This window comes from Schistocerca gregaria, chromosome 10, assembly GCF_023897955.1.
Source record: "Schistocerca gregaria isolate iqSchGreg1 chromosome 10, iqSchGreg1.2, whole genome shotgun sequence".
NCBI lineage: Eukaryota > Metazoa > Arthropoda > Insecta > Orthoptera > Acrididae > Schistocerca > Schistocerca gregaria.
This window is the reverse complement of record NC_064929.1, coordinates 27,449,339-27,521,427: the sequence shown is the minus strand read 5'-3', so window position 1 is coordinate 27,521,427 and position 72,089 is coordinate 27,449,339. Positions and strand designations below refer to the sequence as shown.

At 44.6% G+C, this 72,089-nt stretch overlaps 4 non-coding genes across 4 annotated transcripts; all 4 read right to left on the bottom strand.

Annotated features, from left to right (window-relative positions):
- Window positions 1-26,066: 26,066 nt before the first annotated feature.
- Trnas-cga (transfer RNA serine (anticodon CGA)) lies at window positions 26,067-26,141 on the bottom strand. Its single transcript has one exon. It is a non-coding gene; the product is annotated as a tRNA-Ser (tRNA).
- Window positions 26,142-27,987: 1,846 nt separating this feature from the next.
- On the bottom strand, window positions 27,988-28,062 carry Trnas-cga (transfer RNA serine (anticodon CGA)). Its single transcript has one exon. It is a non-coding gene; the product is annotated as a tRNA-Ser (tRNA).
- Window positions 28,063-28,587: 525 nt separating this feature from the next.
- Window positions 28,588-28,662, bottom strand: Trnas-cga (transfer RNA serine (anticodon CGA)). Its single transcript has one exon. It is a non-coding gene; the product is annotated as a tRNA-Ser (tRNA).
- Window positions 28,663-32,217: 3,555 nt separating this feature from the next.
- On the bottom strand, window positions 32,218-32,293 carry Trnas-cga (transfer RNA serine (anticodon CGA)). Its single transcript has one exon. It is a non-coding gene; the product is annotated as a tRNA-Ser (tRNA).
- Between the last annotated feature and the right edge of the window lie 39,796 nt (window positions 32,294-72,089).

The window sequence follows — 72,089 nt, the reverse complement described above, 5'->3', positions numbered from 1 at the left end:
ATCTGGTGGCAATCTGTAATCTGTGGACTATCAGAGTGTTGATGAAACACAGAAACTGCATCGGGATTGAATACAACAGTCACCATCCGCACTCTGCTCCATGGAAGTAATGTCTGAAACAGTCTAGGTTTTGATCGTACCCTGGAAGACCAGTAGTAGTTTCCGGTGCACATCTGGTGGCATTCTGGAATCTTGGACTATTAGAGTGTTGATGAAACACAGAAATTGCATCGGGTTTGATTACAACAGTCACCATCCGCACTTTCCTCCATGGGAGTAATGTCTGAAACAGTCTACGTTTGATCGTTGCCTGGAAGACCAGTAGTAGTTTCCGATGCACATCTGGTGGCATTCTGTAATCTGTGGAGTATCGGAGTGATGATGAAACCCAGTAATTGCATCGGGATTGAATTCAACAGTCACCATGCGAACTTTCCTCCATGGGAGTGATGTCTCAAACAGTCTACGCTTTGAGTTCCCTGGAAGACCAGTAGTAGTTTCCGATGCACATCTGGAGGCATTCTGTGGACTATCAGAGTGTTGATGAAACACAGAAATTGCATCGGGATTGAATACAACAGTCACCATGCGCACTTTCCTCCATGAGAGTAATGTCCCTAACAGTCTACGCTTTGATCGTTCCCTGGAAGACCAGTAGTAGATTCCGATGCACATCTGGAGGCTTTCTGTAATTTGTGGACTATCAGAGTGTTGAAGAAACACTAAAATTGCATCGTAATTGAATACAACAGTCACCATGCGCACTTTCCTCCATGGGAGTAATGTCTCAAACAGTCTACGCTTTGATCGTTCCCTGGAAGACCTGAAGTAGTTTCCGATGTACATCTGCAGGAATTCTGTAATCTGTGGACTTCAGAGTGTTGATTAAACACATACATTGCATCGGGATTGAATACAACAGTCACCATGCGCACTTTGGTCCACGGGAGTAATGTCTCAAACAGTCAATGCTTTGATCGTTCCCTGGAAGATCAGTGGTAGTTTACGATGTACATCTGGAGGCATTCTGTAATCTGTGGACTATCAGACTGTTGATGAAAAACAGAAATTGCATCGGCATTGAATACAACAGTCACCATGCGCACTTTCCTCAATGGGAGTAATGTCTCAAACAGTCTACGCTTTGATCGTTCCCGGGAAGACTTGAAGTAGTTTCCGATGCACATCTGGAGGCATTCTGTAATCTGTGGACTATCAGAGTGTTGATGAAACACAGAAATTCCATCGGTATTGAATACAACAGTCACCATGCGCACTTTCCTCCATGGGAGTAATGTCTCAAACAGTCTACGCTTTGATCGTTCCCAGGAAGACCACTACTAGTTTGCGATGCACATCTGGAGGCATTCTGTAATCTGTGGAGTATCATAGTGTTGATGAAACACAGAAATTGCATCGGGATTGAATACAACTGTCAGCATGAGCACTTTCCTCCATGCGAGGAATTCTCAAACAGTCTAGGTTTAGATCGTTCCCTGGAAGACCAGTAGTAGCTTCCGATGCACATCTGGTGGCATTCTGTAATCTGTGGACTATCAGAGTGTTGATGAAACACAGAAATTGCATAGTAATTGAATACAACAGTCACCATGCGCACTTTCCTCCACGGGAGTAATGTCTCAACCAGTCTACTATTTGATCGTTCCCTGGAAGACCAATAGTAGTTTCCGATGCACATCTGGTGGCATTCTGTAATCTGTGGACTATCAGATTGTTGATGAAACACAGAAATTGCATCGGAATTGAATACAACATTCACCATCCGCACTCTGCTCCATGGGAGTAATGTCTGAAACAGTCTAGGCTTTGATCGTTCCCTGGAAGACCAGTAGTAGTTTCCGATGCACATCTGGTGGCTTTCTGTAATTTGTGGACAATTAGAGTGTTGATGAAATACAGAAATAGCATCGGGATTGATTACAACAGTCACCATCCGCACTTTCCTCCATGGGAGTAATGTCTGAAACAGTCTACGTTCGATCGTTGCCTGGAAGACCAGTAGTAGCTTCCGATGCACATCTGGTGGCATTCTGTAATCTGTGGAGTATCGGAGTGATAATGAAACACAGAAATTGCATTGGGATTGAATACAACATTCACCATGCGACCTTTCCTCCATGGGAGTAATGTCTCAAACAGTCTACGCTTTGATCGTTCCCTATAACACCAGTAGTAGTTTCCGATGCACATCCGGTGGCATTCTGTAATCTGTGGACTGTCAGAGTGTTGATGAAACACAGAAATTGCATCGGGATTGAATACAACAGTCACCATGCGCACTTTCCTCCACGGGAGTAATGTCTCAAACAGTCTACGCTTTGATCGTTCCCTGGAAGACCAGTAGTAGTTTCCGATGCACATCTGGTGGCATTCTGTAATCTGTGGACTATCAGAGTGTTGATGAAACACAGAAATTGCATAGTAATTGAATACAACAGTCACCATGCGCACTTTCCTCCACAGGAGTAATGTCTCAACCAGTCTACTCTTTGATCGTTCCCTGGAAGCCCAATAGTAGTTTCCGATGCACATCTGGTGGCAATCTGTAATCTGTGGACTATCAGAGTGTTGATGAAACACAGAAACTGCATCGGGATTGAATACAACAGTCACCATCCGCACTCTGCTCCATGGAAGTAATGTCTGAAACAGTCTAGGTTTTGATCGTACCCTGGAAGACCAGTAGTAGTTTCCGGTGCACATCTGGTGGCATTCTGGAATCTTGGACTATTAGAGTGTTGATGAAACACAGAAATTGCATCGGGTTTGATTACAACAGTCACCATCCGCACTTTCCTCCATGGGAGTAATGTCTGAAACAGTCTACGTTTGATCGTTGCCTGGAAGACCAGTAGTAGTTTCCGATGCACATCTGGTGGCATTCTGTAATCTGTGGAGTATCGGAGTGATGATGAAACCCAGTAATTGCATCGGGATTGAATTCAACAGTCACCATGCGAACTTTCCTCCATGGGAGTAATGTCTCAAACAGTCTACGCTTTGAGTTCCCTGGAAGACCAGTAGTAGTTTCCGATGCACATCTGGAGGGATTCTGTGGACTATCAGAGTGTTGATGAAACACAGAAATTGCATCGGGATTGAATACAACAGTCACCATGCGCACTTTCCTCCATGAGAGTAATGTCCCTAACAGTCTACGCTTTGATCGTTCCCTGGAAGACCAGTAGTAGATTCCGATGCACATCTGGAGGCATTCTGTAATTTGTGGACTATCAGAGTGTTGAAGAAACACTAAAATTGCATCGTAATTGAATACAACAGTCACCATGCGCACTTTCCTCCATGGGAGTAATGTCTCAAACAGTCTACGCTTTGATCGTTCCCTGGAAGACCTGAAGTAGTTTCCGATGTACATCTGCAGGAATTCTGTAATCTGTGGACTTCAGAGTGTTGATTAAACACATACATTGCATCGGGATTGAATACAACAGTCACCATGCGCACTTTGGTCCACGGGAGTAATGTCTCAAACAGTCAATGCTTTGATCGTTCCCTGGAAGATCAGTGGTAGTTTACGATGTACATCTGGAGGCATTCTGTAATCTGTGGACTATCAGACTGTTGATGAAAAACAGAAATTGCATCGGCATTGAATACAACAGTCACCATGCGCACTTTCCTCAATGGGAGTAATGTCTCAAACAGTCTACGCTTTGATCGTTCCCTGGAAGACTTGAAGTAGTTTCCGATGCACATCTGGAGGCATTCTGTAATCTGTGGACTATCAGAGTGTTGATGAAACACAGAAATTCCATCGGTATTGAATACAACAGTCACCATGCGCACTTTCCTCCATGGGAGTAATGTCTCAAACAGTCTACGCTTTGATCGTTCCCAGGAAGACCACTACTAGTTTGCGATGCACATCTGGAGGCATTCTGTAATCTGTGGAGTATCATAGTGTTGATGAAACACAGAAATTGCATCGGGATTGAATACAACTGTCAGCATGAGCACTTTCCTCCATGCGAGTAATTCTCAAACAGTCTAGGTTTAGATCGTTCCCTGGAAGACCAGTAGTAGTTTCCGATGCACATCTGGTGGCATTCTGTAATCTGTGGACTATCAGAGTGTTGATGAAACACAGAAATTGCATAGTAATTGAATACAACAGTCACCATGCGCACTTTCCTCCACAGGAGTAATGTCTCAACCAGTCTACTCTTTGATCGTTCCCTGGAAGCCCAATAGTAGTTTCCGATGCACATCTGGTGGCATTCTGTAATCTGTGGACTATCAGAGTGTTGATGAAACACAGAAACTGCATCGGGATTGAATACAACAGTCACCATCCGCACTCTGCTCCATGGAAGTAATGTCTGAAACAGTCTAGGCTTTGATCGTACCCTGGAAGACCAGTAGTAGTTTCCGGTGCACATCTGGCGGCATTCTGGAATCTTGGACTATTAGAGTGTTGATGAAACACAGAAATTGCATCGGGTTTGATTACAACAGTCACCATCCGCACTTTCCTCCATGGGAGTAATGTCTGAAACAGTCTACGTTTGATCGTTGCCTGGAAGACCAGTAGTAGTTTCCGATTCACATCTGGTGGCATTCTGTAATCTGTGGAGTATCGGAGTGATGATGAAACCCAGTAATTGCATCGGGATTGAATTCAACAGTCACCATGCGAATTTTCCTCCATGGGAGTAATGTCTCAAACAGTCTACGCTTTGAGTTCCCTGGAAGACCAGTAGTAGTTTCCGATGCACATCTGGAGGCATTCTGTAATCTGTGGACTATCAGAGTGTTGATGAAACACAGAAATTGCATCGGGATTGAATACAACAGTCACCATGCGCACTTTCCTCCATGAGAGTAATGTCCCTAACAGTCTACGCTTTGATCGTTCCCTGGAAGACCAGTAGTAGTTTCCGATGCACATCTGGAGGCATTCTGTAATTTGTGGACTATCAGAGTGTTGAAGAAACACTAAAATTGCATCGTAATTGAATACAACAGTCACCATGCGCACTTTCCTCCATGGGAGTAATGTCTCAAACAGTCTACGCTTTGATCGTTCCCTGGAAGACCTGAAGTAGTTTCCGATGTACATCTGCAGGAATTCTGTAATCTGTGGACTTCAGAGTGTTGATGAAACACATAGATTGCATCGGGATTGAATACAACAGTCACCATGCGCACTTTGGTCCACGGGAGTAATGTCTCAAACAGTCAATGCTTTGATCGTTCCCTGGAAGACCTGTGGTAGTTTACGATGTACATCTGGAGGCATTCTGTAATCTGTGGACTATCAGACTGTTGATGAAAAACAGAAATTGCATCGGCATTGAATACAACAGTCACCATGCGCACTTTCCTCAATGGGAGTAATGTCTCAAACAGTCTACGCTTTGATCGTTCCCTGGAAGACTTGAAGTAGTTTCCGATGCACATCTGGAGGCATTCTGTAATCTGTGGACTATCAGAGTGTTGATGAAACACAGAAATTGCATCGGTATTGAATACAACAGTCACCATGCTCACTTTCCTCCATGGGAGTAATGTCTCAAACAGTCTACGCTTTGATCGTTCCCAGGAAGACCACTACTAGTTTAAGATGCACATCTGGAGGCGTTCTGTAATCTGTGGAGTATCATAGTGTTGATGAAACACAGAAATTGCATCGGGATTGAATACAACTGTCTGCATGAGCACTTTCCTCCATGCGAGTAATTCTCAAACAGTCTAGGTTTTGATCGTTCCCTGGAAGACCAGTAGTAGCTTCCGCTGCACATCTGAAGGCATTCTGTAATCTGTGGACTATCAGAGTGTTGATGAAACACAGAAATTGCATCGGGATTGAATACAACAGTCACCATGAGCACTTTCCTCCACGGGAGTAATGTCTCAACCAGTCTACTCTTTGATCGTTCCCTGGAAGCCCAATAGTAGTTTCCGATGCACATCTGGTGGCATTCTGTAATCTGATGACTATCAGAGTGTTGATGAAACACAGAAATTGCATCGGGGTTGAATACAACAGTCACCATCCGCACTCTGCTCCATGGGAGTAATGTCTGAAACAGTCTAGGCTTTGATCGTTCCCTGGAAGACCAGTAGTAGTTTCCGATGCACATCTCGTGGCATTCTGTAGTCTGTGGACTATTAGAGTGTTGATGAAACACAGAAATTGCATCCGGATTGATTACAACAGTCACCATCCGCACTTTCCTCCATGGGAGTAATGTCTGAAACAGTCTACGTTTGATCGTTGCCTGGAAGACCAGTAGTAGTTTCCGATGCACATCTGGTGGCATTCTGTAATCTGTGGAGTATCGGAGTGATGATGAAACCCAGAAATTGCATCGGGATTGAATTCAACAGGTACCATGCGAACTTTCCTCCATGGGAGTAATGTCTCAAACAGTCTACCCTTTGAGTTCCCTGGAAGACCAGTAGTAGTTTCCGATGCACATCTGGAGGCATTTTGTAATCTGTGGACTATCAGAGTTTTGATGAGACACAGAAATTGCATCGGGATTGAATACAACAGTCACCATGCGCACTTTCCTCCATGAGAGTAATGTCCCTAACAGTCTACGCTTTGATCGTTCCCTGGAAGACCAGTAGTAGTTTCCGATGCACATCTGGAGGCATTCTGTAATTTGTGGACTATCAGAGTGTTGATGAAACACTAAAATTGCATCGGGATTGAGTACAATAGTCACCATGCGCACTTTCCTCCATGTGAGTAATGTCTCAAACAGTCTACGCTTTGATCGATCCCTGGAATTCTTGAAGTAGTTTCCGATGCTCATCTGGAGGCATTCTGTAATCTGTGGACAATCAGGGTGTTGATGAAACAGTGAAAATGCATCGGGATTCAATACAACAGTCACCATGCGCACTTTCCTCCATGGGAGTAATGTCTCAAACAGTCTACGCTTTGAGTTCCCTGGAAGACAAGTAGTAGTTTCCGACGCACATCTGGAGGCATTCTGTAATCTCCGGACTATCAGGGTGTTTATGAAACACAGAAATTGCATCGGGATTCAATACAACAGTCACCATGCGCACTTTCCTCCTTGAGAGTAATGTCCTTAACAGTCTACGCTTTGATCGTTCCCTGGAAGACCATTAGTAGTTTCCGATGCACATCTGGAGGCATTCTGTAATCTGTGGACTATCAGAGTGTTGATGAAACACTAAAATTGCAGCGGGATTGAGTAGAATAGTCACAAGGCGCACTTTCCTCCATGGGAGTAATGTCTCAAACAGTCTACGCTTTGATCGTTTCCTGGATGTCCAGTAGTAGTTTCCGATGCACACATATTGGCATTCTGTAATCTGTGGACTATCAGACTGTTGATGAAACACAGAAATTGCATCGGAATGGAATACAACAGTCACCATGCTCACATTCCTCAATGGGAGTAATATCTCAACCAGTCTACGCTTTGATCGTTCCCAGGAAGTCCACTACTAGTTTGCGAGGCACATCTGGGGGCATTCTGTTATCTGTGGAGTATCATAGTGTTAATGAAACACAGAAATTGCATTGGGATTGAATACAACTGTCAGCATGAGCACTTTCCTCCATGCGAGTAATTCTCATACAGTCTAAGTTTTGATCGTTCTCTGGAAGACCACTAGTAGCTTCCGCTGCACATCTGAAGGCATTCTGTAATCTGTGGACTATCAGAGTGTTGATGAAAGACAGAAATTGCATCGTAATTGAATACAACAGTCACCATGCGCACTTTCCAATACGGGAGTAATGTCTCAAACAGTCTACGCTTTGATCGTTCCCTGGAAGACTTGAAGTAGTTTCCGATGCACATCTGGAGGCATTCTGTAATCTGTGGACTATCAGGGTGTTGATGAAACACAGAAATTGCATCGGGTTTGAATACAACAGTCACCATGCGCACTTACCTCCATGGGAGTAATGTCTCAAACAGTCTACGCTTTGAGTTCCCTGGAAGACAAGTAGTAGTTTCCGACGCACATCTGGAGGCATTCTGTAATCTCCTGACTATCAGGGTGTTGATGCAACACAGAAATTGCATCGGGATTGAATACAACTGTCAGCATGAGCACTTTCCTCCATGCGAGTAATTCTCAAACAGTCTAGGATTTGATCGTTCCCTGGAAGACCAGTAGTAGCTTCCGCTGCACATCTGAAGGCATTCTGTAATCTGTGGACTATCAGAGTGTTGATGAAACACAGACATTGCATCGGGATTGAATACAACAGTCACCATGCGCACTTTCCTCCACGGGAGTAATGTCTCAAACAGTCTACGCTTTGATCGTTCCCGGGAAGACCAGTAGTAGTTTCCGATGCACATCTGGTGGCATTCTGTAATCTGTGGACTATCAGAGTGTTGATGAAACACAGAAATTGCATAGTAATTGAATACAACAGTCACCATGCGCACTTTCCTCCACGGGAGTAATGTCTCAACCAGTCTACTCTTTGATCGTTCCCTGGAAGACCAGTAGTAGTTTCCGATGCACATCTGGTGGCATTCTGTAATCTGTGGACTATCAGAGTGTTGATGAAACACAGAAATTGCATCGAGATTGAATACAACAGTCACCATCCGCACTCTGTTCCATGGGAGTAATGTATGAAACAGTCTAGGCTTTGATCGTTTCCTGGAAGACCAGTAGTAGTTTCCGATGCACATCTGGTGGCATTCTGTAATCTGTGGAGTATCGGAGTGATGATGAAACCCAGAAATTGCATCGGGATTGAATTCAACAGGTACCATGCGAACTTTCCTCCATGGGAGTAATGTCTCAAACAGTCTACGCTTTGAGTTACCTGGAAGACCAGTAGTAGTTTCCGATGCACATCTGGAGGCATTCTGTAATCTGTGGACTATCAGAGTGTTGATGAAACACAGAAATTGCATCGGGATTGAATACAACAGTCACCATGCGCAATATCCTCCATGAGAGTAATGTCCCTAACAGCCTACGCTTTGATCGTTCCCTGGAAGACCAGTAGTAGTTTCCGATGCACATCTGGAGGCATTCTGTAATTTGTGGACTATCAGAGTGTTGATGCAACACTAAAATTGCATCGGGATTGAGTACAATAGTCACCATGCGCACTTTCCTCCATGGGAGTAATGTCTCAAACAGTCTACGCTTTGATCATTCCCTGGAAGTCCAGTAGTAGTTTCCGATGCACACCTGGAGGCATTCTGTAACCTGTGGACTATCAGACTGTTGATGAAACACAGAAATTGCATCGGGATTGAATACAACAGTCACCATGCGCACTTTCCTCCATGTGAGTAATGTCTCAAACAGTCTACGCTTTGATCGATCCCTGGATGACTTGAAGTAGTTTCCGATGCACATCTGGAGGCATTCTGTAATCTGTGGACTATCAGGGTGTTGATGAAACAGTGAAAATGCATCGGGATTGAATACAACAGTCACCATGCGCACTTTCCTCCATGGGAGTAATGTCTCAAACAGTCTACGCTTTGAGTTCCCTGGAAGACAAGTAGTAGTTTCCGACGCACATCTGGAGGCATTCTGTAATCTCCGGACTATCAGGGTGTTGATGAAACACAGAAATTGCATCGGGATTCAATACAACAGTCACCATGCGCACTTTCCTCCATGAGAGTAATGTCCTTAACAGTCTACACTTTGGTCGTTCCCTGGAAGACCAGTAGTAGTTTCCGATGCACATCTGGAGGCATTCTGTAATCTGTGGACTATCAGAGTGTTGATGAAACACTAAAATTGCAGCGGGATTGAGTAGAATAGTCACAAGGCGCACTTTCCTACATGGGAGTAGTGTCTCAAACAGTCTACGCTTTGATCGTTCCCTGGAAGACCAGTAGTAGTTTCCGATGCACATCTGGTGGCATTCTGTAATCTGTGGACTATCAGAGTGTTGATGAAACACAGAAATTGCATCGTAATTGAATACAACAGTCAAAATGCGCACTTTGCTCCACGGTAGTAATGTCTCAAACAGTGTACCCTTTGATCGTTCCTTGGAAGACTTGAAGTAGTTTCCGATGCACATCTGGAGGCATTCTGTAGTCTGTGGACTATCAGGGTGTTGATGAAACACAGAAATTGCATCGGGATAGAATACAACAGTCACCATGCGCACTTTCCTCCATGGGAGTAATGTCTCAAACAGTCTACGCTTTGAGTTCCCTGGAAGACAAGTAGTAGTTTTCGACGCACATCTGGAGGCATTCTGTAATCACCGGACTATCAGGGTGTTGATGAAACACAGAAATTGCATCGGGATTCAATACAACTGTCAGCATGAGCACTTTCCTCCATGTGAGTAATTCTCAAACAGTCTAGGTTTTGATCGTTCCCTGGAAGACCACTAGTAGCTTCCGCTGCACATCTGAAGGCATTCTGTAATCTGTGGACTATCAGAGTGTTGATGAAACACAGAAATTGCATCGGGATTGAATACAACAGTCACCATGCGCACTTTCCTCCACGGGAGTAATGTCTCAAACAGTCTACGCTTTGAGTTCCCTGGAAGACAAGTAGTAGTTTCCGACGCACATCTGGAGGCATTCTGTAATCTCCGGACTATCAGGGTGTTGATGAAACACAGAAATTGCATCGGGATTCAATACAACAGTCACCATGCGCACTTTCCTCCATGAGAGTAATGTCCCTAACAGTCTACGCTTTGATCGTTCCCGGGAAGACCAGTAGTAGTTTCCGATGCACATCTGGAGGCATTCTGTAATCTGTGGACTATCAGAGTGTTGATGAAACACTAAAATTGCAGCGGGATTGAGTAGAATAGTCACAGGGCGTACTTTCCTCCATGGGAGTAATGTCTCAAACAGTCTACGCTTTGATCGTTCCCTGGATGTCCAGTAGTAGTTTCCGATGCACACATATAGGCGTTCTGTAATCTGTGGACTATCAGACTGTTGATGAAACACAGAAATTGCATCGGAATTTAATACAACAGTCACCATGCGCACTTTCCTCAATGGGAGTAATGTCTCAAACAGTGTACGCTTTGATCGTTCCCTGGAAGACTTGAAGTGGTTTGCGATGCACATCTGGAGGCATTCTGTAATCTGTGGACTATCAGAGTGTTGATGAAACACAGAAATTGCATCGGGATTGAATACAACAGTCACCATGCGCACTTTCCTCCATGGGAGTAATGTCTCAACCAGTCGACGCTTTGATCGTTCCCAGGATGACCACTACTAGTTTGCGATGCACATCTGGAGGCATTCTGTAATCTGTGGAGTATCATAGTGTTGATGAAACACAGAAATTGCATCGGGATTGAATACAACTGTCAGCATGAGCACTTTCCTCCATGCGAGTAATTCTCAAACAGTCTAGGTTTTGATCGTTCCCTGGAAGACCAGTAGTAGCTTCCGCTGCACATCTGAATTCATTCTGTAATCTGTGGACTATCAGAGTGTTGATGAAACACAGAAATTGCATCGGGATTGAATACAACAGTCACCATGCGCACTTTCCTCCACGGGAGTAATGTCTCAAACAGTCTACGCTTTGATCGTTCCCTGGAAGACCAGTAGTAGTTTCCGATGCATATCTGGTGGCATTCTGTAATCTGTGGACTATCAGAGTGTTGATGAAACACAGAAATTGCATCGGGATTGAATACAACAGTCACCATGCGCACTTTCCTCCATGGGAGTAATGTCTCAAACACTCTACGCTTTGAGTTCCCTGGAAGACCAGTAGTAGTTTCCGACGCACATCTGGAGGCATTCTGTAATCTGTGGACTATCAGGGTGTTGATGAAACACAGAAATTGCATCGGGATTGAATACAACAGTCACCATGCGCACTTTCCTCCATGGGAGTAATGTCTCAAACAGTCTACGCGTTGAGTTCCCTGGAAGACAATTAGTAGTTTCCGACGCACATCAGGAGGCATTCTGTAATCTCCGGACTATCAGGGTGTTGATGAAACACAGAAATTGCATCGGGATTCAATACAACAGTCACCATGCGCACTTTCCACCATGAGAGTAATGTCCTTAACAGTCTACGCTTTGATCGTTCCCTGGAAGACCAGTAGTAGTTTCCGATGCACATCTGGAGGCATTCTGTAATCTGTGGACTATCAGAGTGTTGATGAAACTCTAAAATTGCTGCGGGATTGAGTAGAATAGTCACAAGGCGCACTTTCCTCCATGGGAGTAAGGTCTCAAACAGTCTACGCTTTGATCGTTTCCTGGATGTCCAGTAGTAGTTTCCGATGCACACATATAGGCATTCTGTAATCTGTGGACTATCAGACTGTTGATGAAACACAGAAATTGCATCGGTATTGAATACAACAGTCACCATGCGCACTTTCCTCAATGGGAGTAATGTCTCAAACAGTCTACGCTTTGATCGTTCCCTGGAAGACTTGAAGTAGTTTCCGATGCACATCTGGAGGCATTCTGTAATCTGTGGACCATCAGAGTGTTGATGAAACACAGAAATTGCACCGGGATTGAATACAACAGTGACCATGGGCACTTTCCTCCATGTTAGTAATGTCTCAACCAGTCTACGCTTTGATCGTTCCCAGGAAGACCACTACTAGTTTGCGATGCACATCTGGAGGCATTCTGTTATCTGTGGAGTATCATAGTGTTGATGAAACACAGAAATTGTATCGGGATTGAATACAACTGTCAGCATGAGCACTTTCCTCCATGCGAGTAATTCTCAAACAGTCTAAGTTTTGATCGTTCACTGGAAGACCACTAGTAGCTTCCGCTGCACATCTGAAGGCATTCTGTAATCTGTGGACTATCAGAGTGTTGATGAAACACAGAAATTGCATCGGGATTGAATACAACAGTCACCATTCGCACTTTCCTCCACGGGAGTAATGTCTCAAACAGTCTACGCTTTGATCGTTCCCTGGAAGACCAGTAGTAGTTTCCGATGCACATCTGGTGGCATTCTGTAATCTGTGGACTATCAGAGTGTTGATGAAACACAGAAATTGCATCGGGATTGAATACAACAGTCACCATGCGCACTTTCCTCCACGGGAGTAATGTCTCAAACAGTCTACGCTTTGATCGTTCCTTGGAAGACTTGAAGTAGTTTCCGATGCACATCTGGAGGCATTCTGTAATCTGTGGACTATCAGGGTGTTGATGAAACACAGAAATTGCATCGGGATTGAATACAACAGTCACCATGCGCACTTTCCTCCATGGGAGTAAAGTCTCAAACAGTCTACGCTTTGAGTGCCCTGGAAGACAAGTAGTAGTTTTCGACGCACATCTGGAGGCATTCTGTAATCACCGGACTATCAGGGTGTTGATGAAACACAGAAATTGCATCGGGATTGAATACAACTGTCAGCATGAGCACTTTCCTCCATGTGAGTAATTCTCAAACAGTCTAGGTTTTGATTGTTCCCTGGAAGACCACTAGTAGCTTCCGCTGCACATCTGAAGGCATTCTGTAATCTGTGGACTATCAGAGTGTTGATGAAACACAGAAATTGCATCGGGATTGAGTACAACAGTCACCATGCGCACTTTCCTCCACGGGAGTAATGTCTCAAACAGTCTACGCTTTGAGTTCCCTGGAAGACAAGTAGTAGTTTCCGACGCACATCTGGAGGCATTCTGTAATCTCCGGACTATCAGGGTGTTGATGAAACACAGAAATTGCATCGGGATTCAATACAACAGTCACCATGCGCACTTTCCTCCATGAGAGTAATGTCCTTAACAGTCTACGCTTTGATCGTTCCCAGGAAGACCAGTAGTAGTTTCCGATGCACATCTGGAGGCATTCTGTAATCTGTGGACTATCAGAGTGTTGAAGAAACACTAAAATTGCAGCGGGATTGAGTAGAATAGTCACAAGGCGCACTTTCCTCCATGGGAGTAATGTCTCAAACAGTCTACGCTTTGATCGTTCCCTGGATGTCCAGTAGTAGTTTCCGATGCACACATATAGGCATTCTGTAATCTGTGGACTATCAGACTGTTGATGAAACACAGAAATTGCATCGGAATTTAATACAACAGTCACCATGCGCACTTTCCTCAATGGGAGTAATGTCTCAAACAGTCCACGCTTTGATCGTTCCCTGGAAGACTTGAAGTGGTTTCCGATGCACATCTGGAGGCATTCGGTAATCTGTGGACTATCAGAGTGTTGATGAAACACAGAAATTGCATCGGGATTGAATACAACAGTCACCATGCGCACTTTCCTCCATGGGAGTAATGTCTCAACCAGTCGACGCTTTGATCGTTCCCAGGATGACCACTACTAGTTTGCGATGCACATCTGGAGGCATTCTGTAATCTGTGGAGTATCATAGTGTTGATGAAACACAGAAATTGCATCGGGATTGAATACAACTGTCAGCATGAGCACTCTCCTCCATGCGAGTAATTCTCAAACAGTCTAGGTTTTGATCGTTCCCTGGAAGACCAGTAGTAGCTTCCGCTGCACATCTGAATTCATTCTGTAATTTGTGGACTATCAGAGTGTTGATGAAACACAGAGATTGCATCGGGATTGAATACAACAGTCACCATGCGCACTTTCCTCCACGGGAGTAATGTCTCAAACAGTCTACGATTCTATCGTTCCCTGGAAGACCAGTAGTAGTTTCCGATGCATATCTGGTGGCATTCTGTAATCTGTGGACTATCAGAGTGTTGATGAAACACAGAAATTGCATCGTAATTGAATACAACAGTCACCATGCGCACTTTCCTCCACGGGAGTAATGTCTCAAACAGTCTACGCTTTGATCGTTCCCTGGAAGACTTGAAGTAGTTTCCGTTGCACATCTGGAGGCATTTTGTAATCTGTGGACTATCAGGGTGTTGATGAAACACAGAAATTGCATCGGGATTGAATACAACAGTCACCATGCGCACTTTCCTCCATGGGAGTAATGTCTCAAACACTCTACGCTTTGAGTTCCCTGGAAGACCAGTAGTAGTTTCCGACGCACATCTGGAGGCATTCTGTAATCTGTGGACTATCAGGGTGTTGATGAAACACAGAAATTGCATCGGGATTGAATACAACAGTCACCATGCGCACTTTCCTCCATGGGAGTAATGTCTCAAACTGTCTACGCTTTGATCGTTCCCTGGAAGACTTGAAGTAGTTTCCGACGCACATCTGGAGGCATTCTGTAATCTGTGGACTATCAGGGTGTTGATGAAACACAGAAATTGCATCGGGATTAAATACAACAGTCACCATGCGCACTTTCCTCCATGAGAGTAATGTCAGTAAAAGTCTACGCTTTGATCGTTCCCTGGAAGACCAGTAGTAGTTTCCGATGCACACCTGGAGGCATTCTGTAATCTGTGGACTATCAGAGTGTTGATGAAACACAGAGATTGCATCGGGATTGAGTACAATAGTCACCATGCGCACTTTCCGCCATGGGAGTAATGTCTCAAACAGTCTACGCTTTGATCGTTCCCTGGAAGTCCAGTAGTAGTTTCCGATGCACATCTGGAGGCATTCTGTAATCTGTGGACTATCAGGGTGTTGATGAAACACAGAAATTGCAACGGGATTGAATACAACAGTCACCATGCGCACTTTCCTACATGACAGTAATGTCCTTAACAGTCTACGCTTTGATCGTTCCCATGAAGACCAGTAGTAGTTTCCGATGCACATCTGGTGGCATTCTGTAATGTGTGGACTATCAGAGTGTTGATGAAACACAGAAATTGCATCGGGATTGAATACAACAGTCACCATGCGCACTTTCCTCCACGGGAGTAATGTCTCAAACAGTCTACGCTTTGATCGTTCCCTGGAAGACCAGTAGTAGTTTCCGATGCACATCTGGAGGCATTCTGTAATCTGTGGACTATCAGAGTGTTGATGAAACTCTAAAATTGCTGCGGGATTGAGTAGAATAGTCACAAGGCGCACTTTCCTCCATGGGAGTAATGTCTCAAACAGTCTACGCTTTGATCGTTTCCTGGATGTCCAGTAGTAGTTTCCGATGCACATCTGGAGGCATTCTGTAATCTGTGGACTATCAGACTGTTGATGAAACACAGAAATTGCATCGGAATTGAATACAACAGTCACCATGCGCACTTTCCTCAATGGGAGTAATGTCTCAAACAGTCTACGCTTTGATCGTTCCCTGGAAGACTTGAAGTAGTTTCCGATGCACATCTGGAGGCATTCTGTAATCTGTGGACTATCAGAGTGTTGATGAAACACAGAAATTGCATCGGGATTGAATACAAGAGTCACCATGCGCACTTTCCTCCATGGGAGTAATGTCTCAAACAGTCTACGCTTTGAGTTCCCTGGAAGACCAGTCGTAGTTTCCGATGCACATCTGGAGGCATTCTGTAATCTGTGGACTATCAGAGTGTTGATGAAACACAGAAATTGCATCGGGATTGAATACAACAGTCACCATGCGCACTTTCCTCCATGAGAGTAATGTCAGTAAAAGTCTACGCTTTGATCGTTCCCTGGAAGACTTGAAGTAGTTTCCGATGCACATCTGGAGGCATTTTGTAATCTGTGGACTATCAGGGTGTTGATGAAACACAGAAATTGCATCGGGATTGAATACAACAGTCACCATGCGCAGTTTCCTCCATGGGAGTAATGTCTCAAACAGTCTACGCTTTGAGTTCCCTGGAAGACCAGTAGTAGTTTCCGACGCACATCTGGAGGCATTCTGTAATCTGTGGACTATCAGGGTGTTGATGAAACACAGAAATTGCATCGGAATTGAATACAACAGTCACCATGCGCACTTTCCTCCATGAGAGTAATGTCAGTAAAAGTCTACGCTTAGATCGTTCCCTGGAAGACCAGTAGTAGTTTCCGATGCACATCTGGAGGCATTCTGTAATCTGTGGACTATCAGAGTGTTGATGAACCACTAAAATTGCATCGGGATTGAGTACAATAGTCACCATGCGCACTTTCCTCCATGGGAGTAATGTCTCAAACATTCTACGCTTTGATCGTTCCCTGGAAGACTTGAAGTAGTTTCCGATGCACATCTGGAGGCATTCTGTAATCTGTGGACTATCAGAGTGTTGATGAAACACAGAAATTGCATCGGAATTTAATACAACAATCACCATGCGCACTTTCAACCATGGGAGTAATGTCTCAAACAGTGTACACTTTGATCGTTCCCTGGAAGACCTGAAGTAGTTTCCGATGTACATCTGGAGGAATTCTGTAATTTGTGGGCTTTAGAGTGTTGATGAAACACAAAAATTGCATCGGGATTGAATACAACAGTCACCATGCGCACTTTCCTGTACGGGAGTAACGTCTCAAACAGACAACGCTTTGATCGTTCCCTGGAAGACCAGTGGTAGTTTACGATGTACATCTGGAGGCATTCTGTAATCTGTGGACTATCGGACTGTTGATGAGAAACAGAAATTGCATCGTGATTGGATACAACAGTCACCATGCGCACTTTCCTCCATGTAAGTAATGTCTCAAACAGTCTACGCTTTGATTGTTCCCTGGAAGACCAGTAGTAGTTACCGATGCACATCTGGAGGCATTCTGTAATCTGTGGACTATCAGGGTGTTGATGAAACACAGAAATTGCATCGGGATTGAATGCAACAGTCACCATGCGCACTTTCCTCCATGAGAGTAATGTCCTTAACAGTCTACGCTTTGATCGTTCCCTGGAAGACCAGTAGTAGTTTCCGATGCACATGTGGAGGCATTCTGTAATCTGTGGACTATCAGAGTGTTGATGAAGCTCTAAAATTGCTGCGGGATTGAGTAGAATAGTCACAAGGCGCACTTTCCTCCATGGGAGTAATGTCTCAAACAGTCTACGCTTTGATCGTTTCCTGGATGTCCAGTAGTAGTTTTCGATGCACACATATAGGCATTCTGTAATCTGTGGACTATCAGACTCTTGATGAAACACAGAAATTGCATCGGAATTGAATACAACAGTCACCATGCGCACTTTCCTCAATGGGAGTAATGTCTCAAACAGTCTACGCTTTGATCGTTCCCTGGAAGACTTGAAGTAGTTTCCGATGCACATCTGGAGGCATTCTGTAATCTGTGGACTATCAGAGTGTTGATGAAACACAGAAATTGCATCGGGATTGAATACAAGAGTCACCATGCGCACTTTCCTCCATGGGAGTAATGTCTCAAATAGTCTACGCTTTGAGTTCCCTGGAAGACCAGTAGTAGTTTCCGATGCACATCTGGAGGCATTCAGTAATCTGTGGACTATCAGAGTGTTGATGAAACACAGAAATTGCATCGGGATTGAATACAACAGTCATCATGCGCACTTTCCTCCATGAGAGTAATGTCAGTAAAAGTCTACGCTTTGATCGTTCCCTGGAAGACCAGTAGTAGTTTCCGATGCACATCTGGAGGCATTCTGTAATCTGTGGACTATCAGAGTGTTGATGAAACACTAAAATTGCATCGGGATTGAGTACAATAGTCACCATGCGCACTTTCCTCCATGGGAGTAATGTCTCAAACAGTCTACGCTTTGATCGTTCCCTGGAAGTCCAGTAGTAGTTTCCGATGCACACCTGGAGGCATTCTGTAATCTATGGACTATCAGACTGTTGATGAAACACAGAAATTGCATCGGAATTGAATACAACAGTCACCATGCGCACTTTCCTCCATGAGAGTAATGTCAGTAAAAGTCTACGCTTAGATCGTTCCCTGGAAGACCAGTAGTAGTTTCCGATGCACATCTGGAGGCATTCTGTAATCTGTGGACTATCAGAGTGTTGATGAACCACTAAAATTGCATCGGGATTGAGTACAATAGTCACCATGCGCACTTTCCTCCATGGGAGTAATGTCTCAAACATTCTACGCTTTGATCGTTCCCTGGAAGACTTGAAGTAGTTTCCGATGCACATCTGGAGGCATTCTGTAATCTGTGGACTATCAGAGTGTTGATGAAACACAGAAATTGCATCGGAATTTAATACAACAATCACCATGCGCACTTTCAACCATGGGAGTAATGTCTCAAACAGTGTACGCTTTGATCGTTCCCTGGAAGACCTGAAGTAGTTTCCGATGTACATCTGGAGGAATTCTGTAATTTGTGGGCTTTGGAGTGTTGATGAAACACAAAAATTGCATCGGGATTGAATACAACAGTCACCATGCGCACTTTCCTGTACGGGAGTAACGTCTCAAACAGACAACGCTTTGATCGTTCCCTGGAAGACCAGTGGTAGTTTACGATGTACATCTGGAGGCATTCTGTAATCTGTGGACTATCGGACTGTTGATGAAAAACAGAAATTGCATCGTGATTGGATACAACAGTCACCATGCGCACTTTCCTCCATGTAAGTAATGTCTCAAACAGTCTACGCTTTGATTGTTCCCTGGAAGACCAGTAGTAGTTACCGATGCACATCTGGAGGCATTCTGTAATCTGTGGACTATCAGGGTGTTGATGAAACACAGAAATTGCATCGGGATTGAATGCAACAGTCACCATGCGCACTTTCCTACATGACAGTAATGTCCTTAACAGTCTACGCTTTGATCGTTCCCATGAAGACCAGTAGTAGTTTCCGATGCACATCTGGTGGCATTCTGTAATCTGTGGACTATCAGAGTGTTGATGAAACACAGAAATTGCCTCGGGATTGAATACAACAGTCACCATGCGCACTTTCCTCCACGGGAGTAATGTCTCAAACAGTCTACGCTTTGATCGTTCCCTGGAAGACCAGTAGTAGTTTCCGATGCACATCTGGTGGCATTCTGTAATCTGTGGACTATCAGAGTGTTGATGAAACACAGAAATTGCATCGTAATTGAATACAACAGTCACCATGCGCACTTTCCTCCTTGGGAGTAATGTCTCAAACAGTCTACGCTTTGATCGTTCCCTGGAAGACTTGAAGTAGTTTCCGATGCACATCTGGAGGCATTTTGTAATCTGTGGACTATCAGGGTGTTGATGAAACACAGAAATTGCATCGGGATTGAATACAACAGTCACCATACGCACTTTCCTCCATGGGAGTAATGTCTCAAACAGTCTACGCGTTGAGTTCCCTGGAAGAAAATTAGTAGTTTCCGACGCACATCATGAGGCATTCTGTAATCTCCGGACTATCAGGGTGTTGAAGAAACACAGAAATTGCATCGGGATTCAATACAACAGTCACCATGCGCACTTTCCTCCATGAGAGTAATGTCCTTAACAGTCTACGCTTTGATCGTTCCCTGGAAGACCAGTAGTAGTTTCCGATGCACATCTGGAGGCATTCTGTAATCTGTGGACTATCAGAGTGTTGATGAAGCTCTAAAATGGCTGCGGGATTGAGTAGAATAGTCACAAGGCGCACTTTCCTCCATGGGAGTAATGTCTCAAACAGTCTACGCTTTGATCGTTTCCTGGATGTCCAGTAGTAGTTTTCGATGCACACATATAGGCATTCTGTAATCTGTGGACTATCAGACTCTTGATGAAACACAGAAATTGCATCGGAATTGAATACAACAGTCACCATGCGCACTTTCCTCAATGGGAGTAATGTCTCAAACAGTCTACGCTTTGATCGTTCCCTGGAAGACTTGAAGTAGTTTCCGATGCACATCTGGAGGCATTCTGTAATCTGTGGACTATCAGAGTGTTGATGAAACACAGAAATTGCATCGGGATTGAATACAAGAGTCACCATGCGCACTTTCCTCCATGGGAGTAATGTCTCAAATAGTCTACGCTTTGAGTTCCCTGGAAGACCAGTAGTAGTTTCCGATGCACATCTGGAGGCATTCAGTAATCTGTGGACTATCAGAGTGTTGATGAAACACAGAAATTGCATCGGGATTGAATACAACAGTCACCATGCGCACTTTCCTCCATGAGAGTAATGTCAGTAAAAGTCTACGCTTTGATCGTTCCCTGGAAGACCAGTAGTAGTTTCCGATGCACATCTGGAGGCATTCTGTAATCTGTGGACTATCAGAGTGTTGATGAAACACTAAAATTGCATCGGGATTGAGTACAATAGTCACCATGCGCACTTTCCTCCATGGGAGTAATGTCTCAAACAGTCTACGCTTTGATCGTTCCCTGGAAGTCCAGTAGTAGTTTCTGATGCACACCTGGAGGCATTCTGTAATCTATGGACTATCAGACTGTTGATGAAACACAGAAATTGCATCGGAATTGAATACAACAGTCACCATGCGCACTTTCCTCCATGGGAGTAATGTCTCAAACATTCTACGCTTTGATAGTTCCCTGGAAGACTTGAAGTAGTTTCCGATGCACATCTGGAGGCATTCTGTAATCTGTGGACTATCAGAGTGTTGATGAAACACAGAAATTGCATCGGAATTTAATACAACAATCACCATGCGCACTTTGAACCATGGGAGTAATGTCTCAAACAGTCTACACTTTGATCGTTCCCTGGAAGACCTGAAGTAGTTTCCGATGTTCATCTGGAGGAATTCTGTAATTTGTGGACTTTAGAGTGTTGATGAAACACAAAAATTGTATCGGGATTGAATACAACAGTCACCATGCGCACTTTCCTCCACGGGAGTAACGTCTCAAACAGTCAACGCTTTGGTCGTTCCCTGGAAGACCAGTGGTAGTTTACGATGTACATCTGGAGGCATTCTGTAATCTGTGGACTATCGGACTGTTGATGAAAAACAGAAATTGCATCGTGATTGGATACAACAGTCACCATGCGCACTTTCCTACATGACAGTAATGTCCTTAACAGTCTACGCTTTGATCGTTCCCATGAAGACCAGTAGTAGTTTCCGATGCACATCTGGTGGCATTCTGTAATCTGTGGACTATCAGACTGTTGATGAAACACAGAAATTGCATCGGAATTGAATACAACAGACACCATGCGTACTTTCCTCCATGGGAGTAACGTCTCAAACAGTCTACGCTTTGATCGATCCCTGGAAGACTTGAAGTAGGTTCACTGCACATCTGGAGGCATTCTGTAATCTGTGGACTATCAGAGTGTTGTTGAAACACAGAAATTGCATCGGGATTTAATACAACAGTCACCATGCGCACTTTCCTCCATGGGAGTAATGTCTCAAACAGTCTACGCTTTGATCGTTCCCAGGATGACCACTAGTGGTTTGCGATGCACATCTGGAGGCATTCTGTAATCTGTGGAGTATCAGAGTGTTGATGAAACACAGAAATTGCATCGGGATTGAATACAACTGCCACCATGAGCACTTTGCTCCACGCGAGTAATTCTCAAACATTCTAGGTTTTGATCGTTCCCTGGAAGACCAGTAGTAGCTTCCGATGCACATCTGAAGGCATTCTGTAATCTGTGGACTATCAGAGTATTGATGAAACACAGAAATTGCATCGGGATTGAATACAACAGTCATCAATCGCACTTTCCTTCACGGGAGTAATGTATTAAACAGTCTACGCTTTGATCGTTCCCTGGAAGACCAGTAGTAGTTTTCGATGCACATCTGGTGGCATTCTGTAATCTGTGGACTATCAGAGTGTTGATGAAACACATAAATTGCATCGTAATTGAATACAACAGTCACCACGCGCACTTTCCTCCACGGGATTAATGTCTCAACCAGTCTACACTTTGATCGTTCCCTGGAAGACCAATAGTAGTTTCCGATGCACACCTGGAGGCATTCTGTAACCTGTGGACTATCAGACTGTTGATGAAACACAGAAATTGCATCGGAATTTAATACAACAGTCACCATGCGCACTTTCCTCCATGTGAGTAATGTCACAAACAGTCTACGCTTTGATCGTTCCCTGGAAGACTTGAAGTAGTTTCCGTTGCACATCTGGAGGCATTCTCTAATCTGTGGACTATCAGGGTGTTGATGAAACACAGAAAATGCATCGGGATTGAATACAACAGTCACCATGCGAACTTTCCTCCATGGGAGTAATGTCTCAAACAGTCTACGCTTTGATATCCCTGGAAGACCAGTAGTAGTTTCCGATGCACATCTGGAGGCATTCTGTAATCTGTGGACTATCAGAGTGTTGATGAAACACAAAAATTGCATCGGGATTGAGTACAATAGTCACCATGCGCACTTTCCTATATGGGAGTAATGTCTCAAACAGTCTACGATTTGATCGTTCCCTGGAAGTCCAGTAGTAGTTTCCGATGCACACCTGGAGGCATTCTGTAATCTGTGGACTATCAGACTGTTGATGAAACACAGAAATTGCAACGGAATTGAATACAACAGTCACCATGCGCACTTTCCTAAAAGTGAGTAATGTCTCAAACATTCTACGCTTTGATCATTCCCTGGAAGACTTGAAGTTGTTTCCGATGCACATCTGGAGGCATTCTGTAATCTGTGGACTATCAGAGTGTTGATGAAACACAGAAATTGCATCGGAATTGAATACAACAGTCACCATGCGCACTTTCAACCATGCGAGTAACGTCTCAAACAGTCTACGCTTTGATCGTTCCCTGGAAGACCTGAAGTAGTTTCTGATGTACATCTGGAGGCATTCTGTAATCTGTGGACTATCGAACTGTTGATGAAAAACAGAAATTGCATCGGAATTGAATACAACAGTCACCATGCGCACTTTCCTCCATGTGAGTAATGTCTCAAACCGTCTACGCTTTGATCGTTCCCTGGAAGACCAGTAGTAGTTTCCGATGCACATCTGGAGGCATTCTGTAATCTGTGGACTATCAGGGTGTTGATGAAACACAGAAATTGCATCGAGATTGAATACAACAGTCACCATGCGCACATTTCTCCATGGGAGTAATGTCTCAAACAGTCTACGCTTTGAGTTCCCTGGAAGACAAGTAGAAGTTTCCGACGCACATCTGGAAGCATTCTGTAATCTGTGGACTATCAGGGTGTTGATGAAACACAGAAATTGCATCGGGATTGAATACAACAGTCACCATGCGCATTTCCTCCATGACAGTAATGTCCTTAACAGTCTACGCTTTGATCGTTCCCTGGAAGACCAGTAGTAGTTTCCGATGCACATCTGGAGGCATTCTGTAATCTGTGGACTATCAGAGTGTTGTTGAAACACAGAAATTGCATCGGGATTGAATACAACAGTCACCATGCGCACTTTCCTCCATGCGAGTAATTCTCAAACATTCTAGGTTTTGATCGTTCCCTGGAAGACTTGAAGTAGTTTCACTGCACATCTGGAGGCATTCTGTAATCTGTGGAGTATCAGAGTGTTGATGAAACACAGAAATTGCATCGGGATTGAATACAACAGTCTCCATGCGCACTTTCCTCCATGAGAGTAATGTCCCTAACAGTCTACGCTTTGATCGTTCCCTGGAAGACCAGTAGTAGTTTCCGATGCACATCTGGAGGCATTCTGTAATCTGTGGAGTATCGGAGTGTTGATGAAACACTAAAATTGCATCGGGTTTGAGTACAGTAGTCACCATGCGCACTTTGCTCCATGGGAGTAATGTCTCAAACAGTCTACGCTTTGATCGTTCCCTGGAAATCCAGTAGTAGTTTCCGATGCACACCTGGAGTCTTTCTGTAATCTGTGGACTATCAGACTGTTGTTGAAACACAGAAATTGCATCGGAATTGAATACAACAGTCACCATGCGCTCTTTCCTCCATGGGAAAAATGTCTCAAACATTCTACGCTTTGATCGTTTCCTGGAAGACTTGAAGTACTTTCCGATGCACATCTGGAGGCATTCTGTAATCTGTGGACTATCAGAGTGTTGATGAAACACAGAAATTGCATCGGAATTGAATACAACAGTCACCATGTGAACTTTCCTCCATGGGAGTAATGTCTCAAACATTCTACGTTTTGAAACTTCCTGGCATATTAAAACTGTGTGCCCGACCGAGACTCGGACTCGGGACCTTTGCCTTTCGCGAGCAAGTGCTCTACCAACTGTGCTACCGATGCACGACTCACGCCCGGTACTCACAGCTTTACTTCTGCCAGTATCCGTCCCCTACCTTCCAAACTTTACAGAAGCTCTCCTGCGAAACATGCAGAACTAGCACTCCTGAAAGAAAGGATATTGCGGAGACATGGCTTAGCCACAGCCTGGGGGATGTTTCCAGAATGAGATTTTCACTCTGCAGCGGAGTGTGCGCTGATATGAAACTTCCTGGCAGATTAAAACTGTGTGCCCGACTGAGACTCGAACTCGGGACCTTTGCCTTTCGCGGGCAAGTGCTCTACCAACTGAGCTACCGAAGCACGACTCACGCCCGGTACTCATAGCTTTACTTCTGCCAGTATCCGTCCACTACCATCCAAACTTTACAGAAGCTCTCCTGCGAAACTTGCAGAACTAGCACTCCTGAAAGAAAGGATATTGCGGAGACATGGCTTAGCCACAGCCTGGGGGATGTTTCCAGAATGAGATTTTCACTCTGCAGCGGAGTGTGCGCTGATATGAAACTTCCTGGCAGATTAAAACTGTGTGCCCGACCGAGACTCGAACTCGGGACCTTTGCCTTTCGCGGGCAAGTGCTCTACCAACTGAGCTACCGAAGCACGACTCACGCCTGGTACTCACAGCTTTACTTCTGCCAGTATCCGTCCCCTACCTTCCAAACTTTCCAGAAGCTCTCCTGCGAAACTTGCAGAACTAGCACTCCTGAAAGAAAGGATATTGCGGAGACTTGGCTTAGCCACAGCCTGGGGGATGTTTCCAGAATGAGATTTTCACCCTGCAGCGGAGTGTGCGCTGATATGAAACTTCCTGGCAGATTAAAACTGTGTGCCCAACCGAGACTCGAACTCGGGACCTTTGCCTTTCGCGGGCAAGTGCTCTACCAACTGAGCTACCGAAGCACGACTCACGCCCGGTACTCACAGCTTTACTTCTGCCAGTATCCGTCCCCTACCTTCCAAACTTTACAGAAGCTCTCCTGCGAAACTTGCAGAACTAGCACTCCTGAAAGAAAGGATATTGCGGAGACATGGCTTAGCCACAGCCTGGGGGATGTTTCCAGAATGAGATTTTCACTCTGCAGCGGAGTGTGCGCTGATATGAAACTTCCTGGCAGATTAAAACTGTGTGCCCGACCGAGACTCGAACTCGGGACCTTTGCCTTTCGCGGGCAAGTGCTCTACCAACTGAGCCACCGAAGCACGACTCATGCCCGGTACTCACAGCTCTACTTCTGCCAGTATCCGTCCCCTACCTTCCAAACTTTACAGAAGCTCTCCTGCGAAACTTTCAGAACTAGCACTCCTGAAAGAAAGGTTATTGCGGAGACATGGCTTAGCCACAGCCTGGGGGATGTTTCCAGAATGAGATTTTCACTCTGCAGCGGAGTGTGCGCTCGGTCGGGCACACAGTTTTAATCTGCCAGGAAGTTTCATATAAGCGCACACTCCGCTGCAGAGTGAAAATCTCATTCTGGATTCTACGCTTTGATTGTTCCCTGGAAGGCTTGAAGTAGTTTCCGATGCACATCTGGAGGCATTCTGTAATCTGTGGACTATCAGAGTGTTGATGAAACACAGAAATTGCATCGGAATTGAATACAACAGTCACCATGCGCACTTTCCTCCACGGGATTAATGTCTCAAACAGTCAACGCTTTGTTCGTTCCCTGGAAGACCAGTGGTAGTTTACGATGTACATCTGGAGGCATTCTGTAATCTGTGGACTATCAGAGTGTTGATGAAACACAGAAATTGCTTTGGGATTGAATACAACAGCTACGATGCGCACTTTCCTCCATGGGAGTAATGTCTCAAACAGTCTACGCTTTGATCGTTCCCAGGAAGACCACTAGTAGTTTGCGATGCACATCTGGAGGCATTCTGTAATCAGTGGAGTATCAGAGTGTTGATGAAACACAGATATTGCATCGGAATTGAATACAACAGTCACCATGCGCACTTTCCTCCACGGGAGTAATGTCTCAAACAGTCAACGCTTTGATCGTTCCCTGGAAGACCAGTGGTAGTTTACGATGTACATCTGGAGGCATTCTGTAATCTGTGGACTATCAGACTGTTGATGAAACACAGAAATTGCATCGGAATTGAATACAACAGTCACCATGCGCACTTTCCTCCATGGGAGTAATGTCTCAAACAGTCTACGCTTTGATCGTTCCCAGGAAGAATGGAAGTAGTTTCCCTGTACATCTGGAGGCATTCTGTAATCTGTGGACTATCAGAGTGTTCATGAAACACAGAAATTGCATCGGGATTGAATACAACAGTCACCATGCGCACTTTCCTCCATGGGAGTAATGTCTCATACAGTCTACGCTTTGATCGTTCCCAGGAAGACCACTAGTAGTTTGCGACGCACATCTGGAGGCATTCTGTAATCTGTGGAGTATCAGAGTGTTGATGAAACACAGAAATTGCATCGGGATTGAATACAACTGTCACGATGAGCACTTTCCTCCATGGGAGTAATGTCTGAAACAGTCTACGTTTGATCGTTGCCTGGAAGACCAGTAGTAGTTTCCGATGCACATCTGGTGGCATTCTGTAATCTGTGGAATATCGGAGTGATGATGAAACACAGAAATTGCATCGGGATTGAGTACAACAGTCACCATGCGAACTTACCTCCATGGGAGTAATGTCTAAAACAGTCTACGCTTTGCGTTCCCTGGAAGACCAGTAGTAGTTTCGATGCACATCTGGAGGCATTCTGTAATCTGTGGACTATCAGACAGTTGATGAAACACAGAAATTGCATCGGAATTGAATACAACAGTCACCATGCGCACTTTCCTCCATGGGAAAAATGTCTCAAACATTCTACGCCTTGATCGTTTCCTGGAAGACTTGAAGTAGTTTCCGATGCACATCTGGAGGCATTCTGTAATCTGTGGACTATCAGACTGTTGATGAAACACAGAAATTGCATCGGAATTGAATACAACAGTCACCATGTGAACTTTCCTCCATGGGAGTAATGTCTCAAACATTCTACGCTTTGAAACTTCCTGGCAGATTAAAACTGTGTGCCCGACCGAGACTCGAACTCGGGACCTTTGCCTTTCGCGGGCAAGTGCTCTACCAACTGAGCCACCGAAGCACGACTCACGCCCGGTACTCACAGCTTTACTTCTGCCAGTATCCGTCCCCTACCTTCCAAACTTTACAGAAGCTCTCCTGCGAAACTTGCAGAACTAGCACTCCTGAAAGAAAGGATATTGCGGAGACATGGCTTAGCCACAGCCTGGGGGATGTTTCCAGAATGAGATTTTCACTCTGCAGCAGAGTGTGCGCTGATATGAAACTTCCTGGCAGATTAAAACTGTGTGCCCGACCGACACTCGAACTCGGGACCTTTGCCTTTCGCGGGCAAGTGCTCTACCAACTGAGCTACCGAAGCACGACTCACGCCCGGTACTCACAGCTTTACTTCTGCCAGTATCCGTCCCCTACCTTCCAAACTTTACAGAAGCTCTCCTGCGAAACTTGCAGAACTAGCACTCCTGAAAGAAAGGATATTGCGGAGACTTGGCTTAGCCACAGCCTGGGGGATGTTTCCAGAATGAGATTTTCACTCTGCAGCGGAGTGTGCGCTGATATGAAACTTCCTGGCAGATTAAAACTGTGTGCCCGACCGAGACTCGAACTCGGGCCCTTTGCCTTTCGCGGGCAAGTGCTCTACCAACTGAGCCACCGAAGCACGACTCACGCCCGGTACTCACAGCTTTACTTCTGCCAGTATCCGTCCCCTACCTTCCAAACTTTACAGAAGCTCTCCTGCGAAACTTGCAGAACTAGCACTCCTGAAAGAAAGGATATTGCGGAGACATGGCTTAGCCACAGCCTGGGTGATGTTTCCAGAATGAGATTTTCACTCTGCAGCGGAGTGTGCGCTGATATGAAACTTCCTGGCAGATTAAAACTGTGTGCCCGACCGAGACTCGAACTCGGGACCTTTGCCTTTCGCGGGCAAGTGCTCTACCAACTGAGCTACCGAAGCACGACTCATGCCCGGTACTCACAGCTTTACTTCTGCCAGTATCCGTCCCCTACCTCCCAAACTTTACAGAAGCTCTCCTGCGAAACTTGAAGAACTAGCACTCCTGAAAGAAAGGATATAGCGGAGACATGGCTTAGCCACAGCCTGGGGGATGTTTCCAGAATGAGATTTTCACTCTGCAGCGGAGTGTGCGCTCGGTCGGGCACACAGTTTTAATCTGCCAGGAAGTTTCATATAAGCGCACACTCCGCTGCAGAGTGAAAATCTCATTCTGGATTCTACGCTTTGATTGTTCCCTGGAAGGCTTGAAGTAGTTTCCGATGCACATCTGGAGGCATTCTGTAATCTGTGGACTATCAGAGTGTTGATGAAACACAGAAATTGCATCGGAATTGAATACAACAGTCACCATGCGCACTTTCCTCCACGGGATTAATGTCTCAAACAGTCAACGCTTTGCTCGTTCCCTGGAAGACCAGTGGTAGTTTACGATGTACATCTGGAGGCATTCTGTAATCTGTGGACTATCAGAGTGTTGATGAAACACAGAAATTTCTTTGGGATTGAATACAACAGCTACGATGCGCACTTTCCTCCATGGGAGTAATGTCTCAAACAGTCTACGCTTTGATCGTTCCCAGGAAGACCACTAGTAGTTTGCGATGCACATCTGGAGGCATTCTGTAATCAGTGGAGTATCAGAGTGTTGATGAAACACAGATATTGCATCGGGATTGAATACAACTATCACCATGAGCACTTTCCTCCATGCGAGTAATTCTCAAACAGTGTAGGTTTTGATCGTTCCCTGGAAGACCAGTAGTAGCTTCCGATGCACATCTGATGGCATTCTGTAATCTGTGGACTATCAGAGTGTTGATGAAACACAGAAATTGCATCGTAATTGAATACAACAGTCACCATGCGCACTTTCCCCCGTGGGTGTAATGTCTCAACCAGTCTACTCTTTGATCGTTCCCTGGAAGACCAATAGTAGTTTCCGATGCACATCTGGTGGCATTCTGTAATCTGTGGACTATCAGAGTGTTGATGAAACACAGAAATTGCATCGGAATTGAATACAACAGTCACCATCCGCACTCTGCTCCATGGGAGTAATGTCTGAAACAGTCTAGGATTTGATCGTTCCCTGGAAGACCAGTAGTAGTTTCCGATGCACATCTGGTGGCATTCTGTAATCTGTGGACCACTAGAGTGTTGATGAAACACAGAAATTACATCGGGATTGATTACAACAGTCACCATCCGCACTTTCCTCCATGTAAGTAATGTCTGAAACAGTCTACGTTTGATCGTTGCCTGGAAGACCAGTAGTAGTTTACGATGCATATCTGGTGGCATTCTGTAATCTTTGGAGTATCGGAGTGATGATGAAACACAGAAATTGCATCGGGATTGAGTACAACAGTCACCATGCGAACTTACCTCCATGGGAGTAATGTCTAAAACAGTCTACGCTTTGCGTTCCCTGGAAGACCAGTAGTAGTTTCGATGCACATCTGGAGGCATTCTGTAATCTGTGGACTATCAGAGTGTTGATGAAACACAGAAATTGCATCGGGATTGAATACAACAGTCTCCATGCGCACTTTCCTCCATGATGGTAATGTCCCTAACAGTCTACGCTTTGATCGTTCCCTGGAAGACCAGTAGTAGTTTCCGGTGCACATCTGGAGGCATTCTGTAATCTGTGGAGTATCGGAGTGTTGATGAAACACTAAAATTGCATCGGGTTTGAGTATAGTAGTCACCATGCGCACTTTGCTCCATGGGAGTAATGTCTCAAACAGTCTACGCTTTGATCGCTCCCTGGAAATCCAGTAGTAGTTTCCGATGCACACCTGGAGTCATTCTGTAATCTGTGGAATATCGGAGTGATGATGAAACACAGAAATTGCATCGGGATTGAGTACAACAGTCACCATGCGAACTTACCTCCATGGGAGTAATGTCTAAAACAGTCTACGCTTTGCGTTCCCTGGAAGACCAGTAGTAGTTTCGATGCACAACTGGAGGCATTCTGTAATCTGTGGACTATCAGACTGTTGATGAAACACAGAAATTGCATCGGAACTGAATACAACAGTCACCATGCGCACTTTCCTCCATGGGAAAAATGTCTCAAACATTCTACGCCTTGATCGTTTCCTGGAAGACTTGAAGTAGTTTCCGATGCACATCTGGAGGCATTCTGTAATCTCTGGACTATCAGACTGTTGATGAAACACAGAAATTGCATCGGAATTGAATACAACAGTCACCATGTGAACTTTCCTCCATGGGAGTAATGTCTCAAACATTCTACGCTTTGAAACTTCCTGGCAGATTAAAACTGTGTGCCCGACCGAGACTCGAACTCGGGACCTTTGCCTTTAGCGGGCAAGTGCTCTACCAACTGTGCTACCGAAGCACGACTCACGCCCGGTACTCACAGCTTTACTTCTGCCAGTATCCGTCCCCTACCTTCCAAACTTTACAGAAGCTCTCCTGCGAAACTTGCAGAACTAGCACTCCTGAAAGAAAGGATATTGCGGAGACATGGCTTAGCCACAGCCTGGGGGATGTTTCCAGAATGAGATTTTCACTCTGCAGCGGAGTGTGCGCTGATATGAAACTTCCTGGCAGATTAAAACTGTGTGCCCGACCGAGACTCGAACTCGGGACCCTTGCCTTTCGCGGGCAAGTGCTCTACCAACTGAGCTACCGAAGCACGACTCACGCCCGGTACTCACAGCTTTACTTCTGCCAGTATCCGTCCCCTACCTTCCAAACTTTACAGAAGCTCTCCTGCGAAACTTGCAGAACTAGCACTCCTGAAAGAAAGGATATTGCGGAGACATGGCTTAGCCACAGCCTGGGGGATGCTTCCAGAATGAGATTTTCACTCTGCAGCGGAGTGTGCGCTGATATGAAACTTCCTGGCAGATTAAAACTGTGTGCCCGACCGAGACTCGAACTCGGGACCTTTGCCTTTCGCGGGCAAGTGCTCTACCAACTGAGCTACCGAAGCACGACTCACGCCCGGTACTCACAGCTTTACTTCTGCCAGTATCCGTCCCCTACCTTCCAAACTTTACAGAAGCTCTCCTGCGAAACTTGCAGAACTAGCACTCCTGAAAGAAAGGATATTGCGGAGACTTGGCTTAGCCACAGCCTGGGGGATGTTTCCAGAATGAGATTTTCACTCTGCAGCGGAGTGTGCACTGATATGAAACTTCCTGGCAGATTAAAACTGTGTGCCCGCCGAGACTCGAACTCGGGACCTTTGCCTTTCGCGGGCAAGTGCTCTACCAACTGAGCTACCGAAGCACGACTCACGCCCGGTACTCACAGCTTTACTTCTGCCAGTATCCGTCCCCTACCTTCCAAACTTTACAGAAGCTCTCCTGCGAAACTTGCAGAACTAGCACTCCTGAAAGAAAGGATATTGCGGAGACATGGCTTAGCCACAGCCTGGGGGATGTTTCCAGAATGAGATTTTCACTCTGCAGCGGAGTGTGCGCTGATATGAAACTTCCTGGCAGATTAAAACTGTGTGCCCGACCGAGACTCGAACTCGGGACCTTTGCCTTTCGCGGGCAAGTGCTCTACCAACTGAGCTACCGAAGCACGACTCATGCCCGGTACTCACAGCTTTACTTTTGCCAGTATCCGTCCCCTACCTTCCAAACTTTACAGAAGCTCTCCTGCGAAACTTGCAGAACTAGCACTCCTGAAAGAAAGGATATTGCGGAGACATGGCTTAGCCACAGCCTGGGGGATGTTTCCAGAATGAGATTTTCACTCTGCAGCTGAGTGTGCGCTTGGTCGGGCACACAGTTTTAATCTGCCAGGAAGTTTCATATAAGCGCACACTCCGCTGCAGAGTGAAAATCTCATTCTGGATTCTACGCTTTGATTGTTCCCTGGAAGGCTTGAAGTAGTTTCCGATGCACATCTGGAGGCATTCTGTAATCTGTGGACTATCAGAGTGTTGATGAAACACAGAAATTGCATCGGAATTGAATACAACAGTCACCATGCGCACTTTCCTCCACGGGATTAATGTCTCAAACAGTCAACGCTTTGCTCGTTCCCTGGAAGACCAGTGGTAGTTTACGATGTACATCTGGAGGCATTCTGTAATCTGTGGACTATCAGAGTGTTGATGAAACACAGAAATTGCTTTGGGATTGAATACAACAGCTACGATGCGCACTTTCCTCCATGGGAGTAATGTCTCAAACAGTCTACGCTTTGATCGTTCCCAGGAAGACCACTAGTAGTTTGCGATGCGCATCTGGAGGCATTCTGTAATCAGTGGAGTATCAGAGTGTTGATGAAACACAGATATTGCATCGGGATTGAATACAACTATCACCATGAGCACTTTCCTCCATGCGAGTAATTCTCAAACAGTGTAGGTTTTGATCGTTCCCTGGAAGACCAGTAGTAGCTTCCGATGCACATCTGATGGCATTCTGTAATCTGTGGACTATCAGAGTGTTGATGAAACACAGAAATTGCATCGTAATTGAATACAACAGTCACCATGCGCACTTTCCCCCATGGGTGTAAAGTCTCAACCAGTCTACTCTTTGATCGTTCCCTGGAAGACCAATAGTAGATTCCGATGCACATCTGGTGGCATTCTGTAATCTGTGGACTATCAGAGTGTTGATGAAACACAGAAATTGCATCGGAATTGAATACAACAGTCACCATCCGCACTCTGCTCCATGGGAGTAATGTCTGAAACAGTCTAGGATTTGATCGTTCCCTGGAAGACCAGTAGTAGTTTCCGATGCACATCTGGTGGCATTCTGTAATCTGTGGACTACTAGAGTGTTGATGAAACACAGAAATTACATCGGGATTGATTACAACAGTCACCATCCGCACTTTCCTCCATGTAAGTAATGTCTGAAACAGTCTACGTTTGATCGTTGCCTGGAAGACCAGTAGTAGTTTACGATGCATATCTGGTGGCATTCTGTAATCTTTGGAGTATCGGAGTGATGATGAAACACAGAAATTGCATCGGGATTGAGTACAACAGTCACCATGCGAACTTACCTCCATGGGAGTAATGTCTAAAACAGTCTACGCTTTGCGTTCCCTGGAAGACCAGTAGTAGTTTCGATGCACATCTGGAGGAATTCTGTAATCTGTGGACTATCAGAGTGTTGATGAAACACAGAAATTGCATCGGGATTGAATACAACAGTCTCCATGCGCACTTTCCTCCATGATGGTAATGTCCCTAACAGTCTACGCTTTGATCGTTCCCTGGAAGACCAGTAGTAGTTTCCGGTGCACATCTGGAGGCATTCTGTAATCTGTGGAGTATCGGAGTGTTGATGAAACACTAAAATTGCATCGGGTTTGAGTATAGTAGTCACCATGCGCACTTTGCTCCAATGGAGTAATGTCTCAAACAGTCTACGCTTTGATCGCTCCCTGGAAATCCAGTAGTAGTTTCCGATGCACACCTGGAGTCATTCTGTAGTCTGTGGAATATCGGAGTGATGATGAAACACAGAAATTGCATCGGGATTGAGTACAACAGTCACCATGCGAACTTACCTCCATGGGAGTAATGTCTAAAACAGTCTACGCTTTGCGTTCCCTGGAAGACCAGTAGTAGTTTCGATGCACATCTGGAGGCATTCTGTAATCTGTGGACTATCAGACTGTTGATGAAACACAGAAATTGCATCGGAATTGAATACAACAGTCACCATGCGCACTTTCCTCCATGGGAAAAATGTCTCAAACATTCTACGCCTTGATCGTTTCCTGGAAGACTTGAAGTAGTTTCCGATGCACATCTGGAGGCATTCTGTAATCTGTGGACTATCAGACTGTTGATGAAACACAGAAATTGCATCGGAATTGAATACAACAGTCACCATGTGAACTTTCCTCCATGGGAGTAATGTCTCAAACATTCTACGCTTTGAAACTTCCTGGCAGATTAAAACTGTGTGCCCGACCGAGACTCGAACTCGGGACCTTTGCCTTTCGCGGGCAAGTGCTCTACCAACTGTGCTACCGAAGCACGACTCACGCCCGGTACTCACAGCTTTACTTCTGCCAGTATCCGTCCCCTACCTTCCAAACTTTACAGAAGCTCTCCTGCGAAACTTGCAGAACTAGCACTCCTGAAAGAAAGGATATTGCGGAGACATGGCTTAGCCACAGCCTGGGGGATGTTTCCAGAATGAGATTTTCACTCTGCAGCGGAGTGTGCGCTGATATGAAACTTCCTGGCAGATTAAAACTGTGTGCCCGACCGAGACTCGAACTCGGGACCTTTGCCTTTCGCGGGCAAGTGCTCTACCAACTGAGCTACCGAAGCACGACTCACGCCCGGTACTCACAACTTTACTTCTGCCAGTATCCGTCCCCTACCTTCCAAACTTTACAGAAGCTCTCCTGCGAAACTTGCAGAACTAGCACTCCTGAAAGAAAGGATATTGCGGAGACATGGCTTAGCCACAGCCTGGGGGATTCTTCCAGAATGAGATTTTCACTCTGCAGCGGAGTGTGCGCTGATATGAAACTTCCTGGCAGATTAAAACTGTGTGCCCGACCGAGACTCGAACTCGGGACCTTTGCCTTTCGCGGGCAAGTGCTCTACCAACTGAGCTACCGAAGCACGACTCACGCCCGGTACTCACAGCTTTACTTCTGCCAGTATCCGTCCCCTACCTTCCAAACTTTACAGAAGCTCTCCTGCGAAACTTGCAGAACTAGCACTCCTGAAAGAAAGGATATTGCGGAGACTTGGCTTAGCCACAGCCTGGGGGATGTTTCCAGAATGAGATTTTCACTCTGCAGCGGAGTGTGCACTGATATGAAACTTCCTGGCAGATTAAAACTGTGGGCCCGCCGAGACTCGAACTCGGGACCTTTGCCTTTCGCGGGCAAGTGCTCTACCAACTGAGCTACCGAAGCACGACTCACGCCCGGTACTCACAGCTTTACTTCTGCCAGTATCCGTCCCCTACCTTCCAAACTTTACAGAAGCTCTCCTGCGAAACTTGCAGAACTAGCACTCCTGAAAGATAGGATATTGCGGAGACATGGCTTAGCCACAGCCTGGGGGATGTTTCCAGAATGAGATTTTCACTCTGCAGCGGAGTGTGCGCTGATATGAAACTTCCTGGCAGATTAAAACTGTGTGCCCGACCGAGACTCGAACTCGGGACCTTTGCCTTTCGCGGGCAAGTGCTCTACCAACTGAGCTACCGAAGCACGACTCATGCCCGGTACTCACAGCTTTACTTTTGCCAGTATCCGTCCCCTACCTTCCAAACTTTACAGAAGCTCTCCTGCGAAACTTGCAGAACTAGCACTCCTGAAAGAAAGGATATTGCGGAGACATGGCTTAGCCACAGCCTGGGGGATGTTTCCAGAATGAGATTTTTACTCTGCAGCTGAGTGTGCGCTCGGTCGGGCACACAGTTTTAATCTGCCAGGAAGTTTCATATAAGCGCACACTCCGCTGCAGAGTGAAAATCTCATTCTGGATTCTACGCTTTGATTGTTCCCTGGAAGGCTTGAAGTAGTTTCCGATGCACATCTGGAGGCATTCTGTAATCTGTGGACTATCAGAGTGTTGATGAAACACAGAAATTGCATCGGAATTGAATACAACAGTCACCATGCGCACTTTCCTCCACGGGATTAATGTCTCAAACAGTCAACGCTTTGCTCGTTCCCTGGAAGACCAGTGGTAGTTTACGATGTACATCTGGAGGCATTCTGTAATCTGTGGACTATCAGAGTGTTGATGAAACACAGAAATTGCTTTGGGATTGAATACAACAGCTACGATGCGCACTTTCCTCCATGGGAGTAATGTCTCAAACAGTCTACGCTTTGATCGTTCCCAGGAAGACCACTAGTAGTTTGCGATGCGCATCTGGAGGCATTCTGTAATCAGTGGAGTATCAGAGTGTTGATGAAACACAGATATTGCATCGGGATTGAATACAACTATCACCATGAGCACTTTCCTCCATGCGAGTAATTCTCAAACAGTGTAGGTTTTGATCGTTCCCTGGAAGACCAGTAGTAGCTTCCGATGCACATCTGATGGCATTCTGTAATCTGTGGACTATCAGAGTGTTGATGAAACACAGAAATTGCATCGTAATTGAATACAACAGTCACCATGCGCACTTTCCCCCATGGGTGTAATGTCTCAACCAGTCTACTCTTTGATCGTTCCCTGGAAGACCAATAGTAGATTCCGATGCACATCTGGTGGCATTCTGTAATCTGTGGACTATCAGAGTGTTGATGAAACACAGAAATTGCATCGGAATTGAATACAACAGTCACCATCCGCACTCTGCTCCATGGGAGTAATGTCTGAAACAGTCTAGGATTTGATCGTTCCCTGGAAGACCAGTAGTAGTTTCCGATGCACATCTGGTGGCATTCTGTAATCTGTGGACTACTAGAGTGTTGATGAAACACAGAAATTACATCGGTATTGATTACAACAGTCACCATCCGCACTTTCCTCCATGTAAGTAATGTCTGAAACAGTCTACGTTTGATCGTTGCCTGGAAGACCAGTAGTAGTTTACGATGCACATCTGGTGGCATTCTGTAATCTTTGGAGTATCGGAGTGATGATGAAACACAGAAATTGCATCGGGATTGAATACAACAGTCACAAAGCGAACTTTCCTCCATGGGAGTAATGTCTCAAACAGTCTACGCTTTGAGTTCCCTGGAAGACCAGTAGTAGTTTCCGATGCACATCTGGAGGCATTCTGTAATCTGTGGACTATCAGAGTGTTGATGAAACACAGAAATTGCATCGGGATTGAATACAACAGTCACCATGCGCACTTTCCTCCATGAGAGTAATGTCCCTAACAGTCTACGCTTTGATCATTCCCTGGAAGACCAGTAGTAGTTTCCGATGCAGATCTGGAGGCATTCTGTAATCTGTGGACTATCAGAGTGTTGATGAAACACTAAAATTGCATCGGGATTGAGTACAATAGTCACCATGCGCACTTTCCTCCATGGGAGTAATGTCTCAAACAGTCTACGCTTTGATCGTTTCCTGGATGTCCAGTAGTAGTTTCCGATGCACACCTGGAGGCATTCTTTAATCTGTGGACTATCAGACTGTTGATGAAACACAAAAATTGCATCGGAATTTAATACAACAGTCACCATGCGCACTTTTTTCCATGGGAGTAATGTCTCAAACAGTCTACGCTTTGATCGTTCCCTGGAAGACTTGAAGTAGTTTCCCTGCACATCTGGAGGCATTCTGTAATCTGTGGAGTATCAGAGTGTTCATGAAACACAGAAATTGCATCGGGATTGAATACAACAGTCACCATCCGCACTTTCCTCCATGGGAGTAATGTCTCAAACAGTCTACGCTTTGATCGTTCCCAGGAAGACCACTAGTAGTTTGCGATGCACATCTGGAGGCATTCTGTAATCTGTGGAGTATCAGAGTGTTGATGAAACACAGAAATTGCATCGGGATTGAATACAACTGTCACGATGAGCACTTTCCTCCATGCGAGTAATTCTCAAACATTCTAGGTTTTGACCGTTCCCTGGAAGACCAGTAGTAGCTTCCGATGCACATCTGAAGGCATTCTGTAATCTGTGGACTATCAGAGTGTTGATGAAACACACAAATTGCATCGGGATTGAATACAACAGTCATCAATCGCACTTTCCTCCACGGGAGTAATGTCTCAAACAGTCTACGCTTTGATCGTTCCCTGGAAGACCAGTAGTAGTTTCCGATGCACATCTGGTGGCATTCTGTAATCTGTGGACTATTAGAGTGTTGATGAAACACAGAAATTGCGACGGGATTGATTACAACAGTCACCATCCGCACTCTGCTCCATGGGAGTAATGTCTGAAACAGTCTAGTATTTGATCGTTCCCTGGAAGACCAGTAGTAGTTTCCGATGCACATCTGGTGGCATTCTGTAATCTGTGGTCTACTAGAGTGTTGATGAAACACAGAAATTACATCGGGATTGATTACAACAGTCACCATCCGCACTTTCCTCCATGTAAGTCATGTCTGAAACAGTCTACGTTTGATCGTTGCCTCAAAGACCAGTAGTAGTTTACGATGCATATCTGGTGGCATTCTGTAACCTTTGGAGTATCGGAGTGATGATGAAACACAGAAATTGCATCGGGATTGAATACAACAGTCACAAAGCGAACTTTCCTCCATGGGAGTAATGTCTCAAACAGTCTAAGCTTTGAGTTCCCAGGAAGACCAGTAGTAGTTTCTGATGCACATCTGGAGGCATTCTGTAATCCGTGGACTATCAGAGTGTTGATGAAACACAGAAATTGCATCGGGATTGAATACAACAGTCACCATGCGCACTTTCCTCTATGAGAGTAATGTCCCTAACAGTCTACGCTTTGATCATTCCCTGGAAGACCAGTAGTAGTTTCCGATGCACATCTGGAGGCATTCTGTAATCTGTGGACTATCAGAGTGTTGATGAAACAGTAAAATTGCATCGGGATTGAGTACAATAGTCACCATGCGCACTTTCCTCCATGGGAGTAATGTCTCAAACAGTCTACGCTTTGATCGTTTCCTGGATGTCCAGTAGTAGTTTGCGATGCACATCTGGAGGCATTCTGTAATCAGTGGAGTATCAGAGTGTTGATGAAACACAGATATTGCATCGGAATTGAATACAACAGTCACCATGCGCACTTTCCTCCACGGGAGTAATGTCTCAAACAGTCAACGCTTTGATCGTTCCCTGGAAGACCAGTGGTAGTTTACGATGTACATCTGGAGGCATTCTGTAATCTGTGGACTATCAGACTGTTGATGAAACACAGAAATTGCATCGGAATTGAATACAACAGTCACCATGCGCACTTTCCTCCATGGGAGTAATGTCTCAACCAGTCTACTCTTTGATCGTTCCCTGGAAGACCAATAGTAGATTCCGATGCACATCTGGTGGCATTCTGTAATCTGTGGACTATCAGAGTGTTGATGAAACACAGAAATTGCATCGGAATTGAATACAACAGTCACCATCCGCACTCTGCTCCATGGGAGTAATGTCTGAAACAGTCTAGGATTTGATCGTTCCCTGGAAGACCAGTAGTAGTTTCCGATGCACATCTGGTGGCATTCTGTAATCTGTGGACTACTAGAGTGTTGATGAAACACAGAAATTACATCGGTATTGATTACAACAGTCACCATGCGCACTTTCCTCCATGAGAGTAATGTCCCTAACAGTCTACGCTTTGATCATTCCCTGGAAGACCAGTAGTAGTTTCCGATGCAGATCTGGAGGCATTCTGTAATCTGTGGACTATCAGAGTGTTGATGAAACACTAAAATTGCATCGGGATTGAGTACAATAGTCACCATGCGCACTTTCCTCCATGGGAGTAATGTCTCAAACAGTCTACGCTTTGATCGTTTCCTGGATGTCCAGTAGTAGTTTCCGATGCACACCTGGAGGCATTCTTTAATCTGTGGACTATCAGACTGTTGATGAAACACAAAAATTGCATCGGAATTTAATACAACAGTCACCATGCGCACTTTTTTCCATGGGAGTAATGTCTCAAACAGTCTACGCTTTGATCGTTCCCTGGAAGACTTGAAGTAGTTTCCCTGCACATCTGGAGGCATTCTGTAATCTGTGGAGTATCAGAGTGTTCATGAAACACAGAAATTGCATCGGGATTGAATACAACAGTCACCATCCGCACTTTCCTCCATGGGAGTAATGTCTCAAACAGTCTACGCTTTGATCGTTCCCAGGAAGACCACTAGTAGTTTGCGATGCACATCTGGAGGCATTCTGTAATCTGTGGAGTATCAGAGTGTTGATGAAACACAGAAATTGCATCGGGATTGAATACAACTGTCACGATGAGCACTTTCCTCCATGCGAGTAATTCTCAAACATTCTAGGTTTTGACCGTTCCCTGGAAGACCAGTAGTAGCTTCCGATGCACATCTGAAGGCATTCTGTAATCTGTGGACTATCAGAGTGTTGATGAAACACACAAATTGCATCGGGATTGAATACAACAGTCATCAATCGCACTTTCCTCCACGGGAGTAATGTCTCAAACAGTCTACGCTTTGATCGTTCCCTGGAAGACCAGTAGTAGTTTCCGATGCACATCTGGTGGCATTCTGTAATCTGTGGACTATTAGAGTGTTGATGAAACACAGAAATTGCGACGGGATTGATTACAACAGTCACCATCCGCACTTCCCTAAATGGGAGTAATGTCTGAAACAGTCTACGTTTGATCGTTGCCTGGAAGACCAGTAGTAGTTTCCGATGCACATCTGGTGGCATTCTGTAATCTGTGGAGTATCGGAGTGATGATGAAACACAGAAATTGCATCGGGATTGAGTACAACAGTCACCATGCGAACTTACCTCCATGGGAGTAATGTCTCAAACAGTCTACGCTTTGCGTTCCCTATAAGACCAGTAGTAGTTTCGATGCACATCTGGAGGCATTCTGTAATCTGTGGACTATCAGAGTGTTGATGAAACACAGAAATTGCATCGGGATTGAATACAACAGTCTCAACGCGCACTTTCCTCCATGAGGGTAATGTCCCTAACAGTCTACGCTTTGATCGTTCCCTGGAAGACCTGTAGTAGTTTCCGATGCACATCTGGAGGCATTCTGTAACCTGTGGAGTATCGGAGTGTTGATGAAACACTAAAATTGCATCGGGTTTGAGTACAGTAGTCACCATGCGCACTTTGCTCCATAAGAGTAATGTCTCAAACAGTCTACGCTTTGATCGTTCCCTGGAAATCCAGTAGTAGTTCCCGATGCACACCTGGAGTCATTATGTAATCTGTGGACTATCAGACTGTTGATGAAACACTGAAATTGCATCGGAATTGAATACAACAGTCACCATGCGCATTATCCTCCATTTGAGTAATGTCTCAAACATTCTACGCTTTGATCGTTTCCTGGAAGACTTGAAGTAATTTCGGATGCACATCTGGAGGCATTCTGTAATCTGTGGACTATCAGAGTGTTGATGAAACACAGTAATTGCATCGGGATTGAATACAACAGTCACCATGCGCACTTTCCTCTATGAGAGTAATGTCCCTAACAGTCTACGCTTTGATCATTCCCTGGAAGACCAGTAGTAGTTTCCGATGCACATCTGGAAGCATTCTGTAATCTGTGGACTATCAGAGTGTTGATGAAACAGTAAAATTGCATCGGGATTGAGTACAATAGTCACCATGCGCACTTTCCTCCACGGGAGTAATGTCTCAAACAGTCTACGCTTTGATCGTTTCCTGGATGTCCAGTAGTAGTTTCCGGTGCACACCTGGAGGCATTCTTTAATCTGTGGACTATCAGACTGTTGATGAAACACAGAAATTGGATCGGAATTGAATACAACAGTCACCATGCGCACTTTTTTCCATGGGAGTAATGTCTCAAACAGTCTACGCTTTGATCGTTCCCTGGAAGACATGAAGTAGTTTCCCTGCACATCTGGAGGCATTCTGTAATCTGTGCAGTATCAGAGTGTTCATGAAACACAGAAATTGCATCGGGATTGAATACAACAGTCACCATCCGCACTTTCCTCCATGGGAGTAATGTCTCAAACAGTCTACGCTTTGATCGTTCCCAGGAAGACCACTAGTAGTTTGCGATGCACATCTGGAGGCATTCTGTAATCTGTGGAGTATCAGAGTGTTGATGAAACACAGAAATTGCATCGGGATTGAATACAACTGTCACGATGAGCACTTTCCTCCATGCGAGTAATTCTCAAACATTCTAGGTTTTGACCGTTCCCTGGAAGACCGGTAGTAGCTTCCGATGCACATCTGAAGGCATTCTGTAATCTGTGGACAATCAGAGTGTTGATGAAACACACAAATTGCATCGGGATTGAATACAACAGTCATCAATCGCACTTTCCTCCACGGGAGTAATGTCTCAAACAGTCTACGCTTTGATCGTTTCCTGGAAGACCAGTAGTAGTTTCCGATGCACATCTGGTGGCATTCTGTAATCTGTGGACTATTAGAGTGTTGATGAAACACAGAAATTGCGACGGGATTGATTACAACAGTCACCATCCGCACTTTCCTCCATGGGAGTAATGTCTGAAACAGTCTACGTTTGATCGTTGCCTGAACGACCAGTAGTAGTTTCCGATGCACATCTGGCGGCATTCTGTAATCTGTGGAGTATCGGAGTGATGATGAAACACAGAAATTGCATCGGGATTGAATACAACAGTCTCCATGCGCACTTTCCTCCATGAGGGTAATGTCCCTAACAGTCTACGCTTTGATCGTTCCCTGGAAGACCAGTAGTAGTTTCCGATGCACATCTGGAGGCATTCTGTAACCTGTGGAGTATCGGAGTGTTGATGAAACACTAAAATTGCATCGGGTTTGAGTACAGTAGTCACCATGCGCACTTTGCTCCATAAGAGTAATGTCTCAAACAGTCTACGCTTTGATCGTTCCCTGGAAATCCAGTAGTAGTTTCCGATGCACACCTGGAGTAATTATGTAATCTGTGGACTATCAGACTGTTGATGAAACACTGAAATTGCATCGGAATTGAATACAACAGTCACCATGCGCATTATCCTCCATTTGAGTAATGTCTCAAACATTCTACGCTTTGATCGTTTCCTGGAAGACTTGAAGTAATTTCGGATGCACATCTGGAGGCATTCTGTAATCTGTGGACTATCAGAGTGTTGATGAAACACAGAAATTGCATCGGAATTGATTACAACAGTCACCATGCGAACTTTCCTCCATGGGAGTAATGTCTCAAACATTCTACGATTTGATTGTTCCCTGGAAGGCTTGAAGTAGTTTCCGATGTACATCTGGAGGCATTCTGTAATCTGTGGACTATCAGACTGTTGATGAAACACTGAAATTGCTTCGTAATTGAATACAACAGTCACCATGCGCACTTTCCTCTATGGGAGTAATGTCTGAAACATTCTACGCTTTGATCGTTTCCTGGAAGACTTGAAGTAATTTCGGATGCACATCTGGAGGCATTCTGTAATCTGTGGACTATCAGAGTGTTGAAGAAACACACAAATTGCATCGGGATTGAATACAACAGTCATCAATCGCACTTTCCTCCACGGGAGAAATGTCTCAAACAGTCTACGCTTTGATCGTTCCCTGGAAGACCAGTAGTAGTTTCCGATGCACATCTGGTGGCATTCTGTAATCTGTGGACTATTAGAGTGTTGATGAAACACAGAAATTGCGACGGGATTGATTACAACAGTCACCATCCGCACTTTCCTCCATGGGAGTAATGTCTCAAACAGTCTACACTTTGATCGTTTCCTGGATGTCCAGTAGTAGTTTCCGGTGCACACCTGGAGGCATTCTTTAATCTGTGGACTATCAGACTGTTGATGAAACACAGAAATTGCATCGGAATTGAATACAACAGTCACCATGCGCACTTTTTTCCATGGGAGTAATGTCTCAAACAGTCTACGCTTTGATCGTTCCCTGGAAGACTTGAAGTAGTTTCCCTGCACATCTGGAGGCATTCTGTAATGTGTGGAGTATCAGAGTGTTGATGAAACACAGATATTGCATCGGAATTGAATACAACTGTCACGATGAGCACTTTCCTCCATGCGAGTAATTCTCAAACATTCTAGGTTTTGACCGTTCCCTGGAAGACCAGTAGTAGCTTCCGATGCACATCTGAAGGCATTCTGTAATCTGTGGACTATCAGAGTGTTGATGAAACACACAAATTGCATCGGAATTGATTACAACAGTCACCATGCGAACTTTCCTCCATGGGAGTAATGTCTCAAACATTCTACGCTTTGATTGTTCCCTGGAAGACTTGAAGTAGTTTCCGATGTACATCTGGAGGCATTCTGTAATCTGTGGACTATCACACTGTTGATGAAACACTGAAATTGCATCGTAATTGAATACAACGGTCACCATGCGCACTTTCCTCTATGGGAGTAATGTCTCAAAATTTCTACGCTTTGATCGTTTCCTGGAAGACTTGAAGTAATTTCGGATGCACATCTGGAGGCATTCTGTAATCTGTGGACTATCAGAGTGTTGAAGAAACACAGAAATTGCATCGGAATTGAATACAACAGTCACCATGCGCACTTTTTTCCATGGGAGTAATGTCTCAAACAGTCTACGCTTTGATCGTTCCCTGGAAGACTTGAAGTAGTTTCCCTGCACATCTGGAGGCATTGTGTAATCTGTGGAGTATCAGTGTGTTCATGAAACACAGAAATTGCATCGGGATTGAATACAACAGTCACCATGCGCACTTTCCTCCATGGGAGTATTGTCTCAAACAGTCTACGCTTTGATCGTTCCCAGGAAGACCACTAGTAGTTTGCGATGCACATCTGGAGGCATTCTGTAATCTGTGGAGTATCAGAGTGTTGATGAAACACAGATATTGCATCGGGATTGAATACAACTGTCACGATGAGCACTTTCCTCCATGCGAGTAATTCTCAAACATTCTAGGTTTTGACCGTTCCCTGGAAGACCAGTAGTGGCTTCCGATGCACATCTGAAGGCATTCTGTAATCTGTGGACTATCAGAGTGTTGATGAAACACACAAATTGCATCGGGATTGAATACAACAGTCATCAATCGCACTTTCCTCCACGGGAGTAATGTCTCAAACAGTCTACGCTTTGATCGTTCCCTGGAAGACCACTAGTAGTTTCCGATGCACATCTGGTTTCATTCTGTAATCTGTGGACTATTAGAGTGTTGATGAAACACAGAAATTGCGACGGGATTGAATACAACAGTCACTATGCGCACTTTCCTCCATGGGAGTATTGTCTCAAACAGTCTACGCTTTGATCGTTCCCAGGAAGACCACTAGTAGTTTGCGATGCCCATCTGGAGGCATTCTGTAATCTGTGGAGTATCAGAGTGTTGATGAAACACAGATATTGCATCGGGATTGAATACAACTGTCACGATGAGCACTTTCCTCCATGCGAGTAATTCTCAAACATTCTAGGTTTTGACCGTTCCCTGGAAGACCAGTAGTAGCTTCCGATGCACATCTGAAGGCATTCTGTAATCTGTGGACTATCAGAGTGTTGATGAAACACACAAATTGCATCGGAATTGATTACAACAGTCACCATGCGAACTTTCCTCCATGGGAGTAATGTCTCAAACATTCTACGCTTTGATTGTTCCCTGGAAGACTTGAAGTAGTTTCCGATGTACATCTGGAGGCATTCTGTAATCTGTGGACTATCAGACTGTTGATGAAACACTGAAATTGCATCGTAATTGAATACAACAGTCACCATGCGCACTTTCCTCTATGGGAGTAATGTCTCAAAAATTCTACGCTTTGATCGTTTCCTGGAAGACTTGAAGTAATTTCGGATGCACATCTGGAGGCATTCTGTAATCTGTGGACTATCAGAGTGTTGAAGAAACACAGAAATTGCATCGGAATTGAATACAACAGTCACCATGCGCACTTTTTTCCATGGGAGTAATGTCTCAAACAGTCTACGCTTTGATCGTTCCCTGGAAGACTTGAAGTAGTTTCCCTGCACATCTGGAGGCATTGTGTAATCTGTGGAGTATCAGTGTGTTCATGAAACACAGAAATTGCATCGGGATTGAATACAACAGTCACCATGCGCACTTTCCTCCATGGGAGTATTGTCTCAAACATTCTACGCTTTGATTGTTCCCTGGAAGACTTGAAGTAGTTTCCGATGTACATCTGGAGGCATTCTGTAATCTGTGGACTATCAGACTGTTGATGAAACACAGAAATTGCATCGGGATTGAGTACAACAGTCACCATGCGAACTTACCTCCATGGGAGTAATGTCTCAAACAGTCTACGCTTTGCGTTCCCTATAAGACCAGTAGTAGTTTCGATGCACATCTGGAGGCATTCTCTAATCTGTGGACTATCAGAGTGTTGATGAAACACAGAAATTGCATCGGGATTGAATACAACAGTCTCCATGCGCACTTTCCTCCATGAGGGTAATGTCCCTAACAGTCTACGCTTCGATCGTTCCCTGGAAGACCAGTAGTAGTTTCCGATGCACATCTGGAGGCATTCTGTAATCTGTGGAGTATCGGAGTGTTGATGAAACACTAAAATTGCATCGGGTTTGAGTACAGTAGTCACCATGCGCACTTTGCTCCATGGGAGTAATGTCTCAAACAGTCTACGCTTTGATCGTTCCCTGGAAATCCAGTAGTAGTTTCCGATGCACACCTGGAGTCAGTATGTAATCTGTGGACTATCAGACTGTTGATGAAACACTGAAATTGCATCGGAATTGAATACAACGGTCACCATGCGCATTATCCTCCATTTGAGTAATGTCTCAAACATTCTACGATTTGATCGTTTCCTGGAAGACTTGAAGTAATTTCGGATGCACATCTGGAGGCATTCTGTAATCTGTGGACTATCAGAGTGTTGATGAAACACAGAAATTGCATCGGAATTGATTACAACAGTCACCATACGAACTTTCCTCCATGGGAGTAATGTCTCAAACATTCTATGCTTTGATTGTTCCCTGGAAGGCTTGAAGTAGTTTCCGATGTACATCTGGAGGCATTCTGTAATCTGTGGACTATCAGACTGTTGATGAAACACTGAAATTGCATCGTAATTGAATACAACAGTCACCATGCGCACTTTCCTCTATGGGAATAATGTCTCAAACATTCTACGCTTTGATCGTTTCCTGGAAGACTTGAAGTAATTTCGGATGCACATCTGGAGGCATTCTGTAATCTGTGGACTATCAGAGTGTTGACGAAACACACAAATTGCATCGGGATTGAATACAACAGTCATCAATCGCACTTTCCTCCACGGGAGTAATGTCTCAAACAGTCTACGCTTTGATCGTTCCCTGGAAGACCAGTAGTAGTTTCCGATGCACATCTGGTGGCATTCTGTAATCTGTGGACTTTTAGAGTGTTGATGAAACACAGAAATTGCGACGGGATTGATTACAACAGTCACCATGCGCACTTTCCTCCATGGGAGTAGTGTCTCAAACATTCTACGCTTTGATCGTTTCCTGGAAGACTTGAAGTAATTTCGGATGCACATCTGGAGGCATTCTGTAATCTGTGGAGTATCGGAGTGTTGATGAAACACTAAAATTGCATCGGGTTTGAGTACAGTAGTCACCATGCGCACTTTGCTCCATGGGAGTAATGTCTCAAACAGTCTACGCTTTGATCGTTCCCTGGAAATCCAGTAGTAGTTTCCGATGCACACCTGGAGTCATTATGTAATCTGTGGACTATCAGACTGTTGATGAAACACTGAAATTGCATCGGAATTGAATACAACAGTCACCATGCGCACTTTCCTCCATGGGAGTAATGTCTCAAACATTCTACGCTTTGATCGTTTCCTGGAAGACTTGAAGTAATTTCGGATGCACATCTGGAGGCATTCTGTAATCTGTGGACTATCAGAGTGTTGATGAAACACAGAAATTGCATCGGAATTGATTACAACAGTCACCATGCGAACTTTCCTCCATGGGAGTAATGTCTCAAACATTCTACGCTTTGATTGTTCCCTGGAAGGCTTGAAGTAGTTTCCGATGCACATCTGGAGGCATTCTGTAATCTGTGGAGTATCAGACTGCTGATGAAACACTGAAATTGCATCGTAATTAAATACAACAGTCACCATGCGCACTTTCCTCTATGGGAGTAATGTCTCAAACATTCTACGCTTTGATCGTTTCCTGGAAGACTTGAAGTAATTTCGGATGCACATCTGGAGGCATTCTGTAATCTGTGGACTATCAGAGTGTTGAAGAAACACACAAATTGCATCGGGATTGAATACAACAGTCATCAATCGCACTTTCCTCCACGGGAGTAATGTCTCAAACATTCTACGCTTTGATCGTTCCCTGGAAGACCAGTAGTAGTTTCCGATGCACATCTGGTGGCATTCTGTAATCTGTGGACTATTAGAGCGTTGATGAAACACAGAAATTGCGACGGGATTGATTACAACAGTCACCATCCGCACTTTCCCCCATGGGAGTAATGTCTCAAACAGTCTACGCTTTGATCGTTTCCTGGATGTCCAGTAGTAGTTTCCGGTGCACACCTGGAGGCATTCTTTAATCTGTGGACTATCAGACTGTTGATGAAACACAGAAATTGCATCGGAATTGAATACAACAGTCACCATGCGCACTTTTTTCCATGGGAGTAATGTCTCAAACAGTCTACGCTTTGATCGTTCCCTGGAAGACTTGAAGTAGTTTCCCTGCACATCTGGAGGCATTCTGTAATCTGTGGAGTGTCAGAGTGTTCATGAAACACAGAAATTGCATCGGGATTGAATACAACAGTCACCATGCGCACTTTCCTCCATGGGAGTATTGTCTCAAACAGTCTACGCTTTGATCGTTCCTTGGAAATCCAGTAGTAGTTTCCGATGCACACCTGGAGTCATTATGTAATCTGTGGACTATCAGACTGTTGATGAAACACTGAAATTGCATCGGAATTGAATACAACGGTCACCATGCGCATTATCCTCCATTTGAGTAATGTCTCAAACATTCTACGCTTTGATCGTTTCCTGGAAGACTTGAAGTAATTTCGGATGCACATCTGGAGGCATTCTGTAATCTGTGGACTATCAGAGTGTTGATGAAACACAGAAATTGCATCGGAATTGATTACAACAGTCACCATACGAACTTTCCTCCATGGGAGTAATGTCTCAAACATTCTATGCTTTGATTGTTCCCTGGAAGGCTTGAAGTAGTTTCCGATGTACATCTGGAGGCATTCTGTAATCTGTGGACTATCAGACTGTTGATGAAACACTGAAATTGCATCGGAATTGAATACAACAGTCACCATGCGCACTTTCCTCTATGGGAATAATGTCTCAAACATTCTACGCTTTGATCGTTTCCTGGAAGACTTGAAGTAATTTCGGATGCACATCTGGAGGCATTCTGTAATCTGTGGACTATCAGAGTGTTGACGAAAAACACAAATTGCATCGGGATTGAATACAACAGTCATCAATCGCACATTCCTCCACGGGAGTAATGTCTCAAACAGTCTACGCTTTGATCGTTCCCTGGAAGACCAGTAGTAGTTTCCGATGCACATCTGGTGGCATTCTGTAATCTGTGGACTTTTAGAGTGTTGATGAAACACAGAAATTGCGACGGGATTGATTACAACAGTCACCATGCGCACTTTCCTCCATGGGAGTAGTGTCTCAAACATTCTACGCTTTGATCGTTTCCTGGAAGACTTGAAGTAATTTCGGATGCACATCTGGAGGCATTCTGTAATCTGTGGAGTATCGGAGTGTTGATGAAACACTAAAATTGCATCGGGTTTGAGTACAGTAGTCACCATGCGCACTTTGCTCCATGGGAGTAATGTCTCAAACAGTCTACGCTTTGATCGTTCCCTGGAAATCCAGTAGTAGTTTCCGATGCACACCTGGAGTCATTATGTAATCTGTGGACTATCAGACTGTTGATGAAACACTGACATTGCATCGGAATTGAATACAACAGTCACCATGCGCACTTTCCTCCATGGGAGTAATGTCTCAAACATTCTACGCTTTGATCGTTTCCTGGAAGACTTGAAGTAATTTCGGATGCACATCTGGAGGCATTCTGTAATCTGTGGACTATCAGAGTGTTGATGAAACACAGAAATTGCATCGGAATTGATTACAACAGTCACCATGCGAACTTTCCTCCATGGGAGTAATGTCTCAAACATTCTACGCTTTGATTGTTCCCTGGAAGGCTTGAAGTAGTTTCCGATGCACATCTGGAGGCATTCTGTAATCTGTGGAGTATCAGACTGCTGATGAAACACTGAAATTGCATCGTAATTGAATACAACAGTCACCATGCGCACTTTCCTCTATGGGAGTAATGTCTCAAACATTCTACGCTTTGATCGTTTCCTGGAAGACTTGAAGTAATTTCGGATGCACATCTGGAGGCATTCTGTAATCTGTGGACTATCAGAGTGTTGAAGAAACACACAAATTGCATCGGGATTAATACAACAGTCATCAATCGCACTTTCCTCCACGGGAGTAATGTCTCAAACAGTCTACGCTTTGATCGTTCCCTGGAAGACCAGTAGTAGTTTCCGATGCACATCTGGTGGCATTCTGTAATCTGTGGACTATTAGAGTGTTGATGAAACACAGAAATTGCGACGGGATTGATTACAACAGTCACCATCCGCACTTTCCTCCATGGGAGTAATGTCTCAAACAGTCTACGCTTTGATCGTTTCCTGGATGTCCAGTAGTAGTTTCCGGTGCACACCTGGAGGCATTCTTTAATCTGTGGACTATCAGACTGTTGATGAAACACAGAAATTGCATCGGAATTGAATACAACAGTCACCATGCGCACTTTTTTCCATGGGAGTAATGTCTCAAACAGTCTACGCTTTGATCGTTCCCTGGAAGACTTGAAGTAGTTTCCCTGCACATCTGGAGGCATTCTGTAATCTGTGGAGTATCAGAGTGTTTATGAAACACAGAAATTGCATCGGGATTGAATACAACAGTCACCATGCGCACTTTCCTCCATGGGAGTATTGTCTCAAAAAGTCTACGCTTTGATCGTTCCCAGGAAGACCACTAGTAGTTTGCGATGCCCATCTGGAGGCATTCTGTAATCTGTGGAGTATCAGAGTGTTGATGAAACACAGATATTGCATCGGGATTGAATACAACTGTCACGATGAGCACTTTCCTCCATGCGAGTAATTCTCAAACATTCTAGGTTTTGACCGTTCCCTGGAAGACCAGTAGTAGCTTCCGATGCACATCTGAAGGCATTCTGTAATCTGTGGACTATCAGAGTGTTGATGAAACACACAAATTGCATCGGAATTGATTACAACAGTCACCATGCGAACTTTCCTCCATGGGAGTAATGTCTCAAACATTCTACGCTTTGATTGTTCCCTGGAAGGCTTGAAGTAGTTTCCGATGTACATCTGGAGGCATTCTGTAATCTGTGGACTATCAGACTGTTGATGAAACACTGAAATTGCATCGTAATTGAATACAACAGTCACCATGCGCACTTTCCTCTATGGGAGTAATGTCTCAAACATTCTACGCTTTGATCGTTTCCTGGAAGACTTGAAGTAATTTCGGATGCACATCTGGAGGCATTCTGTAATCTGTGGACTATCAGAGTGTTGAAGAAACACACAAATTGCATCGGGATTGAATGCAACAGTCATCAATCGCACTTTCCTCCACGGGAGTAATGTCTCAAACAATCTACGCTTTGATCGTTCCCTGGAAGACCAGTAGTAGTTTCCGATGCACATCTGGTGGCATTCTGTAATCTGTGGACTATTAGAGTGTTGATGAAACACAGAAATTGCGACGGGATTGATTACAACAGTCACCATCCGCACTTTCCTCCATGGGAGTAATGTCTCAAACAGTCTACGCTTTGATCGTTTCCTGGATGTCCAGTAGTAGTTTCCGGTGCACACCTGGAGGCATTCTTTAATCTGTGGACTATCAGACTGTTGATGAAACACAGAAATTGCATCGGAATTGAATACAACAGTCACCATGCGCACTTTTTTCCATGGGAGTAATGTCTCAAACAGTCTACGCTTTGATCGTTCCTGGAAGACTTGAAGTAGTTTCCCTGCACATCTGGAGGCATTCTGTAATCTGTGGAGTATCAGAGTGATCATGAAACACAGAAATTGCATCGGGATTGAATACAACTGTCACCATGCGCACTTTCCTCCATGGGAGTATTGTCTCAAACAGTCTACGCTTTGATCGTTCCCAGGAAGACCACTAGTAGTTTGCGATGCACATCTGGAGGCATTCTGTAATCTGTGGAGTATCAGAGTGTTGATGAAACACAGATATTGCATCGGGATTGAATACAACTGTCACGATGAGCACTTTCCTCCATGCGAGTAATTCTCAAACATTCTAGGTTTTGACCGTTCCCTGGAAGACCAGTAGTAGCTTCCGATGCACATCTGAAGGCATTCTGTAATCTGTGGACTATCAGAGTGTTGATGAAACACACAAATTGCATCGGGATTGAATACAACAGTCATCAATCGCACTTTCCTCCACGGGAGTAATGTCTCAAACAGTCTACGCTTTGATCGTTCCCTGGAAGACCAGTAGTAGTTTCCGATGCACATCTGGTTTCATTCTGTAATCTGTGGATTATTAGATTGTTGATGAAACACAGAAATTGCGACGGGATTGATTACAACAGTCAGCATCCGCACTTACCTCCATGGGAGTAATGTCTGAAACAGTCTACGTTTGATCGTTGCCTGGAAGACCAGTAGTAGTTTCCGATGCACATCTGGTGGCATTCTGTAATCTGTGGAGTATCGGAGTGATGATGAAACACAGAAATTGCATCGGGATTGAGTACAACAGTCACCATGCGAACTTACCTCCATGGGAGTAATGTCTCAAACAGTCTACGCTTTGCGTTCCCTATAAGACCAGTAGTAGTTCCGATGCACATCTGGAGGCATTCTGTAATCTGTGGACTATCAGAGTGTTGATGAAACACAGAAATTGCATCGGGATTGAATACAACAGTCTCCATGCGCACTTTCCTCCATGAGGGTAATGTCCCTAACAGTCTACGCTTTGATCGTTCCCTGGAAGACCAGTAGTAGTTTCCGATGCACATCTGGAGGCATTCTATAATCTGTGGAGTATCGGAGTGTTGATGAAACACTAAAATTGCATCGGGTTTGAGTACAGTAGTCACCATGCGCACTTTGCTGAATGGGAGTAATGTCTCAAACAGTCTACGCTTTGATCGTTCCCTGGAAATCCAGTAGTAGTTTCCGATGCACACCTGGAGTCATTATGTAATCTGTGGACTATCAGACTGTTGATGAAACACTGAAATTGCATCGGAATTGAATACAACAGTCACCATGCGCATTATCCTCCATTTGAGTAATGTCTCAATCATTCTACGCTTTGATCGTTTCCTGGAAGACTTGAAGTAATTTCGGATGCACATCTGGAGGCATTCTGTAATCTGTGGACTATCAGAGTGTTGACGAAACACACAAATTGCATCGGGATTGAATACAACAGTCATCAATCGCACTTTCCCCCACGGGAGTAATGTCTCAGATAGTCTACGCTTTGATCGTTCCCTGGAAGACCAGTAGTAGTTTCCGATGCACATCTGGTGGCATTCTGTAATCTGTGGACTTTTAGAGTGTTGATGAAACACAGAAATTGCGACGGGATTGATTACAACAGTCACCATGCGCACTTTCCTCCATGGGAGTAATGTCTCAAACATTCTACGCTTTGATCGTTTCCTGGAAGACTTGAAGTAATTTCGGATGCACATCTGGAGGCATTCTGTAATCTGTGGAGTATCGGAGTGTTGATGAAACACTAAAATTGCATCGGGTTTGAGTACAGTAGTCACCATGCGCACTTTGCTCCATGGGAGTAATGTCTCAAACAGTCTACGCTTTGATCGTTCCCTGGAAATCCAGTAGTAGTTTCCGATGCACACCTGGAGTCATTATGTAATCTGTGGACTATCAGACTGTTGATGAAACACTGAAATTGCATCGGAATTGAATACAACAGTCACCATGCGCACTTTCCTCCATGGGAGTAATGTCTCAAACATTCTACGCTTTGATCGTTTCCTGGAAGACTTGAAGTAATTTCGGATGCACATCTGGAGGCATTCTGTAATCTGTGGACTATCAGAGTGTTGATGAAACACAGAAATTGCATCGGAATTGATTACAACAGTCACCATGCGAACTTTCCTCCATGGGAGTAATGTCTCAAACATTCTACGCTTTGATTGTTCCCTGGAAGGCTTGAAGTAGTTTCCGATGCACATCTGGAGGCATTCTGTAATCTGTGGAGTATCAGACTGTTGATGAAACACTGAAATTGCATCGTAATTGAATACAACAGTCACCATGCGCACTTTCCTCCACGGGAGTAATGTCTAAACCAGTCTACTCTTTGATCGTTCCCTGGAAGACCAATAGTAGTTTCCGATGCACATCTGGTGGCATTCTGTAATCTGTGGACTATCAGAGTGTTGATGAAACACAGAAATTGCATCGGGATTGATTACAACAGTCACCATCCGCACTTTCCTCTATGGGATTAATGTCTGAAACAGTCTACGTTTGATCGTTGCCTGGAAGACCAGTAGTAGTTTCCGATGCACATCTTGTGGCATTCTGTAATCTGTGGAGTATCGGAGTGATGATGAAACACAGACATTGCATCGGGATTGAGTACAACAGTCACCATGCGAAATTACCTCCATGGGAGTAATGTCTCAAACAGTCTACGCTTTGCGTTCCCTGGAAGACCAGTAGTAGTTTCGATGCACATCTGGAGGCATTCTGTAATCTGTGGACTATCAGAGTGTTGATGAAACACAGAAATTGCATCGGGATTGAATACAACAGTCTCCATGCGCACTTTCCTCCATGAGAGTAATGTCCCTAACAGTCTACGCTTTGATCGTTAACTGGATGACCAGTAGTAGTTTCCGATGCACATCTGGAGGCATTCTGTAATCTGTGGAGTATCGGAGTGTTGATGAAACACTAAAGTTGCATCGGGTTTGTGTACAGTAGTCACCATGCGCACTTTGCTCCATGGGAGTAATGTCTCAAACAGTCTACGCTTTGATCGTTCCCTGGAAATCCAGTAGTAGTTTCCGATGCACACCTGGAGTCATTATGTAATCTGTGGACTATCAGACTGTTGATGAAACACTGAAATTGCATCGGAATTGAATACAACAGTCACCATGCGCACTTTCCTCCATGGGAGTAATGTCTCAAACATTCTACGCTTTGATCGTTTCCTGGAAGACTTGAAGTAATTTCCGATGCACATCTGGAGGCATTCTGTAATCTGTGGACTATCAGAGTGTTGATGAAACACAGAACTTGCATCGGAATTGAATACAAAAGTCACCATGCGAACTTTCCTCCATGGGAGTAATGTCTCAAACATTCTACGCTTTGATTGTTCCCTGGAAGGCTTGAAGTAGTTTCCGATGCACATCTGGAGGCATTCTGTAATCTGTGGACTATCAGAGTGTTGATGAAGCACAGAAATTGCATCGGAATTGAATACAACAGTCACCATGCGCACTTTCCTGCACGGGAGTAATGTCTCAAACACTCAACGCTTTGATCGTTCCCTGGAAGACCAGTGGTAGTTTACGATGTACATCTGGAGGCATTCTGTAATCTGTGGACTATCAAACTGTTGATGAAACACAGAAATTGCTTTGGGATTGAATACAACAGTCACGATGCGCACTTTCCTCCATGGGAGTAATGTCTCAAACAGTCTACGCTTTGATCGTTCCCAGGAAGACCACTACTAGTTTGCGATGCACATCAGGAGGCATTCTGTAATCTGTAGAGTATCAGAGTGTTGATGAAACACAGAAATTGCACCGGGATTGAATACAACTGTCACCATGAGCACTTTCCTCCATGCGAGTAATTCTCAAACAGTCTAGGTTTTGATCGTTCCCTGGAAGACCAGTAGTAGCTTCCGCTGCACATCTGAAGGCATTCTGTAATCTGTGGACTATCAGAGTGTTGATGAAACACAGAAATTGCAACGGGATTGAATACAACAGTCACCATGCGCACTTTCATTAACGGGAGGAATGTCTCAAACACTCTACGCTTTGATCGTTCCCTGGAAGACCAGTGGTAGTTTCCGATGCACATCTGGAGTTATTCTGTAATCTGTGGACTATAAGACTGTTGATGAAACACAGAAATTGCATCGCGATTAAATACAACAGTCACCATGCGCACTTTCCTCCATGGGAGTAATGTCTCAAACAGTCTATTCTTTGATCGTTACTTGGGAGACCAATAGAAGTTTCCGATGCACATCTGGAGCCAATCTGTAATCTGTGGACTATAAGAGTGTTATTGAAACACAGAAATTGCATCGGGATTGAATACAACAGTCACCATGCGCACTTTCCTCCATGGGAGTAATGTCTGAAACAGTCTAAGATTTGATCGTTTCCAAGAAGACCAGTAGTAGTTTCCGACTCACATCTGGAGGCATTCTGTAATCTGTGGACTATCAGAGTGTTGATGAAACACATAAATTGCATCAGGATTCAATACAACAGTCACCATGCGATCTTTCCGCCATGGGAGTAATGCCTCAAACAGGTTACGCATTGATCGATCCCTGGAGGACCAGTAGTAGTTTCCGATTCACATCCGGAGGCATTCTGTAATCTGTGGACTATCAGAGTGTTGATGAAACACAGAAATTGCATCGGGATTGTATACAACCGTCACGATGCTTACCTTCCACCATGGGAGTAATGTCTCACAAAGTTTACGCTTTGATCGTTAACTGGAAGAGCAGTAGTAGTTTCCGATGCACATCTGTCGGCATTATGTAATCTGTGGACTATCAGAGTGTTGATGAAACACAGAAATTGCATCGGGATTGAATAAAACAGTCACCATGCGCACTTTCCTCCACGGGAGTAATTCTCAAACAGTCTACGCTTTGATCGTTACCTGGAAGACCAGTAGTAGTTTACGATGCACATATGGTGGCATTCTGAAATCTGTGGACTATCAGAGTTTTGATGAAACACAGAAATTTCATCGGGATTGAATACAACAGTCACCATGTGCACTTTCCTCCACGGGAGGTATGTCTCAAACAGTCTACGCTTTGATCGATCCCTGGAAGACCAGTGGTAGTTTCTGATGCACATCTCGTGGCATTCTGTAATCTGTGGACTGTCAGAGTGTTGATGAAACACAGAAATTGCATCGGGATTGATTACAAAAGTCACCATCCGCACTTTCCTCCATGGCAGTAATGTCTGAAATAGTCTACGTTTGATCGTTGCCTGGAAGACGGGTAGTAGTTTCCGATGCACATCTGGTGGCATTTTCTAATCTGTGGAGTATCGGAGTGTTGATGAAACACAGAAATTGCATCGGGATTGAATACAACAGTCACCATGCGAACTTTCCTCCATGGGAGTAATGTCTCAAACAGTGTACGCTTTGCGTTCCCTGGAAGACCAGTAGTAGTTTCCGATGCACATCTGGAGGCATTCAGTAATCTGTGGACTATCAGAGTGTTGATGAAACACAGACATTGCATCGGGATTGAATACAACAGTCACCATGCGCACTTTCCTCCATGAGAGTAATGTCCCTAACAGTCTACGCTTTGATCGTTTCCTGGAAGACCAGTAGTAGTTTCCGATGCACATCAGGAGGCATTCTGTAATCTGTGGACTATCAGATTGTTGATGAAACACTAAAAATGCATCGGGATTGAGTACAATAGTCACCATGCGCACTTTCCTCCATATGAGTAATGTCTCAAACAGTATACGCTTTATTCATTCCCTGGAAGACCAGTAGGAGTTTCCGATGCACATGTGGAGGCATTCTGTAATCTGTGGACTATCAGAGTGTTGATGAAACACAGATATTGCATCGGAATTGAATACAACATTCACCATGCGCACTTTCCTCATGGGAGTAATGTCTCAAACATTCTACGCTTTGATCGTTCCCTGGAAGACTTGAAGTAGTTTCCGATGCACATCTGGAGGCATTCTGTAATCTGTGGACTATCAGACTGCTGTTGAAACACAGAAATTGCATCGGGATTGAATACAACAGTCACCATGCGCACTTTCCTCCATGGGAGTAATGTCTCAAACAGTCTACGCTTTAATCGCTCCCTGGAAGACCAGTAGTAGTTTCCGATGCACATCTGGAAGCAATCTGTAATCTGTGGACTATAAGAGTGTTGATGAAACACAGAAATTGCATCGGGATTGTATACAACAGTCACGATGCTTACCTTCCTATATGGGAGTAATGTCTCAAAGAGTTTACGCTTTGATCGTTTGCTGGAAGACCAGTAGTAGTTTCCGATGCACATCTGGAATCATTCTTTAATCTGTGGACTATCAGAGTGTTGATGAAATACAGAAATTGCATCGGGATTCAATACAAAAGTCACCATGCGAACTTTCCTCCATGGGAGTAATGTCTCAAACAGTCTACGCATTGATCGATTCCTGGAAGACCAGTAGTAGTTTCCGATGCACATCTGGAGGCATTCTGTAATCTGTGGACTATCAGAGTGTTGATGAAACACAGAAATTGCATCGGGATTGAATACGACAGTCACCATGCGCACTTTCCTCCATGGGAGTAGTGTCTCATACAGTCTACGCTTTGATCGTTCCCTGGAAGACCAGAAGTAGTTTCCGATGCACATCTGGAGGCATTCTGAAATCTGTGGACTAACTGAGAGTTGATGAAACACAGATATTGCATCGGGATTGATTTCAACAGTCACGATGCGCACCTTCCCCCATGGGAGTAATGTCTCACAACGTTTACGCTTTGATCGTTCCCTGGAAGACCAGTAGTAGTTTCCGATGCACATCTGGAGGCATTCTGTAATTTGTGGACTATCAGAGTGTTGATGAAACACAGAAATTGCATCGGGATTGAATACAACAGTCACCATGAGCACATTCCTTCACGTTAGTAATTCTCAAACAGTCTACTCTTTGATCGTTCCCTGGAAGACCAGTAGTAGTTTACGATGCACATCCGGTGGCATTCTATAATCTGTGAACTATCAGAGTGTTGATAAAACACAGAAATTGCATCGGGATTGAATACAACAGTCACCATGCGCACTTTCCTCCACGGGAGGTATGTCTCAAACAGTCAACGCTTTGATCGATCCCTGGAAGACCAGTAGTAGTTTCCGATGCACATCTGGTGGCATTCTGTAATCTGTGGACTATCAGGGTGTTGATGAAACACAGAAATTGCATCGGAATTGAATACAACAGTCACCTTGCGCACTTTCCTCCGTGAGAGTAATGTCCCTAACAGTCTACGCTTTGATCGTTCCCTGGAAGACCAGTAGTAGTTTCCGATGCACATCTGGAGGCATTCTGTAATCTGTGGACTATCAGAGTGTTGATGAAACACTAAAATTGCATCGGGATTGAGTACAATAGTCACCATGCGCACTTTCCTCCATGGAAGTAATGTCTCAAACAGTCTACGCTTGATCGTACCCTGGAAGTCCAGTAGTAGTTTCCGACGCACACCTGGAGGCATTCTGTAATCTGTGGACTATCAGACTGTTGATGAAACACAGAAATTGCATCGGAATTGAATACAACAGTCACCATGCGCACATTGCTCCATTGGAGTAATGTCTCAAACAGTCTACGCTTTGATCGTTCCCAGGAAGACCACTACTAGTTTGCGATGCACATCTGGAGGCATTCTGTAATCGGTGGAGTATCAGAGTGTTGATGAAACACAGAAATTGCATGGGGATTGAATACAACTATCACCATGAGCACTTTCCTCGATGCGAGTAATTTTCAAACAGTCTAGGTTTTGATCGTTCCCTGGAAGACCAGTAGTAGCTTCCGTTGCACATCTGAAGGCATTCTGTAATCTGTGGACTATCAGAGTGTTGATGAAACACAGAAATTGCGTCGGGATTGAATACAACAGTCACCATGCGCACTTTCCTCCAAGGGAATAATGTCTCAAACAGTCTACGCTTTGATCGTTCCCTGGAAGACCAGTAGTAGCTTCCGCTGCACATCTGAAGGCATTCTGTAATCTGTGGACTATCAGAGTGTTGATGAAACACAGAAATTGCATCGGGATTGAATTCAACAGTCACCATGCGCACTTTCATTAACGGGAGGAACGTCTCAAACACTCTACGCTTTGATCGTTCCCTGGAAACCCAGTGGTAGTTTCCGATGCACATATGGAGGTATTCTGTAATCTGTGGACTATAAGACTGTTGATGTAACACAGAAATTGCATCGCGATTAAATACAACAGTCACCATGCGCACTTTCCTCCATGGGAGTAATGTCTCAAACAGTCTATTCTTTGATCGTTACTTGGGAGACCAATAGAAGTTTCCGATGCACATCTGGAGCCAATCTGTAATCTGTGGACTATAAGGGTGTTATTGAAACACAGAAATTGCATCGGGATTGAAAACAACAGTCACCATGCGCACTTTCCTCCATGGGAGTAATGTCTGAAACAGTCTAAGATTTGATCGTTTCCAAGAAGACCAGTAGTAGTTTCCGACTCACATCTGGAGGCATTCTGTAATCTGTGGACTATCAGAGTGTTGATGAAACACATAAATTGCATCAGGATTCAATACAACAGTCACCATGCGACCTTTCCGCCATGGGAGTAATGCCTCAAACAGTCTACGCATTGATCGATCCCTGGAGGACCAGTAGTAGTTTCCGATTCACATCCGGAGGCATTCTGTAATCTGTGGACTATCAGAGTGTTGATGAAACACAGAAATATCATCGGGATTGTATACAACCGTCACGATGCTTACCTTCCACCATGGGAGTAATGTCTCACAAAGTTTACGCTTTGATCGTTAACTGGAAGGCCAGTAGTAGTTTCAGGTGCACATCTGTCGGCATTATGTAATCTGTGGACTATCAGAGTGTTGATGAAACACAGAAATTGCATCGGGATTGAATAAAACAGTCACCATGCGCACTTTCCTCCACGGGAGTAATTCTCAAACAGTCTACGCTTTGATCGTTACCTGGAAGACCAGTAGTAGTTTACGATGCACATCAGGAGGCATTCTGTAATCTGTGGACTATCAGATTGTTGATGAAACACTAAAAATGCATCGGGATTGAGTACAATAGTCACCATGCGCACTTTCCTCCATGTGAGTAATGTCTCAAACAGTATACGCTTTATTCGTTCCCTGGAAGACCAGTAGTAGTTTCCGATGCACATCTGGAGACATTCTGTAATCTGTGGACTAACAGAGTGTTGATGAAACACAGATATTGCATCGGAATTGAATACAACAATCACCATGCGCACTTTCCTCATGGGAGTAATGTCTCAAACATTCTACGCTTTGAACGTTCCCTGGAAGACTTGAAGTAGTTTCCGATGCACATCTGGAGGCATTCTGTAATCTGTGGACTATCAGACTGCTGTTGAAACACAGAAATTTCATCGGGATTGAATACAACAGTCACCATGCGCACTTTCCTCCATGGGAGTAATGTCTCAAACAGTCTACGCTTTGATCGCTCCCTGGAAGACCAGTAGTAGTTTCCGATGCACATCTGGAAGCAATCTGTAATCTGTGGACTATAAGAGTGTTGATGAAACACAGAAATTGCATCGGGATTGTATACAACAGTCACGATGCTTACCTTCCTATATGGGAGTAATGTCTCAAAGAGTTTACGCTTTGATCGTTGCTGGAAGACCAGTAGTAGGTTCCGATGCACATCTGGAATCATTCTTTAATCTGTGGACTATCAGAGTGTTGATGAAATACAGAAATTGCATCGGGATTCAATACAACAGTCACCATGCGAACTTTCCTCCATGGGAGTAATGTCTCAAACAGTCTACGCATTGATCGATCCCTGGAAGACCAGTAGTAGTTTCCGATGCACATCTGGAGGCATTCTGTAATCTGTGGACTATCAGAGTGTTGATGAAACACAGAAATTGCATCGGGATTGAATACGACAGTCACCATGCGCACTTTCCTCCATGGGAGTAGTGTCTCATACAGTCTACGCTTTGATCGTTCCCTGGAAGACCAGAAGTAGTTTCCGATGCACATCTGGAGGCATTCTGAAATCTGTGGAGTAACTGAGAGTTGATGAAACACAGATATTGCATCGGGATTGATTTCAACAGTCACGATGCGCACCTTCCTCCATGGGAGTAATGTCTCACAACGTTTACGCTTTGATCGTTCCCTGGAAGACCAGTAGTAGTTTCCGATGCACATCTGGAGGCATTCTGTAATCTGTGGACTATCAGAGTGTTGATGAAACACAGAAATTGCATCGGGATTGAATACAACAGTCACCATGCGCACTTTCCTCCACGGGAGGTATGTCTCAAACAGTCAACGCTTTGATCGATCCCTGGAAGACCAGTAGTAGTTTCCGATGCACATCTGGAGGCATTCTGTAATCTGTGGACTATCAGAGTGTTGATGAAACACTACAATTGCATCGGGATTGAGTACAATAGTCACCATGCGCACTTTCCTCCATGGAAGTAATGTCTCAAACAGTCTACGCTTGATCGTACCCTGGAAGTCCAGTAGTAGTTTCCGACGCACACCTGGAGGCATTCTGTAATCTGTGGACTATCAGACTGTTGATGAAACATAGAAATTGCATCGGAATTGAATACAACAGTCACCATGCGCACTTTCCTCCATGGGAGTAATGTCTCAAACAGGCTAGGCTTTGATCGTTCCCTGGAAGACTTGAAGTAGTTTCCGATGCACATCTGGAGGCATTCTGTAATCGGTTGACTATCAGAGTGTTGATGAAACACAGAAATTGCATCGGGATTGAATACAACAGTCACCATGCGCACATTGCTCCATTGGAGTAATGTCTCAAACAGTCTACGCTGTGATCGTTCCCAGGAAGACCACTACTAGTTTGCGATGCACATCTGGAGGGATTCTGTAATCTGTGGAGTATCAGAGTGTTGATGAAACACAGAAATTGCATCGGGATTGAATACAACTGTCACCATGAGCACTTTCCTCCATGCGAGTAATTCTCAAACAGTCTAGGTTTTGATCGTTCCCTGGAAGACCAGTAGTAGCTTCCGCTGCACATCTGAAGGCATTCTGTAATCTGTGGACTATCAGAGTGTTGATGAAACACAGAAATAGCGTCGGGATTGAATACAACAGTCACCATGCGCACTTTCCTCCAAGGGAGTAATGTCTCAAACAGTCTACGCTTTGATCGTTCCCTGGAAGACCAGTAGTAGTTTCCGATGCACATCTGGTGGCATTCTGTAATCTGTGGACTATCAGAGTGTTGATGAAACACAGAAATTGCATCGTAATTGAATACAACAGTCAGCATGCGCTCTTTCCTCCACGGAAGTAATGTCTCAACAAGTCTACTCTTTGATCGTTCCCTGGAAGACCAATAGTAGTTTCCGATGCACATCTGGTGGCATTCTGTAATCTGTGGACTATCAGAGTGTTGATGAAACACAGAAATTGCATCGGGATTGAGTACAACAGTCACCAACCGCACTCTGCTCCATGGGAGTAATGTCTGAAACAGGCTAGGCTTTGATCGTTCCCTGGAAGAACAGTAGTAGTTTCCCATGCACATCTGGTGGCATTCTGTAATCTGTGTAGTATCGGAGTGTTGATGAAACACAGAAATTGCATCGGGATTGAATACAACAGTCACCATGTAAACTTTCCTCCATGGGAGTAATGTCTCGAACAGTCTACGCTTTGATCGTTCCCTGGAAGTCCAGTAGTAGTTTCCGATGCACACCTGGAGGCGTTCTGTAATCTGTGGACTATCAGACTGTTGATGAAACACCGAAATTGCGTCGGAATTGAATACAACAGTCACCTTGCGCACTTTCCTCCATGGGAGAAATGTCTCAAACATTCTACGCTTTGATCGTTCCCTGGAAGACTTGAAGTAATTTCCGATGCACATCTGGAGGCATTCTGTAATCTGTGGTCTATCAGAGTGTTGATGAAACACAGAAATTGCATCGGGATTGAGTACAACAGTCACCAACCGCACTCTGCTCCATGGGAGTAATGTCTGAAACAGGCTAGGCTTTGATCGTTCCCTGGAAGAACAGTAGTAGTTTCCGATGCACATCTGGTGGCATTCTGTAATCTGTCTAGTATCGGAGTGTTGATGAAACACAGAAATTGCATCGGGATTGATTACAAAAGTCACCATCCGCACTCTCCTCCATGGGAGTAATGTCTGAAACAGTCTACGTTTGATCGTTGCCTGGAAGACCAGTAGTAGTTTCCGATGCACATATGGTGGCATTCTGTAATCTGTGGACTATTAGAGTTTTGATGAAATACTGAAATTTCATCGGGATTGAATACAACAGTCACCATGCGCACTTTCCTCCACGGGAGGTATGTCTCAAACAGTCTACGCTTTGATCGATCCCTGGAAGACCAGTAGTAGTTTCCGATGCACATCTGGAAGCAATCTGTAATCTGTGGACTATAAGAGTGTTGATGAAACACAGAAATTGCATCGGGATTGAGTACAACAGTCACCAACCGCACTCTGCTCCATGGGAGTAATGTCTGAAACAGGCTAGGCTTTGATCGTTCCCTGGAAGAACAGTAGTAGTTTCCCATGCACATCTGGTGGCATTCTGTAATCTGTGTAGTATCGGAGTGTTGATGAAACACAGAAATTGCATCGGGATTGAATACAACAGTCACCATGTAAACTTTCCTCCATGGGAGTAATGTCTCGAACAGTCTACGCTTTGATCGTTCCCTGGAAGTCCAGTAGTAGTTTCCGATGCACACCTGGAGGCGTTCTGTAATCTGTGGACTATCAGACTGTTGATGAAACACCGAAATTGCGTCGGAATTGAATACAACAGTCACCTTGCGCACTTTCCTCCATGGGAGAAATGTCTCAAACATTCTACGCTTTGATCGTTCCCTGGAAGACTTGAAGTAATTTCCGATGCACATCTGGAGGCATTCTGTAATCTGTGGTCTATCAGAGTGTTGATGAAACACAGAAATTGCATCGGGATTGAGTACAACAGTCACCAACCGCACTCTGCTCCATGGGAGTAATGTCTGAAACAGGCTAGGCTTTGATCGTTCCCTGGAAGAACAGTAGTAGTTTCCGATGCACATCTGGTGGCATTCTGTAATCTGTCTAGTATCGGAGTGTTGATGAAACACAGAAATTGCATCGGGATTGATTACAAAAGTCACCATCCGCACTCTCCTCCATGGGAGTAATGTCTGAAACAGTCTACGTTTGATCGTTGCCTGGAAGACCAGTAGTAGTTTCCGATGCACATATGGTGGCATTCTGTAATCTGTGGACTATTAGAGTTTTGATGAAATACTGAAATTTCATCGGGATTGAATACAACAGTCACCATGCGCACTTTCCTCCACGGGAGGTATGTCTCAAACAGTCTACGCTTTGATCGATCCCTGGAAGACCAGTAGTAGTTTCCGATGCACATCTGGTGGCATTCTGTAACCTGTGAACTATCAGATTGTTGATGAAACACAGAAATTGCATCGGGATTCAATACGACAGTCACCATGCGCACTTTCATCCACATGAGTAATGTCTCAAACAGTCTACGCTTTGATCGTTCCCTGGAAGACCAGTGGTAATTTCCGATGCACATGTGGTGGCATTCTGTAATCTGTGGACTATCAGAGTGTTGATGAAACACAGACATTGCATCGGGATTGTATACAACAGTCACGATGCTTCCCTTCCTTCATGGGAGTAATGTCTCACAAAGTTTACGCTTTGATCGTTCCCTGGAAGACCAGTAGTAGTGTCCGATGCACATCTGGAGGCATTATGTAATCTGTGGACTATCGGAGTGTTGATGAAACGCAGAAATTGCATTGGGATTGATTACAACAGTCACCATGCGCACTTTCCTCCACGGGAGTAATTCTCAAACAGTCTACGCTTTGGTCGTTACCTGGAAGACCAGTAGTAGTTTACGATGCACATCTGGTGGCATTCTGAAATCTGTGGACTATTAGAGTTTTGATGAAACACAGAAATTTCATCGGGATTGAATACAACAGTCACCATGCGAACTTTCCTTCACGGGAGGTATGTCTCAAACAGTCTACGCTTTGATCGATCCCTGGAAGACCAGTAGTAGTTTCTGATGCACATCTGGTGGTATTCTGTAATCTGTGGACTATCAGAGTGTTGATGAAACGCAGAAATTGCATCGGGATTGATTACAAAAGTCACCATCAGCACTTTCCTCCATGGGAGTAATGTCTGAAACAGTCTATGTTTGATCGTTGCCTGGAAGACCAGTAGTAGTTTCCGATGCACATCTGGTGGCATTCTGTAATCTGTGGAGTATCGGAGTGTTGATGAAACACAGAAACTGCATCGGGATTGAATGCAACAGTCACCATGCGCACTCTCCTCCATGAGAGTAATGTCCCTAACAGTCTACGCTTTGATCGTTCCCTGGAAGACCAATAGTAGTTTCCGAAGCACGTCTGGAGGCATTCTGTAATCTGTGGACTATCAGATTGTTGATGAAACACTAAAATTGCATCGGGATTAATTACAATAGTCACCATGCGCACTTTCCTCCATGGGAGTAATGTCTCAAACAGTCTACGCTTTGATCGCTCCCTGGAAGACCAGTAGTAGTGTCCGATGCACATCTGGTGGCATTCTATAATCTGTGGACTATCAGAGTGTTGATAAAACACAGAAATTGCATCGGGATTGAATACAACAGTCACCATGCGCACTTTCCTCCACAGGAGGTATGTCTCAAACAGTCAACGCTTTGATCGATCCCTGGAAGACCAGTAGTAGTTTCCGATGCACATCTGGTGGCATTCTGTAATCTGTGGAGTATCAGAGTGTTGATGAAACACAGAAATTGCATCGGAATTGAATACAACAGTCACCTTGCGCACTTTCCTCCATGAGAGTAATGTCCCTAACAGTCTACGCTTTGATCGTTCCCTGGAAGTCCAGTAGTAGTTTCCGACGCACACCTGGAGGCATTCTGTAATCTGTGGACTATCAGACTGTTGATGAAACACAGATATTGCATCGGAATTGAATACAACAGTCACCATGCGCACTTTCCTCCATGGGAGTAATGTCTCAAACAGGCTAGGCTTTGATCGTTCCCTGGAAGACTTGAAGTAGTTTCCGATGCACATCTGGAGGCATTCTGTAATCTGTGGAGTATCAGAGTGTTGATGAAACACAGAAATTGCATCGGGATTGAATACAACTGTCACCATGAGCACTTTCCTCCATGCGAGTAATTCTCAAACAGTCTAGGTTTTGATCGTTCCCTGGAAGACCAGTAGTAGCTTCCGCTGCACATCTGAAGGCATTCTGTAATCTGTGGACTATCAGAGTGTTGATGAAACACAGAAATAGCGTCGGGATTGAATACAACAGTCACCATGCGCACTTTCCTCCAAGGGAGAAATGTCTCAAACAGTCTACGCTTTGATCGTTCCCTGGGAGACCAGTAGTAGTTTCCGTTGCACATCTGGTGGCATTCTGTAATCTGTGGACTATCAGAGTGTTGATGAAACACAGAAATTGCATCGTAATTGAATACAACAGTCAGCATGCGCACTTTCCTCCACGGGAGTAATGTCTCAACAAGTCAACTCTTTGATCGTACCCTGGAAGACCAATAGTAGTTTCCGATGCACATCTGGTGGCATTCTGTAATCTGTGGACTATCAGAGTGTTGATGAAACACAGAAATTGCATCGGGATTGAGTACAACAGTCACCAACCGCACTCTGCTCCATGGGAGTAATGTCTGAAACAGGCTAGGCTTTGATCGTTCCCTGGAAGAACAGTAGTAGTTTCCGATGCACATCTGGTGGCATTCTGTAATCTGTGTAGTATCGGAGTGTTGATGAAACACAGAAATTGCATCGGGATTGAATACAACAGTCACCATGCGAACTTTCCTCCATGGGAGTAATGTCTCGAACAGTCTACGCTTTGATCGTTCCCTGGAAGTCCAGTAGTAGTTTCCGATGCACACCTGGAGGCGTTCTGTAATCTGTGGACTATCAGACTGTTGATGAAACACCGAAATTGCGTCGGAATTGAATACAACAGTCACCTTGCGCACTTTCCTCCATGGGAGAAATGTCTCAAACATTCTACGCTTTGATCGTTCCCTGGAAGACTTGAAGTAATTTCCGATGCACATCTGGAGGCATTCTGTAATCTGTGGTCTATCAGAGTGTTGATGAAACACAGAAATTGCATCGGGATTGAGTACAACAGTCACCAACCGCACTCTGCTCCATGGGAGTAATGTCTGAAACAGGCTAGGCTTTGATCGTTCCCTGGAAGAACAGTAGTAGTTTCCGATGCACATCTGGTGGCATTCTGTAATCTGTCTAGTATCGGAGTGTTGATGAAACACAGAAATTGCATCGGGATTGATTACAAAAGTCACCATCCGCACTCTCCTCCATGGGAGTAATGTCTGAAACAGTCTACGTTTGATCGTTGCCTGGAAGACCAGTAGTAGTTTCCGATGCACATATGGTGGCATTCTGTAATCTGTGGACTATTAGAGTTTTGATGAAATACTGAAATTTCATCGGGATTGAATACAACAGTCACCATGCGCACTCTCCTCCACGGGAGGTATGTCTCAAACAGTCTACGCTTTGATCGATCCCTGGAAGACCAGTAGTAGTTTCCGATGCACATCTGGTGGCATTCTGTAACCTGTGAACTATCAGATTGTTGATGAAACACAGAAATTGCATCGGGATTCAATACGACAGTCACCATGCGCACTTTCATCCACATGAGTAATGTCTCAAACAGTCTACGCTTTGATCGTTCCCTGGAAGACCAGTGGTAATTTCCGATGCACATGTGGTGGCATTCTGTAATCTGTGGACTATCAGAGTGTTGATGAAACACAGACATTGCATCGGGATTGTATACAACAGTCACGATGCTTCCCTTCCTTCATGGGAGTAATGTCTCACAAAGTTTACGCTTTGATCGTTCCCTGGAAGACCAGTAGTAGTGTCCGATGCACATCTGGAGGCATTATGTAATCTGTGGACTATCGGAGTGTTGATGAAACGCAGAAATTGCATTGGGATTGATTACAACAGTCACCATGCGCACTTTCCTCCACGGGAGTAATTCTCAAACAGTCTACGCTTTGGTCGTTACCTGGAAGACCAGTAGTAGTTTACGATGCACATCTGGTGGCATTCTGAAATCTGTGGACTATTAGAGTTTTGATGAAACACAGAAATTTCATCGGGATTGAATACAACAGTCACCATGCGAACTTTCCTTCACGGGAGGTATGTCTCAAACAGTCTACGCTTTGATCGATCCCTGGAAGACCAGTAGTAGTTTCTGATGCACATCTGGTGGTATTCTGTAATCTGTGGACTATCAGAGTGTTGATGAAACACAGAAATTGCATCGGGATTGATTACAAAAGTCACCATCAGCACTTTCCTCCATGGGAGTAATGTCTGAAACAGTCTATGTTTGATCGTTGCCTGGAAGACCAGTAGTAGTTTCCGATGCACATCTGGTGGCATTCTGTAATCTGTGGAGTATCGGAGTGTTGATGAAACACAGAAACTGCATCGGGATTGAATGCAACAGTCACCATGCGCACTCTCCTCCATGAGAGTAATGTCCCTAACAGTCTACGCTTTGATCGTTCCCTGGAAGACCAATAGTAGTTTCCGAAGCACGTCTGGAGGCATTCTGTAATCTGTGGACTATCAGATTGTTGATGAAACACTAAAATTGCATCGGGATTAATTACAATAGTCACCATGCGCACTTTCCTCCATGGGAGTAATGTCTCAAACAGTCTACGCTTTGATCGCTCCCTGGAAGACCAGTAGTAGTGTCCGATGCACATCTGGTGGCATTCTATAATCTGTGGACTATCAGAGTGTTGATAAAACACAGAAATTGCATCGGGATTGAATACAACAGTCACCATGCGCACTTTCCTCCACAGGAGGTATGTCTCAAACAGTCAACGCTTTGATCGATCCCTGGAAGACCAGTAGTAGTTTCCGATGCACATCTGGTGGCATTCTGTAATCTGTGGAGTATCAGAGTGTTGATGAAACACAGAAATTGCATCGGAATTGAATACAACAGTCACCTTGCGCACTTTCCTCCATGAGAGTAATGTCCCTAACAGTCTACGCTTTGATCGTTCCCTGGAAGTCCAGTAGTAGTTTCCGACGCACACCTGGAGGCATTCTGTAATCTGTGGACTATCAGACTGTTGATGAAACACAGATATTGCATCGGAATTGAATACAACAGTCACCATGCGCACTTTCCTCCATGGGAGTAATGTCTCAAACAGGCTAGGCTTTGATCGTTCCCTGGAAGACTTGAAGTAGTTTCCGATGCACATCTGGAGGCATTCTATAATCGGTTGACTATCAGAGTGTTGATGAAACGCAGAAATTGCATCGGGATTGAATACAACAGTCACCATGCGCACATTGCTCCATTGGAGTAATGTCTCAAACAGTCTACGCTTTGATCGTTCCCAGGAAGACCACTACTAGTTTGCGATGCACATCTGGAGGCATTCTGTAATCTGTGGAGTATCAGAGTGTTGATGAAACACAGAAATTGCATCGGGATTGAATACAACTGTCACCATGAGCACTTTCCTCCATGCGAGTAATTCTCAAACAGTCTTGGTTCTGATCGTTCCCTGGAAGACCAGTAGTAGCTTCCGCTGCACATCTGAAGGCATTCTGTAATCTGTGGACTATCAGAGTGTTGATGAAACACAGAAATAGCGTCGGGATTGAATACAACAGTCACCATGCGCACTTTCCTCCAAGGGAGAAATGTCTCAAACAGTCTACGCTTTGATCGTTCCCTGGAAGACCAGTAGTAGTTTCCGACGCACATCTGGTGGCATTCTGTAATCTGTGGACTATCAGAGTGTTGATGAAACACAGAAATTGCATCGTAATTGAATACAACAGTCAGCATGCGCACTTTCCTCCACGGGAGTAATGTCTCAACAAGTCTACTCTTTGATCGTACCCTGGAAGACCAATAGTAGTTTCCGATGCACATCTGGTGGCATTCTGTAATCTGTGGACTATCAGAGTGTTGATGAAACACAGAAATTGCATCGGGATTGAGTACAACAGTCACCAACCGCACTCTGCTCCATGGGAGTAATGTCTGAAACAGGCTAGGCTTTGATCGTTCCCTGGAAGAACAGTAGTAGTTTCCGATGCACATCTGGTGGCATTCTGTAATCTGTGTAGTATCGGAGTGT